At 47.0% G+C, this 70,170-nt stretch overlaps 2 protein-coding genes across 4 annotated transcripts; one reads left to right on the plus strand and one right to left on the minus strand.

The window, feature by feature from the left end:
- Positions 1 to 2,781: 2,781 nt before the first annotated feature.
- LOC8043708 (nose resistant to fluoxetine protein 6) lies at positions 2,782 to 52,370 on the minus strand. 3 transcript variants are annotated; one of them, XM_042292994.1, is made up of 15 exons: positions 52,333 to 52,370; positions 26,474 to 26,534; positions 25,577 to 25,697; positions 24,930 to 25,023; positions 23,157 to 23,245; positions 20,614 to 20,796; positions 18,370 to 18,463; positions 18,155 to 18,253; positions 12,327 to 12,492; positions 9,899 to 9,978; positions 8,987 to 9,109; positions 7,586 to 7,706; positions 6,188 to 6,374; positions 4,742 to 4,884; positions 2,782 to 3,697 (listed from the first exon to the last, which is right to left on the minus strand). In XM_042292994.1, exons 2-15 carry the CDS (start codon positions 26,495 to 26,497, stop codon positions 3,428 to 3,430), a joined length of 1,794 nt encoding a protein of 597 aa, XP_042148928.1. In that variant the 5' UTR covers positions 26,498 to 26,534; positions 52,333 to 52,370; the 3' UTR covers positions 2,782 to 3,427. The 3 variants fall into 3 exon arrangements, with proteins under 3 accessions (XP_042148928.1, XP_042148927.1, XP_029847071.3); XM_042292993.1 differs by having other exon boundaries at positions 26,474 to 26,676; XM_029991211.3 differs by lacking the exon at positions 52,333 to 52,370 and adding an exon at positions 28,311 to 28,375 and having other exon boundaries at positions 26,474 to 26,676.
- A 9,859-nt stretch (positions 52,371 to 62,229) lies between these two features.
- On the plus strand, positions 62,230 to 65,056 carry LOC115316956 (RNA-directed DNA polymerase from mobile element jockey). Its single transcript, XM_040219445.3, is given in 2 exon segments — positions 62,230 to 64,647; positions 64,649 to 65,056. Coding segments are annotated over 2 exon segments (2,826 nt in total).
- The last annotated feature ends 5,114 nt before the right edge of the window (positions 65,057 to 70,170 follow it).

Below are 70,170 nucleotides of genomic sequence, written 5' to 3' on the forward strand. Positions count from 1 at the left end.
CACCCATACATATATATATATATATATATATATATATATATATATATATATATATATATATATATATATATATATATATATATATATATAAACACAAAGAGAGAGAGAGGTGAACTACACTATGCGACATGAGCACACAGACGTCGCCCCCACAGATCAGATATATTTCCGGAGCCCCTGTCCACTGTACTCGTTGAAGGCGGAACGCGGGCGTCCGGCGTTTGGCTCTCGTATTCGAACGCGTTCGACGAGTGCAGTGGAGGAAAAAGCAGCTAGTTTCAGGCCTACCCACTAATCCTTCCAAACAGAGCTCGGCGTTTTGAGGCACCCGCGCGCTCTTCACACTCCTTAGGTTTCTAGGAGCTGTGAGAATGGCAGGGCGGAATCTTCAGTTACCTCCTGTACGAGCTTTCTACGCTCGATAATACCTCGGAGTTTCGTGAGCTTCGAGCCTGCACGCGCAGCCAAAGCACAATGGAAGATGACGAGCGCGAATTGGTGGCCGGGCACTGGAAAGAGATGCTTTGTCGTTTTCATCCTGTCAGTGACTAAGCTGAGCGCAATTTCGTATGCTACGTTTGCTGGGATTGTGGCGACGTCCAAATCCAGAGCTCTGTTTGGCCCTGATTGAAGGATATTGGGTAGACCTCAAAGCAAGCTGCCTTGAGGTCTACCCACTATCCTTCAAGAGGAGGCAATCAGGGCTTGGCGTTCTAACGTCACCACAACTGGTGCAAAAAAGCAGACGAATTTGCGAGAAAATATATTTTCAACCTGAATTTGCAACGTTTCAACCTGGAATTGGCGAGAAAATATATATGTGAGGCAAAACACCTTCCAGCGGCGTGAAGCGATCAAAACGATGTGTTACCGCACACCGGAAGTGACGACATTCAAGATGGCTGAGCCCTTGTGGGAAAAAGGTGACGTAGAAGACCCAGCGATACGGCCTTGCCATTCAGGAGCTGTTGGCGATGCACGCGACAACTCTCCACAGGAGGAGTGCACTCGATGGTACACTATCACATGTCTCGCTCTGACGCCCTTACTGGATAATCGCAGTCGTAGTCTTTGCCAAGTATTCTAACGCAGTGTACAGATCAGTGTTTACGGTAACGCGTAAGGTTTTTGTTAAGGTTCTAATGTAGTACTCGTTACATAAGAGAGTCTTAGTACTGCGGATAGGAGGAAACGCAAGCGCTGTGCGTTAGCCTTGCGTGCTCCACGCTGCGCATGCATGTGCGTCGTCGCCGTGCTCCAATCCAAGACCGCAATTCCGGGCTCCGCGCACGCGCAGTGGGGAACACGCAACGCTAACGCAAACACACAGTGTTGGCGTTTGCTCATATACGGAATACTACAACTCACTATTTTCGGAAATGTAACGAAAAATTTACTTGAGTTACTTATTTTCAGTAACGGGTGACAGCTGTTACTCGTAACCATCTTTTTTCCCAAGATTTAAAAAAAAAAAAAAAGTACACTTGAATTTGGTTTGTGTTTCCAGGCGCCAAGTGATATGAATTCTTGCAACTCATCCCACATACCTTCGAAGTTTTGCCTCTCTTTCCCCGCGTAAACCGCGTAAACACTCCCACTTTAAAAAAAAAAAAAAAAAAAGCGACGCCCAGGCCCATTGTTTTTGCAGTGTCGAAAAACGCTGTCGTTTCATAGATAAAAAGTAATGCAAAAGTAACGTGCGCTCCTTGTTTTCCGTTACGGTAATGCTTTTCTCTTATATTGAGGTAACGCCGAGTTGGTAAAGCGTTCATTATAGTGGCATGCAACGAGTTACGTATCTCGTTGCTTTCTTTTGTAACGCCTAATATACAACAACTGGTACATGTGGACACCTCTGACGGAAACTTGAAATTTAATGTTTTGTACAGCGCAGGACAGTGGGACGACGAACGATGAGCGCTGTGCATCGATGGTGGACGCTGACTGTGTATCTGACTTCTGGGGATTTGCCAGACTTTTTGTCCGTGTCCGGAGTAGACACACACGCTTCTCTGTAGACGTTTTCACTGTTTACAGAAGTCCCAGTTCATACGTGCTAAATCATAGTCCAGCCAGCACTCGCTCGAAATTGCGGCCAGCCAGAAGGTACGCGTGCATAACACACAAGCACAGCAGTGAACACGCCCTCATACGCTTTTATGAAAAGGTGTATAGGCGACTGCAAGCAAGGCGACTGGACGCCGCCATGTCTCTGCTTGTGCGGGAAAGTCCGTGCAATTCCAAGCTTGACGAAGTCATCTTCACGCGTACGCAGCACGTGCGTGTACGGATGGGGCACCAGTCGGGGCGCCACGCTTTAAATTTTCTGTATATGTACTGGCAACACTTGAGCTTCGAGGACACGAGCATTCTTAGATTACGACACAATGTGGCGTTTTATAATGGCACCACTTCAATTCCAGAATGAACAAAAGGTCGACACTTTCATTTTTTTTACAGCGGAGCGGTTGAGGGCTAGTTTCCCCAGTATCGTGTCCGTGGGCAAACAAATCTAGACACAAAACACTGGACGGCTACTGCCATCTACTAGCGGCAGCGGCAACCAGACAACCGGCTTGCCGGTTGTCTGCTTGCCATAGTTGCTCATAGATGGCGGCAACCTTTCCAGCCTTTCCACTCTGGCTTGCCGACTTGCGGCCGGCCATTACTTCATTCACACCATAGTACAGCGTCGCTGCTCTTCTTCACCAGAGTAGAAAGGCTGTTCTTAACCAAATCAGGCTTTTTTTATATATATATATATATTTTATACATACCCCATTAGCTTCTACTTTAAAATGATTTTTATTTGATCAGATGAGGCACGAAAGGTCAACGGCTTTATATACGTCGAGCGGCCAAGTGCACTTTCTCAATGGTGAAACGTGAACAATCATATGCATATGAGCAGGCGGCTTCCATTGATGAAGTGATGATAGAATATGCATCAGTTAACGTAACCAAACTTAGGCCCGAAAATAACAACAACAACAATACCTCGACATTGGCATTCAGTTGTGGGTCGTTGAAGCCACTGTCCCATTCGCGATCAGTTGCGACACTCGGTGCCGCTGAGAACCACGAAGACTTGCCGCGGTTAGCGGCGTCTTCCACGTCCATGTTCTCGTGGTTCGTGCCTTCGGAGCTTTCTCAAGTCATCCGGTTCAAACCTCGAGCACGAGAGTTGGCAAGACCTAGGCGACGCAGTTGCTCACACATCGTACAAAATGTCACTGTGTTCGTTGCAGACACGATGGCAGAATTACCTGGGGACACATGTCTCCAGCGTCTTCGAAGCATTATGTTTGCTTTATACATATGTGTGCTTCAAACATGTCTGCGGATGCCTGCAGACTGTCTTTTGTGTGATGTGTTGGCAGTGTGATTGCGGCTCAAAACGACCGTGCACGAGATCCGTGAGAAGCGTTCAGAACCGCGCCACGACAACCGGCTTGTCGTGCGAATCCTCCACGTCGATCTTCTCCACGATGTCGCTGAACGCTCCGTTGCTGTGTCCATTGGAGCGCTTTTCGTGGCCGGCACGGCTGTGGCCGTTGGCGGTCTGCTCGGCGGCAGCCATGACGCCTTTGGGCATGAACAGCCGCTTCTCGATGTTGCCGACGGGACACTCGACGAGCAGGAAGAGCACGTAGGCGGTCAGGTAGCTCAGGAACGTCGTGCTCAAGAACAGCATCACCTGCGTTTATGTTTCGAGCGCGTTCTGAGTTTGATTGTTCCCTGGGTTAAGACAGGACGTGAAACATACGACGAGGAAAAGAAACATCGGTACTTTTTTTCAAAGACTCACTGGCGGTTGCATTTAGGAGTTTTGTTTTTAATCGGCGCGGTATTTTAAGTGAAATCATTATTCCGAACGCGCTTCCTGTACTTGCGCTTGCTTCAATTTGTGGCGGGCCACTATGATCCCAAAACACTGATAATCCAAACTCGTTTGAAGCACGTGTACGCATTAGTAAAATTAATTTTAATACCATTAAGTCAAATTCCGCAATTCTCCATGTACAACAAAACCATCAAATAATTATTCTGAAAACAATATTGTTCTACTAATTATATCGCGTCTCGCGCGTTCTGCGGTTCTGAGAGGTATCGCCTTTTTATCACCCGTGAGAATGTGTTTCGGTGCTAAAATTTATAACAAGCCTCCACTATGAGAAGTCTAGATATCAACGAGCCGATTCGTGCGTGTGTAAAAAGAAAAAGAAAGAAAGAGGGGTTTAGGGTTAAATTACCATTTTGTCTGTTTTCGCTCTTTCTTTGCCGTGTATCCCTACTCTATTAGCGGCGAGATGTTTTGGTGGCGCCTTCCTATGGTTCCCCCTTGTGACGTCATTACCTTGCAAACAACAAGTTCGATGGTGTTTGTAAATAGCATGGTGGAAGCTTGAAATCATTGCGCTCTCAAAGGAACACTGCCAACACCGTCAAAATTAAAGTTCTTTCATTCCTCTTATTTCCGTCGATGATAAATCCCCTTTCCTACGTCATAGTCAGCGTTCGGCCAATCGTGGAAGGCCGACCACAGCGACGCTTTCGGTCGCGCACGGGGCTAATTCGCAAAGATGCTAGGCAGCATGATCTGATCAAGAAGGACATGAATAAGGAAGTGAACATTATATAGAACATGACACTGCCTCGGTGCAATCCCATGCAACTGATGTGCTACACTTCATATCGATAGAGTTCCGACAAACGAGTTGCATGCACGCTGACAGCTCACCATTGGGAAGTGGTAGTATTCGCCGATTTCGCGGCGGTAGGTGCCTCTGATCGTCAGGATGAAGATGGAGGTTAAATAGGCTCCCAGGGAGAGCCTACTCAGCGGCACGAAGAAATTCCACGAGAGAAACCTGTTCAGCAATCCTGCGAAGTCAAAAACAAAAGCGGTCGCATTCCCGCTTAGCCAGGTATACCCTGTCAACCGGATGCAACACAGGAGATTTGTTTGGGAGAAAGCTTCTTAACTGAGTAATCTTGCTAGCTCGGCAATGGAACGTTGCCGAACCCAGAACCGCGGGAAAAGCACGCGTATATAATTTGAAATGGAGTTCAGCGTGACGGCAGATTACAGAACAGCGAAGAATAAACGCGTACTCGCCCGTCACTGCATAAAAAAACATAGACGATAAAACACGCGCTACTATACCAGAGCTCAGTGTTCCAAAGATTATTGACCTTGCGAGCATACCGTGAATCGCCCAGAGGAGTCGTTCGTTTAACACATGGGGTCTCCATGCACACTCCGGCCCGCTTGCCAGCTCCGGCCCCCGGCGGGCCGCGGCCATTCCAGTGACGCGTTGAGCCCGCTACCCGTTTCCAGCTGGCCCGCTGCTACCAACGCAAAAACAAATGCGTGTAAAAAAAAATGGCGCCGGGATTTGCATTAAGCACGCACACGAATGTAGCAGAAGAACGATAACTATTCATAGTTTACATTTTTGTATTTACTCATATTTTGGGCCGTCGAGACTGCGACAGACCCCCAATATGGCTCCTTAGCCAAAAGGTTCGGAGACCCCTGGTTGAACGGAAGCTGTTTCGTGCGGTCATAGCGGTATGTTATCTTTCCTATACCAGAATGCAATGTGGAATCCACTGTATCGAAAACTGGACATCCGACAAGTTCAGTTATGCTTTTCAATCTTTCCTGCGTTTGTAGGTTACTTTAGTAGAGAGAATTTTACTCAACCACAGCCTCTAAGAAGTTCGAGTGAAGCCTTGAAAGAAATCTTTACTTGCGAGAGCGCATTTCCCCTTAGCGACCTCACCGAACGACTTCTTAGATGCTTTCGCGCGTTCTCGACAATGACGGGCTTTATTTCCACTAATAACCTATCCTGCATAGTATTCCGGAGCACGGCTGCACGCGTAATATTCGAAGAATGACACCACAGTTTCCTCTGCGTTCACGTAACTTCATCGCATTAGGATGGCGCCAACTCGGCGATCGGGCCCGAGCCTGACACTGAGCGCCGTTCGATCGACGCGTTGATTGGACACGAGAACCAGACGAACGCTGACACAGCGTTGGTCTGCGCCTGGTCTCGTTGTGATGACGTCAACATTCTGGTGCACGGGCTTTGATTTTCAAATGGTGCTGGTCCCACTTGGCATGGTGGCACGGACCCCTTCCAACTATACAGGTGCGTATGCAGTCTCGGTTCACCTGCTCGTCCGGTCACGCATGCGTAGACGAGCCACCCGAGGCAGACGGCCCAGACGCTCCGGTGTAGCCCCGCGTAGATGCCGGCCTCGATCCGACTGGGGAAGTTTCCCTTCAGCCACTCGTGCGGCACCATTACCACGCACAGGGCCACGGCACTGGCGACCAACCACAGGGCCACCTGCGTCACCTGCGGCCAAGAGACCCATTCCAGCCAAATCTGGGCAATGACTTCCGAGAGTGCTTTTTTGATTTCGATATTTTATTTTTTTAATCTTCCCATAAGGAGAGTCACCATCATAACTAATTGAAATTTTTGCTCGAATCATTTAATGGTCGAACAATCTTTTACCTCGGTCAAAGTCTCGATCACATTTACGCGCTTAAGGTTGGCGTACAAAGCGTTAATGCTCGTACATTTAACGAGTCATTTATACCTTGAACATCGAATGACTGAATCGCCTTCCGGATTTAATTGATGCTGCTCTTTCTGATCAAACTTTTACTAACAGCACCCTTAGATGATTTATTGTGTATATTTATATGTTCACCCCCTCCTCCCTTGTATTGTAATTTGCACTTTGAGGGCAAATAAATATACAAATAAATAAATAAATAGTATTATCAAAATACCGCAACGAAGACCTTCTTCACGAGGTAGTCGAAATCACCTCTTTAAACCTGAATGACCGCTAGAAAACAAATTTGAATCGCCAACGAAAATATACTGACTCGATACTTACTTGCAACCACTGCATTTACTACTATTTAAACAGGCTTTTACTTAAAAAAATATATATATATATTTTGCACATTTGCGGCGAATGCACGAGTCCTTAACAACATGAAGTGCCCACCCTGGCTATAATTATCTGCACAAACGGGCACATTAGGCGTTATGATTTATGTTGCTGGGCATATATTTCTGACCACGGGTCTTAACCCCAACCTTCGCTAATATTCTCTTTGGGTGAGTTTTGTTTTCGCCTCCCGAGGAAAATACTCGAAGAATATGTCCATCGAGCGAGAAAAATTCCATCTATAAAGTCTCAGTTGGTGACAGTTTGGTCAACATGGCACGAATTTAAGTGACTAATAGAACGTGGTTCATAAGAAAACGAGGAAGTTGGCCAAAGAAAGGCACTTGCAGGTTTCACGTACAATTAGTGCCTGTGCGTAAAAACATATGAGAGCTAGTTATGTTACACTTTTTTCTGTTCTATTTATCTTCTTAGAAACAAAAATAAAAAAAAGATAACATATTCTTTAGCTTAGCAGTTAGTGACTATTTTGGCTTATGTACGGGAGGGGATTTGTAGTCAATGGTGTGTGCATTATTTCGCGATTTATTTGGCGTCCGCCTCTCTCGTTTTTATTCACGCTACTAGTGAAGACCCTCACCTTGTGTATCTTGATATCTGGGAATTTGACCACAAAGTAGCCGAAGAGCAGGCCCGAGCAGTAGGAGCCTACATGCGTAAAGGGACGCACGTACACATAGTCCACCGTGTCCGAGGGTCGCCTGCGAACGCAAACGTGGTTCTAGCGTCGAACAAAACCCTGACTCTTGAGCATTTCGAAGAGGGTCATATTTACGCCGAAGGCCTTTCGGAGACTGGCGAATCAGCTCGAGATACCGACACTGCGCGTGCCACTCGGAGAATGGTGATTCGCCGATTTTTGGGAACCGTTTGAAAGGCCTGCGAGACAGAGGTGTTGTCGTACTGCGCCTACACAACCTAGAATAATTGACGTCTGCGAACATCCTCTTCAAACGTTAACTGCTTTTCGAACTGAGGACGCTATTCGGCGCTTTACCGAGCTTTGTGTACGAGGTTCGTAAGATCGCCCTGGCAGAGTTGCTGTCTTCAATGGAAATCGGTTTCCCCTCTGGACACTGAGGAGTTTAAGCATTTTATTTTTGAAAGTGCCACCTCTCTTGTCTCGCGAACACCTCCGGAGCTGTTGTACGGTGCTACGTGTGGTGCAACAAGAGATGTCTCTAGCTCCTCTCTGATGGAAATGTACATCGCAATGGCGTTCAGAGGCAGAAGTGGTTGAAAATGTTCGCGTGACTCATTTTCACGCTTGGGGCACGTGATCTTCGCTTCCATCTTCGTTATAGAAGCGCCCGTAATTCTGCCGCTGCCACCCGCTAACTGGAATTGCCATTGTCGAAACATCGACGGACGTCAGGCCCCTTTCGTTCTTTTTTTTAAAATTTCTTATTATATTTTTATTTAACAATTTATTTTTGTAAGTTCTTGTGTTTAACTTTGACTTTTATTGTTCCGTCATTTTTAAGTGTACTGTACGCGTACCTAGCATTCTTGTGTCTAGCCTTGATTGTTCTTGTACACTAATGCAACTTTTTTTTGGCACTTTATTCTTTTTCCTTGTGTTACTTTTTTAGCCATTAAATTTGTCTTTTTATCATCCCACGGCTACCGTGTCTGCGCACCCTACTTTTACCTATATCTGTATCTAAATCTATATCTACCTCTCTCTCTCTCTCTCTCTCTCTCTCTATATATATATATATATATATATATATATATATATACATATATATATATATACGTGTGTGTGTGTGTGTGTTTTTGAAATGTTTGTATAGAAGGAGAGCAACACTGTTTAACAAGCCACCCTTCGTCAAAGTTTGGACAAAAAGTTGGGAGGTTCACCAAATCAATCGACCCACATATTTGAGAAGAGTTCACGACATCCTAGTCAAAGCATGGTTCGAAACCCCGCTCTGAAAACGGACCGCGCGTATACGTTAGGACACTGCGCGCCACTCACTGTTGATTGGTGTCCATCAGCAGTGGCAGGGGCTGGTAGTCCCGCATGTACGTCAGAATGACGACGTACACACTGGCAGCAGTCGTGGCGGTACCCATCAAAAACAGCCCCAGCTTCTCCCTCCTGGAACAAAAGCACCTTAGTTTCTTAAGCCTGGAATTCCAACGTCGTCGCTCGAAAGAACAAATTCAAAAAGCGGCAGTATGAACTGGCCCAGTTTAGTAATAGCAGCAAAGGGTAGAGTTCCGAGTAGATCTCCCCGTTGTTCCTCACGCAGAAACGCCAATCGGCGGTAAGGCTACTCTCACTTCCCCGTCCCCCCCCCCCCCCTCTCCCTTTTTTTCCCTGTAGGCCGCCACCCCCCTGTTCCGAAAAAACTCACGTCAACACGCCGAAGCACGTTTTCCGCCTCCCGATCGTTCCTGTTACATCCATAGCACCTCCTGCAACCATATCCCTTTCCTCTCTCTCCCTCCTCCCCCCCCCCCCCTTTTCCAGAAGCGGCCGTTTCGTAATACTCACGTGGTCGCACTATGGCCGCTGCAGGCTTGTAGCGACACGCTCCCTCGCCCGCCCCGCCCCCCCCCCCCCCCCCCCCCCCCCCCCCCCCACTGCCGCCGTCCAGGATCCGTTCTCAGAACTCACTACCAACATTATAGAGCACACTGACTGAAGGCAAATCTCCTTCAACGTGCCTTTCCGAAACGCAGCAGCTACCGCTGCCAATCGTAGCACACTTTGTGTAATCGTTTGCAATATTTTTTTTAATGCATGTTTGAGGTTTTTTGCATGGCTTTTGTGCCACTCCGGCGCCACTGGGCCAACTCGTATTGCCGTAACCTGCAGGTACGAGCTAGGCCACCAATAGTTGGGCCAAAGCCTGCGCAGAGAGGGGTGCCCAGAGCACAGTACCTGAGCATGATGAGGGGTACGGCGCAAAACACGAGGTACAGCTGCCAGTCAACGCTGATGTACCAGTAGAACGGAAGGCACTGCAGAAACGAGCAACGTGAGAGTGCGTCATCAGTAAAATGTATACCATGCCAACGAATTCAAACTTGTCGGGGCTGCCTATGAAGCTTAATTCAAGTCTGTCCTCGAAACATTAATAATTAATCAGCAATTAATTAATTAATTAATTAATTAATTCCATTCATGTGCTCATGAACAACCGAAGCCTTAGTCAGCTCATGGCGCACAAATCTGTAAAAAAAAACATTCTGCCCAGAATGATTTCTTCACAACATACTATTTTCTCAAAAATAAGTTTTAAAGAATAATTTAATGTTGTTTTCCTAATAATAAATATATTTGACTAGAATCGAATACTCAGTTTTGTAGCGAAACAGGACGTTTTAAATGTCACTGAAGAAACTCTTGCTTGTTAATTAGAAGCTTCTTCTACCCGGTTAGTATGGGTGGATTAGTTTCACGGATCCAGATGATAACGCAACTTAATTTGAATTTAGGTGAGCTTCAGTCAAACTTTTAATCGGAGTTAAAGAAACGGCGTTATTTCTATTAGAAAATACATAAATTACATATCCGGTACTTTAGTATTGGACAACATAACTACGGGTGTTGCGAATGTCGAACCAAATTTTTTGGTCGAACTTTCGGGGTTCGACTGGGTCGAACCGGTTCGACGAACCTTCAAACTTTTCACCAGATTCGACCGGTTCGACATTGTGGACAGTGGGGCCAGACCTTCATACAAGCATGTCTAAGTTTGGAAAAAAAAATTTATGCAAAGGGTTGTTTTACATTGTGAACAGCTGCAATTAAAAGAAACTAATTCTAATCAATGAAGTTAATAACTTAATGTTTAGTACTGTATTAACTGAAATAGCCAATCAGCGCTGCTCTTAATTCATCTCTTAGCCATTATCATCCAATCCGAAGCCAACTGGCCAGCCTGTCGCGCATGCGCACACGATTCGAACCTCAATCGAAGGTCGTCGAACTTTCCACTAAAAGTTCGAAAAAGTCGAACTTGGTCGAACTCGACCGCGGCCGGTTCGCGACACCCCTAAACGTAACGTATGCCCTCAGTCTTGTTCCCGTTACACGAAAACAAAAAGTAATCGATGACGATTAGTCTTACCTAAAAAGTATTCAATTATATTACTTGATTACTTAAGAAGGAAAGTAATTGACAGTCATTCGAAAAAGTAACCGCCACTTTCACGATTACTTCGAATTTTCAGAAGGACAAATATTTTTAGGCTTGTTTTTAAACTTTGTTTTTTGTATACAGTCCCTTAAAAAATCAGAATCGCCGAGTTATAAATTACCTTTCTTCTTAATCCACCAATTTTAATACGCCGCCCTCATGTGCGACACTTGGTTCGATGATTCCTTGGAAGGACTCTTGCAAAAACAAAAGGCGCCATTAAAAAAAAAAGAAGTAAGGCAAAAGGTATCAGCTAAAAGTAAATTTAGTACTTCCAAAAGTAATCAGATCACGCTTCAGATTGCAAATGATCAAAATTACCCCAAATAGCTAACGATTGCCAGTAATTTCATTACTTGTAATGAGTGCCGTAAAAGATTTTCCATTCAAGAAAGACATTGCGAGGCGTGCGAGATCATAACTGTCGTTCCCTAAAATCACGAGGAAAATGCAGCTTTTCAAAGTCTCAGCTCCAGAGTGGAGGGAAATTTATTTCGAAGCTTTTACTTGGTGGCCAGTTTTCCATGTAGTTTTGATTTCAATTTCGTTCCCCTAACTTTTACTGTACTTCGTACCAGGGTAAAAGGGAGATCTTTTTCTGCTCTTGACCGCAGTTCGCGTGATGGTCAAACCTTGAAGCTGAGTCACACGAAACATTATGAAAAGTACGCAGCGCGACACTTGTGGAACAAACAATTGCGATCGACGGTTTCGTTTGTTTTCGTCCTAGAATCGAAGGGTTCTCATCCAAACTACTTTATAGAGTGATGGAAAGTTCTCATTTGAGGCACTATCCTAAGTGGTAAAATTCCATTCCCGTCAGTATATACCCTTTCTAGAAACAATAAAGCGCCGACCTTGAGGTCCTGCTAACAATAGTTTTAGAATAGGAGACAAAACGCTTTGGGTCCCCCAAACAGCTTTGGGTCCCCAGCTGTTTGGGAACCCAAAGCGCTATAGGGCCCCTTATTCTAAGAACTCTCTAATGTCGCGCATTCTATAAGGATTTCGCGTTCGTTGTAAGTGAAGCCGCGTTCACACACTCGTGACTAGTAGAAATGTGTGAGCGAACCTTAAAGCGAGCTATGGCTTGAATGAGTTAGAAGCTCACGTTGAGCGCACCCTCAGTAACAGCAACGCGCACGGTGGTTCCAGTAGTGGGCTCACCATCTTGAGGAAGGGCTGCCAGTTGTTCACGTGAAGCGGCACCGTCCACCAGGTCTCCCGGCAGCGCTGCTCGTTGTGACCCAGGAGCTCGAAGTAGGCGGGGCCTCGGATCCACTTGGTCTGCAGCACGCTCACCCCCACCATGAACATCACGGGCACCGTGAGCCTGTAAAGGCAGAGCGAAATAGAGGTTATATCCGGGACTTTTATTCCTACAGAGGAAATGGAGAACCCAATCAAAACAAAAGCTAGTCAGCTTTTTTTTTGTGCGTGTGTGTTTGTCCAGGTATTTATTAGCATTTTTTTGGCTCCTCCCCGACTCCTTTGTTGTAGAAAGAACTGGGCTGCGTGAATGCAGTCGAACGAACGTGACCGTCTGGTTCATTTGTCATCTACAGATCTCGTCGTTCGCCAAACGGTTGACGCCATTCGCAGGCTCTTGTCCGGGACATCGTACCTTCCAACATGCTGTGTGGGAATTTTCTCAAAATATCAGCTAGTCAAGCTTCCTTCATCACACAAAATTTTATTATGTACCACTGCTATACAACTATAGGCGGCTTGTTCGCCGCCATAATAGCTGGAACTGCTGCGCATGCGTCAAATACCTAATACGGGGGGCAGGATTTTTAAGAAGTATTACGTTACCGTCTTCCTTAAGTTTCATCATGCTACACTTGTTCCGCGATTTCTTATGAACAAAAGTCCTCGGGTCTGTATGAGCATCGTACCGGCGCGCGGTCATGTACCACTACCGTGTGGTGCACCTTAAAAACCCCAGTCTAGCGATTGTACTGCACTGGCTAAATTTCTCACCTACAGCAGAAAAACTCGTCGCAACTTTGAAATGGGTGACCAACTACACGCTGTATAAATGTCCACAAAACCACAATTATTATTATTGTCAAATTGCATAAATACATTTACATATTGTGTGAGTTACGGTAAGTGTCACTACAAGGTAAGAGAATAATAAAAGGTGACAATGAAGCAGCAGCCTGCAATAGAAAAGGCAAAGAAATTACGAGGTTGTGACCGAGGTCAAGGATAACGGCCTTTTTTTTTACAATTAAAATGGATCATAAATGTCTTTTTATATATATTTGAATGGTCGATTCGGGTGACTTTGATGATTGTGTATGCAAACGTCAGAGAACTTGTTTTATTATTTTTTTAAATTAATCACAAAGTTGTGATTTATGACACTTTTTTGTTTTTTCTTGTTCCTAAATAACTCACACCGTAAACATAATTGAACACTAACTACCTTCAACCGGTTTCAACAACCAAAAGCAGTCAGTGCTCAATGGATGAACACTAACTACATACTTTTTGCTGGTTCAACTAGCTGACTACCTTTCAAGTATGCAGGCGGCCCAGATGCACCATGGACTTCCACAGGATATCCACGGAACAATTGAATATTATGAGGAAGTCCGAAGACTCATGTGTGCTTCTAGGGGTTATTAAACGGATTAACAAAAACTGTATTTGCAGTACTTTAGCTGAACTCCTGGTAGCTGTGCAAAAGATCCCAACTTGCTAACCAATTACATAATTACAGATGATTTTATATTTATTTTATTATTGCTGATTATTTTATTAATGACACACAATCGTAATACAACCTAAATACACCAAGAAGAGGAGAAATATACCAGAACGAATAAAAAGACGAGCGAACGGTGATTATATTATATTTCAACACTTGTCAGTGTTGAATATGCGTAAATCCCAAAATGGCTTGCCTCTGAAAGCTGTATAATTGGGCAAAAATAAATGAAGATTACCATAAAAGGACGCGATAAGCTTCATAACATTCCGATTTAGTAAGCAGTGTATGTCAAGTTCCTTGCGCATTTTCACTAACGAAAAAAGAGGCAGTCATTGTTTTTCTTTTTCTTAAACCTTGAGCTTACACAATGTTTTTGCATAATAACTTACAAAAAAAAAGAAAAACGAGAGAACGTGAATTTATATTTGCACTTTTGTTGGCTGCCGTTTGGAATCTTTCGCTTTGTGACGAGAAAACTTAAATGTAAAGTGCATTCAAATAAAAAAAAAATAAAAAAAGAAACGAGGGAAGTGCCGTTTCCCGATGTCGGCACGAATAAATGCCCACACAACGGCATTTTTTTTCCTCTTTCTTTTTTGCGCAAACGTTATTGTATAATAACAGTTTCTATCTAGCCCACGGCCAAGACGGTGCATAGAATACGGAGGCACAACTTTTCGTGGTCACAGCGATAGGGCTTGTCGACCAAACACTACAGGCATGTTAAATTATCGTACGATCTTATATCGTGAACTGCTCGGTGTCAAAATCGAATGGCCAATCTAACCTTTGGTCGAACCTTGAAAGTGATTGTGAGTCGTATTAGCATTATGTAAGAGGCCTCTCAACCGGTTTTTCCCGAGTCAAACACTGTTCTTAAGGGTTTGCTGTTAGTTTTTTTTTTTTATTTTATTTTGTTATCGAGTTTACGCGAAGTTTTCCGCGGTTAATTTCAAGGCGCAAAGTTTTCTTTTTTTGCTCAATGTGAATATCGCCTTTGTCTTTACGACGCTTATCGCAGGGTTCCCGAGATCACTTCCGCATATATTGTCTTTCCAGCCAGATCAGATTGTTGCGCCATCTACGTTGGCTCAAATCTATTCTGGAGCCAACTTCGTGGACCACAAAGGTTCGGCGAGCTTTTTGTTTTTTATGTAAAGTTTTACGACTTGATATTGCGTTACATCGGACGGTCGAGTAACCACGAAGTTAAGGAGTATTTTATTACGGGCATTTCATTTCAAGGTGTGCTATTCCTTGCAGAAAACGGCAGAAAACATAAAAAAAAAAAAAAAAAAAACATGCGACAGCGAATTCAAATCTACGAGAGGCAACCCTATGCAAATTTACACACGAATTGCACTCAACGTCATTACGGTGGTTATTCCTAAGTTAATGGAAAGTTTTAGGGTTCCGTTTTTTTGCACATTCGATGGGCCCTCCGGTACTAACTGCGCATGCGCTACCACATAACACGCGCACATGCGCAGTGCGTACAGGAGCGCCGATTGTAGCGTATCGGTCGTGCAAAAAACGGTTCCCTAAAACTCTCTACCCCCCGAGGACCTCGGGAGGACTTCGGGTTCCTTCGGGAGGACCTCGGGAGGACCTCGGGTACCTTACGTCAATTGCTCATACATTACACAAAAGACTCGCTGTTCGTTACAGACGCGATGACAGAATTATCTATGGACAGGTTTTAAGCATGTTTGAAGCATGTGCGTTTTTTTTTTTTGCATATGTATGCTTGGAACATGTTTGCAGACAGTTTTTGTACGATCAGTGTGACCATCACACAAGAAAGAAACACCCCTCAGAGAGTGTGTATACGTGGAGCGCCCATGGGAGTAAGTTCTTTTTTAAAATAAGAAACTCACGCATCATTGTTCGTGAAATGTTTTATATTCAATAATTTCCTCGTGTCTTAATGTATGTTTTGAGGAGAATATGTTTGATGTTAAGACATTTGTCATATTGTGGGGCAAGTTTTTGAGTGTACCTCCTTGTAGAAATCTGTTGCGTGAGTATTTAGCCAACATGCTTGGTATCCACCGCCATGAAAAACATTTAATGCCACTGAAGCGTTGTTGTTGTTTTGTTTTTTTTTTGTTTTTTTTTTTTGTATTCAGTTTGTGAATTAATGATTTCGAAACTTCCTGGACATTTGTTACAAGGTTAGAAGCTATAAAGCGCCGGTTTTTTAGAAGTTATTCGTGTGCTTCGGTCACCAAATCGTCCGTTATAAGAGACGGTCTAGTGCTCGGTAATCCACCACAAACACTCGTTAGCCCTTAATTAAACATTCGAACCCGTTTCCACGCCATTACTCTAAGGCAATGCGCCTGGGCATAAATTTCACAATCTTGTAAATGGTTACTTCAGCGCATTCGTGGTCTGACATTTTTCGCATACTGATATATCACAGACCGAACTTCGGAGTCGGTGAGCCGTTTTTTCGACTGAACAGGATCATTGCGAAGCATAAACAGACAACATATCACATTCCCACAAAATGGCGGCGTCCGGCTGCGAATAACAAATAAAAGAGCAGAAATCCGCATGTACGACTCTGAAGTGTATACTGTCGAAGGACTTAGGCTCAAACGGTACTCACTTTCTGGCTTGTATTTGGAGCATATATGGTAGAGAATCAAAGCACAATCAAGGGTTCGGCGTCAATACACTAAAGGTGTGATGTACAGAGAATTAACGCTGATAACCACTTTTTGTGCCTCATCATTCGGTAGGTTCACCTCCATTCGTAGTGATTGACTCTACTAGGGCAAGCTATTTTGGTAAACATGAAACGAAGAGTATATTTGTTGTTCGAGCTCTCCCCTCCTAAGAATCAACAGCCATCGGTCACTTCGTAACAGCCGCGTCATACAGGTGAAGTATAGGCGCCATTCCGGCAATCAATGCCCGCTTCTCAGTGCACTCTCAAAAATGCCTTCACGTACACACTGGCCCGCAATGCGTTTGAGACACAAATAACTCGTTTGCTTTAATCCGCTTGGCCTGCAAAGACGACGGGGAGAGATATCGTACGTGCTTCAATGGTGGTGCAATCACAGTGGCAAATCTTTGTCCGCTCCCCTTGTAGGACATCGTAGCATGCAGCCTACAGCACCCTTAAAGGCGCGATGCAACAATTTTTATATTTTGCGCAAATACCGTTTAGAACGAATCCCTGACGTTAATCACCTATGAAACACGCGTACACGCAATCGAAGTCGCAGAAAAAATGAAAGAAAAACAAGCAGCGTTCACCTCCTCAACTGGCAGCCAGAACAAGCGGCCACGTGATCTAGAGCCGATTATATGCCGCCAATGTTGATCATGGCCAAGCGCTGAGGTTGGCAAGGTACAGGACACGCGCCGAGTTCCAAACATTGTTATGGTTCGGCTATAGGGACGCCATATTTCTGGGTGCTGCCTAGAGCGCATGCTAAGAACGAGTTCACATCAATAGGCTGCTAAGACCGGCACTCTTTATGGTGTGGAATGCACGTTAGAAAAGAACTGCGGAAGCTCGCCGTCAGCACGCGCTTAGCAAACACGCACACATATTAGCGGCGAGATGTTTTGGTGGCGCCCTCCTATGGTTCCCCCTTGTGACGTCATTACCTTGCAAACAACGAGTTCGATGGAGTTTGTAAATAGCATGGTGGAAGCTTGAAATCATTGAGCTCTTAAAGCAACACTGCCAACACCGTCAAAATTAAAGTTCTTTCATTCCTCTTATTTCCGTCGATGATAAATCCCCTTTCCTACGTCATAGCCAGCGTTCGGCCAATCGTGGAAGGCCGACCACAGCGACGCTTTCGGTCGCGCACGGGGCTAATATGGCCGCCAGTGATTACTTTTTCGGGCCACTACCCGAATGCTTCTCGAGCTATCAATTATCACTAGCTCAAATCGAGTGCCCACGCAATGCTCACGTCCAATCTATGAGCCGCATTCAAATATCGTCACTGGAGGATACTGCGACCGCAACCGCCCAGCTACGTCATCTTTTTACGAAGGAGAGATTGAATGAAAACGCTCGCTTTTGTCCTTGAAATTACACCGGAACAAAGAAGTTTCTTGACCTGTGGCATTGCGTGCGAGTATCCTTGAGCCCCATTAGTGCCAGCAAGCTCGTATAATGTGAAAAACATTCCAAATGAATATCGTTGTACCGACCCTTTAACGTAGCGCCGATGTAGAACGAAAATTAAGTCCTATACCGTTCCGTAAGTTCATTATCGACTGCACAGTCTAGCCCACCTACCGCACATAACGGCGAACCAGCATGATCCCGAAGACAACGGCGTAATGGCCTCGGAGGTTCTTCATCCTCTTGAGCACGTTGTACGAGAGCAGGAAACCCCTGGAGAGCAGAGGGAAGACAACCCATCTTTAACCAGATCAAGGATAGCTGCTTCAGAGAAACAGAGACCGACACGTTTTTTCTCGGTGAAATCGCGGACTCGCGGATCAACGCACCCGAGGAAGAAGAATGTGGCGATGCTGGGGTAGGCGTTCACGATGAGCGTGAAGAACACTTCTTCCGTGGCTTCGAGAACCTTGAAGTAGCTTCCTGCAAGAAGGGATTACGCTCAACCGCGCGTAAAATTGACCCCGACTTCTCCCGTCTCAATGCAAAGTCGCGTTTTTGCAGTGATCGAGCGAGTTGGCTTTATGTGCGCGTGTCCCTGGAATGACCCCGTCTCTTTAAGCAGGAAGCGATGAGGGAGATTTATTTGCGCCAATCCATAACCATGCTCGACCATCAAAAAAAAAAAAAAAAAGTTTTTGTTTTGGGTTATGCCGTTTTTGTGTCTTAATTTTATTCACAATGCGTTATTCACAATGTGTCTGAAGAAGTACAGAAATATCTTCCATTGCATCTCACAAAAAAAAAAAAAAAGTAATGTTTAGAGATAATAATAGCCACTTTTAGTGAAACAGACTAAAACGAAACTGAATAACCAAGTTAAAATACAATTTTTTCGTAAACTTATTAATTATCGAAACTTGAGAACATTTTTTTTTTTCTGCATCCGGGAAGTTGACATAAAAGTAGGTTTACAATGAGGCGGGCAAGATGACACTCTTCCAATGCTCCGTTTCAGTTTGAGTCCGAGCGCGCTTCGATTCAATGAAGCCAGTAAAGAATTTTAGGGAACCGTATTTGCACACCCGATAAGGTACTATGGGCCCTCCGGTGCGCACTGCGCATGTGCGAATCTTCTGCGTTAGCGCATGCGCAGTTCGGACCGGAGGGCCATAAAAGGTTCCCTAAAACTCCCTAATATAAGCAGCGCTAAAAGTGCGTCGTCACGACGCTGAACGTCTTTGAGCGACCGCTATCACCGACGAAACCATTCAAGCACAATAAAAGCACTATAATCCTGCGTGTTTTTTTTTTTTTTTCGTGAATAATTTTGTTGGTGATGAAAAAAAAAGCGCAAAGCATGAAATTTCTAGAATATCGTCAGGCAGAAAATGAGGGACCACCTTTTTAGCCTCACGGTAAACGCACCAGTCTGAAGACAAAATTTAGGCACCAATCTCTACCGTATACACAGGGGCTGGATGGCGCATATCTCTGGTCTGCAAGCCTAGCGCGAGTGAAGCCACCCGAAGTTCGACGCTTGTTCCGGAAATCGGGCGTCCCGCCAGGCTTCCTAGTGCGCTCAGTAGGTGCATCGGTTCATGCATTCTTTCGTCTTTAAGTGGGTTTTAATGATACCGTTTCCAATTAAATCCCGAGAATAAGGCATTCTGAACGTGGGACGCAAGCACACTCGATCAATTAGAATTTTAAAATGTTCACATCGAATGGTTTCCCGGAAGACTTCTCGGGCCATGCGTGCGCTGTTACCGCGAAAAGAGCAGGCTCTCTCGAGATGACGAGAAACAAATCCAGCGCCCTGAACGCTGTTTGAACCAGCGCTCGGAAGAGTTGTAAAAAGCCTGTCAAGCGCTCACTTCCGGGACAAGTCGCTTACTTCCGGTGGCTTCATACCTGTTTTCCCAATGCCCCATCCAGCCCCTAGTGGACATGAGTGGTTCCAGGTATACCATAGTATGCACCGAGAAACAGAGAGAGGAGGTGGCGAGAGCCCGCAGGGATGTCAGAGCGCTGAGCTCTGGTCGGAAGGATTAGTGGGTACTGTCGAGACCGGTTTATAACGACGCCAACGGGAATCGGAAATCCCTTGGCTATATCCGCTATTTCGTTATAACCGACTTCGTTATAACCGGTCTTGACAGTACACCATAAAGCTAGCTTCCTTTATATCCACTGCGCTCGTCGAACGCGTTTAGAACGCGGAACCCCGGCGTCCGGCATTTGCCTTCCGAACGGGTTCGACGAGTGCAGTGGAGACAAAGGCTGCTAGCTTTAGGTATACCCACTAATCTGTCCAATCAGAGCTTGGCATTCTGACGTCCCCTCTCGTCTCCTCCTCTCCCTCAGCTTCTCGGTGCATAGGAGTGTGCGCATATCACTTCGAGTCGAACAGCGCCATCCCTGGTTTGAACACTGCAAGACGAGTCGGCATGCCATAGGCGTCCCTTGCACTGTGAAGGCTGGAAATGAGACAGCGCTATTCGGTTCGAACTGCACCCGTACTTCCTACGGATCACCTTAAGGGGCCTTAGGGCTGAGCTACAACTCTTTTAACTTATACCATGGGTCAAAAAATATTGCGGTTCGAGCTCCTTGACCAGCCGCCGACTTACGAAGGGCGCTGATGTCCACGATGAAGTACGAGTGCCCCAAGATGACCCAGGTGGTGCTGAAGACCTTGAGCCCGGCGAAGCAGGCCAGCCTCCGGTTGTCCGAGCCTTCGTCGAACCGGGTGTTGAGCAGCTTGCGCGTGTTCTCCACCGCCGAGAAGGCCAACAGGTACTTCCAAGGGGACTCTGCACGCACGCACGGGTCCGGAAACCCGATGGGCACACGGCGCCATGCAGCTTGCTGGCGAACCGAGCAGCCTTTTCGTAGTACTCCTCATTCGCGCCTCGCAGAAACGTATTTGTGGAAAGTTGAGATGTTCGAACGAAAGACGGATGTTACTTAAGTTACTGAAATCTTTAGAAACGCAAAGCAAAGCCTGGTTTTTTATATCCACTCTTCTTACTTCGTGATTCGTCCTTCACCGTCGTTAACGGTCAGTGCCGCAACCTAAACGGCTGCGGAGTGATAATAAGACGGCCGGAACTCGGCACTCCACTGTTTCTTGAATTTTCACCGACTACTGTGGTCATGGGTTGCCAAAGGCATGGTAGCGCTTTTTTGGACGAGGACAAAAGAAAGAAAGACAAGACAGACAGCAGACGAAATAAAAAGGGCAGGGCTGGGGTGTGTCAGCGTTGCATCTATCGACCTTTTCGATAAGGAGGTGCAGTTCATGCAAGTGGCGGCTAGGCCTGGGGTTGGTTGATTGATAGGATCGAAGCGTGTATATATGCCTCATTTCCATGTTGATTAAATAGTTGCAGTCAGCGCTCGTGTCTGTCTTGTCTTTCTTTCTTTTGTCCTAGTCCAAAAAAGCGCTACCATGCCTTTGGCAACCCAAGACCAATACCAACTAGCCCAACATACAGCTTTGATACTGTGGTCAACATACCAAGTGCCCCCTCCCCCCCCCCCCCTAAAAATGCAGTATTTTGGTTTGTTTTTAAACTGCAAAAATGAACAACGGTTCACCGAACGCTCATTCAACGCCCATATGTAGCGCTAGCGGTCCGAAGCAGAAGCCAACGTTTCGGAAGTAACATTTATCTCATACAACAATTATAAGCGATTTTTTTATTATTTTGGGAAAACGGGGTTTGCTTTCCCCCGTTTACGGTAACCGGCGCTATTCATCTCCGTGTGTACGAGAGCCCTGTCGGCTGCCATCTCCCCGAACAAGATAACACTTAGTTCTGAAACTTTGGCATCTTGCGGAGAATGAGCGTTTGGCGATACGTAATCTATTCTCGAAGTAAAAAAAATAAATAAAGCCTGTAAATTGTTTTGTGGGACACCCTGTACATTCGTGGGTGTTTGGCACACGCATAAATAATTCGTGCCAGATGGGAGCCGAAGTGCGTAGTTCACGTTTTAGACTCAGGAGTGCAACAATTGAGTCGATAGGCCTCTTCCACTTGGGAAAGAGGGCACAAGTTGGGCTGGCCAATAGTCTGGGCTATATATACACTGCGTGAAACGCGTTCGTACTTCGTGGCTGCACGATTTACGTTTACATGTCCAATGCGGCGCCGGAGTGTCTCACGGCGTTAGTTACACGATTTCCCTAAAAAGCAAAAACAACCCCTTGTCACAAAAACAAAACAAAAACAACATAGTTTAATATTAAAAATGCTACCTTCAGTTTTATAACGTAGAAAAAAAAATTCAAGTTCCGGAAGGGCACAGATTTGCTCGTTCGCTCTCTTTCGGTTCTCTTCGTCAGTTTTCTTCTTTTTTTTTTCTTTTTTTTTACTTCTAACTTGCTGGCGGTGCTAATGGTGGTGCTGCGTCCTGCGCAGCGAGTGGTGGCGTTCGTCTTGGTTCATGACCGGCAATTGTCCATCCCGAAGCATCAAGCGACGGAATGCGTACAGTGAGAAAGAAAGAAAGCCGCGACCCCGCGCACTAAATAAAGAGGCCAGTGAACGCGCGAGAGGGTTGTCCGGTTTTCTCTCGACGAACACTCAACTGTTTACCAACAAGCCCGCGTTTACCGACAACAAAACAAACCAGATTCGCCCAAGGCGAAGCATGTGCGCATGTGCAGTGCCAACAGCAGCGCCACCGCTATCGCGTGACGTCAGAGACTCGAAGCCCGGGGCAAAGCTCTTGGGAACGTTAATCGCTGCAATCGACGGAGGGTGCCCGGCGACATGACGATGCTGAAGATATGTTTATCCCTAAAACATAAGCAACCTGCGCTGCGGTAATGAGCATAGCATACAAAAGACATCGTGTTCGCTGCATACATGATGCCAGAGTTGTCTGCGAACAAAAGTCTCGGAGCAAATTCAAAGCATGTTTGCTTTATACGCATTCTTCGAACATGTCTGCAAGCAGTTTTTGTGTGACGGCCGTCATACGAGGACCATGGATGGATGAATATAATGGCTATGCCCTTATAACGGGCGGTAGCTTGCGCCACCTAGCCTGAGTCTGACAGTGTTTGCAGACTGTCTCTTGTAAGGTGTATTAGCGCGCGTGGCAGCGGATACGCATCACACATGGTGAAGCAAAACGCCGAGCCCGTTCCGCGGTCACTCACCTTCGGAGCGGAGGCTGCTGCCAGGACGGAGCACTAAGTCCAGGACAGTGCCTAGCAGAAGTAGCAGTCCCAGGACTCCGATGATTGAGCTGAGCGAGCAGAAAGGTGACGTTGTCAACGGAAAAGCGTTCTGGAACCGCCAAAGTAACGACCAAATGACCGAATATTTGCTTTTGCCAAGACGGACAAAAAAAGAAAAAAAAAGTGAGTAAACCTACATTGAAACTTAAGGCCCGTTCACACTTTTGCGACCGAGTAAGACCGAGAGAGACCATACCGGTTTTTTAGGCCTCTTGCGATCTCTTAGGACCAGCTCCGCTGCAGCGCATCCGGTCCTAAGACGTCGCAAAAGGCTTAAAAACCGATCATGCCTCTCTCGGTCTTACTCGGTCGCAAGACTGTGAACGGCGCTTTACGAAGTGAAAAGAAGCGCAGTAAACTCTGTTTTACCTTATGATGGACCTCAGCGGACGCCACCAGCCATCCCAGCCAACCCAGTGCTGTGAACGTGTCATGTGACAACGTCATTGAGCCCCTCATAGAATGACACATAATGTTAACACGGCTTTGGATTGGCTTTGATGGCTCGTAGCGTTTCCTGCGGTCCACCGTAAAATGAAACGGAGTATAGCGGAGCAGCATATATCTATAGCTTTACACTAGACGAGAATACGCTACCGGGAAACCACTTGAAACACCGGGTGTGCGATAAAACAGAATAAGATATGTAACTACCGAACGACCCGAGCAGTTTTCTTTGTACGTATACTTTCCGCCTTCTTGAGAGATTGGATGTTTTGGGGTCAGTTGGATGATTCTATGAGATAGATTTTATGTTTATTCGGTCGATGCGATGATTCATGTCCCAAGCTACGCACAGCCGAATTACGCGTCGAGAGAGATTGTACGTTTGACACAAACTTGCGTCAAAAGATTAGGTCATAAGGGTGAAAGGAAACGCTGTAGGAGAGGCAAGTTTTACGTGCCACAAATGTACCAAAAACAAATCAGAGAAAGGGGCACGAGAAAAGTATCCAAAAGGATCCTCAACAGGGTACACTAAATTTCTTCATAGTACGTGTGTTTGAAAAATAAGGCAGTACCTGACTTGACGCTTGCGACGAAAAAAAAAAAAAAATTGCGTCAGGACGTTTCGTTTACACAAGGCGGATCTTGGTTCACTTTAAACGTTCAAGCAATGAATACTGCTTGCGTCCTTGTAACGCTAGTTATTTTGCTTAGAACCGGCTGCACCTGGTTGCTTAAACTGTAGCGAGTCAGCTGGTATTGGTTCATTTAACTACGTATCACTAACAAAAAAAAAACGAAAAAAAAAAAAAACGCAGGGCGTGCAAAGTTTGCATCACACACGCGTGGGTTCGACCGAGCGCGACTGTGACGGCTTGCGACGTTAATAATTTTGCTCATTGCTATGGCAACTGCTACCGCCTCGTTGCCATAGCAACGCGTAAAAGGATTAATGTCGCAAGCCCCGTTTCAGTCGCACTAGGTCGTACTCAATGCAGGTGTGTGAATCGCCCTTAACGCTTTTTGCTTCATAATTCGCTACTTAGCGCTTTAATTATGCAAAAATAAAATACAATTAAAAAAAGTTAAACTGCTTAACAACAAATGCGTGGAGATCGCTTATTAGAAATTATTAGAAACACTATTCATTTGTGACACCTTTCGTTCATAATTATTGGTCAAGGCGTTATACTGACGATAAAAGAGCATTTTCTTGTCTACGTTAGAGAGCATTATACGACTTACATCATGGCGATTCGGATGGGGTTCCAGTTGCGGTCAGGGTTGTCCTCGTAGTCGCAGCCTGCGACGTGGTATTTGAAACCGAAGCCACCCAGCACTGCAGAGACAAAAGAAAGCCAGTTAACGGGTATCCTTGCATATCTTCTGGCTGTTTTTTTTTTTTTTTTTGCAGTTTTGATTATAAAGAGTGTGGACGTATTAACATAATCTCCGCCGTTTGTAAGCACAAGATCCAAGAAACTAAGTAACTAAAAAATCTTTATATTCGATTGGATTGTGACCAACGCTTACTTTCCTCCCTCTTTCTCAATATCATGTTCGACGAGCACTTGTCAATGTGTTCTGAAAGAAGCGACATTCATTCTTACCATATCAATATAGCTTATTATTAAACTTGAAAGCGCTCGCGTAGGTCATATTCATCATTGTGGGACATCAACTACAATGGATCATAAGGGGGACGGATAAGCCTGCCTTCTATGTGCCATAAAGTTCAATTTTCTTTTTATATTCTGGACGTTTTTTTTACGTTTCTGTAAGTTTCTACAGTTCGTGCGTGGTAAATTGTATTTGTTAGAAAGGAATTTAAAGTGCATAAGTTACTCGTGAGCAAAAGAACCCTTCCAAACACACAAACGTCGTCGACTGACCGAGTCCAATCAAGCGCTCCACGTCTTTCACAGAGCAGACCGATGGAACGCACAGTCCCAGCCTTAGCCCTTTGTAGTAGCTCTCCACGTCCGGCTTGAAGTAGTCAGGCGCTCGACGGCCCTGAAACAGACAGTCATACGTACACACTAGGGCCGCGTTCCAAATCTTACCCAAATAGATCCGAGTTGCTCCGGTGGGTTTTGTCACGTGACAACACAGATGGAGCAACCCTCGACCTCGGGTAGATTTTCGAACGCCAAGTTGCAAAACCTTTACCCCAGAATAAGATCGAGTAAATTTTGGAACACGGACCAGGTTAGCCTCTTCGTTTCTTTCTTAGGGCGCGGTCGCAGTGCCAATACATAATACAAAAGACAGTCTGAAGACACTGCCTGAAACGTGTTTCGACCTTGTATGACCTTCAGATTGGCCATACAAAAACTGTCTCCAGAAATGTTCGAAGCTTACAGATGTATGAAGCAAACACGCTCCGAACAACGACGACGATAAATAATTCCTGGAGAAGAGGAACAAGAGGAACAACACAGCTATAGGTGACTGGTGCGCGACTGCAAAAATCCGCCTGGTCCTGGTATCGAACCAGGGGCGTCTCTATTTCCAGTGGAGCGCACCAGTCACCTAGATGTGTTTGCTGATTTGTGGTTGTCCTTTACCCCACTGTTTCCCTTCTTCAGGGATTATTATCATCACGCTTGTCCAGCCCGCTTGCACCTTCGCATTAATTGCATTATCATTATGCTTCTAACATACTTGAGGTAATTCTGTTGCCATGTATGCAGCGAATACTGTAGCTTCCGTACGATGTATACGGGCAGCGAGACTGGGGCTGTCAGTGACCACAGTATCATTAGGAGGAGGAAGAGCGCGGAACTGACCTGGTAGTATCCTTGCTTCTGCATGCTTAGAGTGGTCTTGCGCACGTATTCCGCAGGCAGACTGTAGAATAGGGTGCAGTACTTTCCGGCGAACCCTCCGGTGGCAGATCCGTGCCTCACACTCAAGCACTCGTCGTAGTCACCGTACGAGCCGGTCGTACCGAACAACAGGCCGGCAGAAGGACGGCCAGTCGCATCCACCACTGCGCACCGGGCACTCAAAACTCAAACTACGCTCGAAAAAAAGAAAAAGAGCACACTAAAAAATAAGGTCTGCGATTTCACTTTCATGCAGAACGCAAGAGAACGAATCAAGGTGGCCGGTACACGCATCACGGATCCCAGTGTAGGGTCGTTGCAGCTCAGGATACCATTATAGACCAAAATATACACGATGTGCGCACGAGACGGTGAGCGTTCTGTTTCACTCGCTCGTTGTGCCCGCGAACATCTCATATTTTCGATATATATGAGTTTCGTCTCTGAGTATTACGAGTATTATGAGTTTCGTCATTGGCCAGGATCTTGGCATTGTTCGCCGTGATTGGCTTTCTTTGTGTTCCACGGGAAAGTGAGCTCAAATACTATTTTTTTAGAGCGTATAATCAGCCACAGCCTAGGAAACGAAGTGCGTGGCTTATCATCACTCCTTGCCTCGTGGTTGGTTCTTCAGTGTGCCAATCAAGCAGCCTCATTGGCTGCGGGACGTTAATGAGATGCACAAGACTTTCCACGTCCCCACTCTAAAAAAAGCCCGTGCGTCTACTTTCTCGCACAATACTCGGAGAGCCAATCACCGCAGCTTACGGAGGCAGCTCAGCGAATGACGATGCCGAAACATATGTTTCGGCATCGTCCCTTTCTTCCCAATGTCTCCTGTATTCCCTTCGCAACACTTCCCCGAGAATATGTCGCTCAGCGGATGCAGTTGCAGAAGACCAGAAGAAAAGCAAATCATTACATTTTACTTTCGCTGTGTAAAAAGATTTGCACAAAAAAAAAAATAAGAAAAAACTAGATCAGTGGGTACTCGACTTACGGTGGCCTCATTATCATGACAGTGCAAAATAAGGCTACAGAGGCACGATAGAAAGTGTGATGTAATCGCAAGAGTCACAGCAATATACCATACGATTTCAGTCAAAGGTAGCATGTGCGAATGTGTGGTATGCAACAATTTCATGCTCGCACTCATAAAAGTGCAACACAGTTTGTCAGCTGCCGAAAAGCTATTGATCGACGCTTAAATTTAAGTGATACATTATACGATATACTATGAAAGCGGCAAAGCTATTGCGCTTTCTCGAATTTCTCACTCGTGCCTCTCGCTTGAGCCTCCTCGGATCCACAAAAGGCGGGTTCGAATCCCGGCCGAGGTGCCCCTCATTGATGAGAAGGCGCCGTGAATCCGAGATGTTGGATGCACGTAAAGAAATGTCAGGTAGAGTCGAAATTAATCCTCAGTTCATCACTGGGGCGTGCCACGTGGTCCTCGTTGAAATAACACGTAATACTCCTTCAGATTTGGTTTGCCTCTTGCAGAGAAGGTACCGTGTAACCAAGGTATCAGTTGCACGTCAGAAAACTTCCCGGGTAGTCGAAATTCACCCTCAGTCGTTCGCCGGGGCGCGCCACATGCCCTTCGTTAATTAAACACGTAAAGCCAATTGATTTGCTTTTTGCGTGAGCTTGAAGGACGAATTCCGCGAAATATCTGAACACGAGAAGAAAGGCGTTCAAATCTATGACGGGTCTTTTTCTCCAGGGTGAGGATCCAGCAATCAAACTAGGCGGGCAACAAGCAGGTTTAACGCGTGCGGTAAGGAAACATACATACTGCGCAGCGCCCAGGGCATCTTCGTGCGTAGCCCTATGAGCAGCTGGAGGATGGCTCCTGAACAGTCCTGCGTCACGTTGTCGGCGGACAAGAGGCTCGCGGCAAAGGGCGTAATTCGTTTGGACAACTCTTTCATGAGGGCGTCGATCGCGTCTTCGAAGTCCCGGGTCGTAGTCTCCGCGGGCAAGGTTGTCGCCTCCAGAGGCTCATCAGAGACAATGGCTTCCGATCGGGGTGACTCCGCCACCCCAAATGTCATTAAAAGAAACACGACGAGAACTGTGATGGAAGCTGCCATGACGGAGCTTCAGCAGCACCAAGTTCCGGATGATGCTAACACAAAAAAAATAATTCGTAGAAAACAATATACAGGGGGTGTCGTATAAAAATAACACAATTCCACAATGGTTTGCACGAGGACGGCACAGGGCGCTTGGCTTTGAAGCGAAAGGAATCCGGGGAGCCAAACAGTAAATGACTCGTTTCGACGACTGGTCTGGGCTCACTGGACGGGGGCTTCTCACGGGCATCGACTTTTTATTTCGGGCAGCATGTTTACTGTTGGTCTCTTGGCAAATGCAACTAAGCAAACAAACGCACAGAAAGGCTCCAACAACAAAGGCAATAAAAAGAACAAAAATGAGGAAACAAGAAAACATACAAACATCGGTATTTGCACCAAGGACTGCCCCTTTCATCCGAGAGGTGGACCCTAGCGGCAGAGCGGAACTTTCCCTCTCTCATTTATCTGCCACGGCCATCGAAACCAGGCATTACAGTGGACGGGATAAGAATCTCACGCAACTCTTTCGGTTCCAGAGCGATAAAGGAGAAGCACCTATTCCTGGGATCGGCACTGCCAAATCAACCCTCTCCACGTCAGACACCTGAACCGGTTTGTTTGCAAGTCGCTGTGGGTCGATGTCAGCGAGGCGACCGCGTAACCTTGGCGCATGCCCTGCCCCCCCCCCCCCCCCCCCCCCCCCCCCCCTCTTGGCAGCGACCGCCGTAGGGCTGGAGAATGCTCAGAAGGGATCAGCAGTGACGCACGGCCGGTCGTCTGCCCCGCCGCCAAATATGTGCCACAGTTATCGCCGTTCGTTTCATTGACCGCCGATATCCCTGGACGGAATGGTCGCCACCGTAAGAAAGGCGTCACAACAGCAGCGCACGCCGTTCTTGCCGTCTTGCAGAGACGTGCTGAGTGTCACGTACACATTGTAACCGGAATATTCCTACGGCAGAGTCACGCACCCAATTCGCAGCAGACAGTATTATAGCGTGAAACTGAGCGAGGCAGGTTGATCTGATTAGGCATTTGAAGCATCTCCATAGTGGGAGACGCGGCATGCGTAAGTCACACCGTTGCATTCTCTGGAGGCTTAAATACGGAGGCGAAGGGCGGGGGGCATACGTGGCACAACGATGAGAACAGGGATATAGGCCCACGTGTCCGAAAAGCTGGGTGAATAACACTCTTTCTTGAGTAGCTGCTTTTTCTTTCTGCATGGAACAGCCAGATTTGTCTGCGTGTGTGCTTGAGAGGAAGAGGGGGACATGTTTCTAAATTTAGTCACCTCTCTGTGGCTCTGTTACAGCTTTGGAAGAGTTGACACGGGGTTAGCGAACGTAGCACGTGGCATGAAAGAAAAGTGAAATATAGGAACACATGTAAAAAGATTGATTTAATGAATACCTTTAAAACTAAAAAAAAAAAAAAACGGTATTAAATAGCGTAGTCGTCTGATCTTTTGAATAGCGAAATAGAAAGTACGGGATTGAGAGGAGTACACCGGATCAAATCCGTGAACCAAAACAGGTAAAACTAGGCAGGGTAGACGAGTCTTTCTTTCTTTTTTAGTGTTTTTATCACACTTTCCTCCCCGGTGCGCGCTAATTCTAATTAATTCGGCGCAGTTAGCAAAACCTCTACAAAACATGAAGGACGAAGAAACCTCATCGAGATTTTGGCACAGCACTCTCTTACTCGTCAACAAGTGTCACGTGATCCCCCACACATTAACAAAAACAAATTTCATGGGAGAAGTTGACAGCAGTGAATTATTAATCGACTCTAGAAAGAGGCAACATGTATTTTGCTTCAAACTGCCGAGATACCTTAACAAATCAAATCTTGAGCCCCTTGAAAAGAGCTGCGCTCTAGATTCGTGTCACTGTCATTTCAGTTTTATGTGGTTTTAGTTGTACTATGTAGTTTCCAATGCAGCATTAGTCGTTACGTTGGGTCTGCATAAAAACAGCTTAACCGAGATAGGAAAGGACATGGTTTATTAGCCAAAGTCAGCGAGGAACATATACCAGATTTTCGAGCGACAAGGATTTGGGGAGATCGTCAAGGCCACAGTCGAACGGTGAACCTCGTACACCGAGGAAACACTATAGGTCTCGTAAAACTCTTTGAATATTTTTTCTTATCGTTTTCTTTTTTTTCGTTTTCTGGTCTTGCCTTTTTGAGAGGTCTCTACATTAATTGAAAATCGGAGACGGTGGAGTTCCTGCTTCGTACCGAATTTACAAACGCAATGAATAAACAAATAATAAAAAAAGCAAAAGCTCCCGCTCTGCATCTCATGCAAGGGGTAATAAAATGAGATAAGCGGCGATGGGAGTCGCTGTAATAAAATAGTTGAAGCTCAATGGCAAAAAGAAAAAATCGATGTCAGCTCAAACCAGAATGCATAATAACAAGACTATTACCAAAGCAATGGATGGGTACAAGACACCTCATCGAACGCCATTTTGTCGAATACGCCATTTCACCGAACTTGACTCGATTGACTTTGGGAATATCATGACACTTGTAATCATCTTTGCGTTTGAAAAGTTTCACAAAGTTCTTTCAGCAGAGTTTTCTACGTGCTTTTATTAAATAAACTCTGACGTTTAGGAAATCATGACTATTGTGTTGCGCAACTTGCGCAGTGCTACGATGAATAATTCCGCTTAGAGAAATTGTACTTGCACTTTACCATTAAGCAGCTGCTCCCTTTTCCCATCGTGCAAGTTCTGGCAGGTTCATAGATTCACCTTGGAGCAGGTAAGTAGCGATTCCAAGCTGATTAAAGTACTCGTTACAAAAATAAAATAGTTACATAATTATATAAACAATACAGATGGCGGAACCGTAATTTTCCATTCACCTTCTTTTTGGTGTTGGTATATTTGTTGTACGCATGTTGTTTTATCAAACATTACCAAAACTTACGAAAAAAGAAACTACGCATTGCACGGAAATAATAGTCATGTGCCGTGTTGGTCACTGTCAAAATGTTTATTTATTGAGGTATACATTGTGTTTAGGATGATTAAGTTTTTGTGAAATTTTGCATAACTATGCATTTTAATTAGTAAAACTAAACAGATCGTTCTATTAAGAACTTGATGAATATAATCGAAAACTACTAAATTGGTCACACAGAGGTTCGGGCGAGTTGGTTGGAGAACAGTCATTTAAATCAACATACACACAAAAGAAAGAGACACTTACTCAGCGCTGAGTAAGTGTCTCTTTCTTTTGTGTGTATGTTGATTTGAATGACTGTTCTCCGGGTGCGCTGTTCCCCCTGTAAATTGGTCAATTTTAGAAATATATAAAAGGATCGCCTTGTTCTTTTTTTATCTTCGTAAATTTATCTGATTTTGACGAACCCGCGTGTTTTTTTTTTTTTTCCATTTTTTATTACCCACATTTTCGCTGACAGTTTTTCATGGCGCTCAGCATGTTTCGAAGGAAAAAACTAAATGTTTCTTTTTACTAACTAGTGCGTTCATTATATCAGAAAAGCTAATTAAAAATTAATGATCCAAAATGCGACGTATAATTCACTAACTTGGCCCCTCGGCAATGAATAATTCGGCCCCCGTCATTTTCTTCTGCGATGCGTAGATTTTTTACCAGAAGGTTTGGCCGATGTCACGGTGAAATAGTCGGTAGAAACAGCCCGGTTGACTTGAGAATATCTGCGTTCTGGCTCATCCGTTGGATGATATCCGGCTTCATCACTCAATTATCTATCTGATCAGCGAAAGCGCAGATTACTTTCCTAATTGATTACACCTTCCGCGCGAGCTAGAACATACACAACGTAAATATAACATGTATATACATTTTCCCCGTAAGGAGTGCGTGAAAAAAAAATGTATATATAAACATCAACGCACAAAACTAAAGAAAAGAAACTGCTTCCAATCATTCACGTGCTTGCATTTCCTGTTTGCAAACGATTGCGATCATGAAGCCGGTTGCCATAGACGAAAGCGTCGCGTGTATTTTTCCTCCTCCGCGATCTCGGTCACGTTGGTGTAACATATGCAAGTCGCGCACCCTAAAAAATAAAAAAAATAAAAAATAAAAAAAAAAAGCCGAGGAAGACGACGACGACGACACTGCTTCTGGTAATTCTATTTGTGTCCCCTGAGATATAACCCAATATTTGCTAAATAGTGAGCCTGCACTTCGTATCCACCGATTACGTAACAGCAGAGAAGTATCGGACCCCTCTTTGCGAAGGGCCCCCTTCAGGGAGGCCAAGCTTCCTGCAAAAATGAACCCTGAATCAACAGACCAACTGATGCTCACCGCCCTGCAAGACATAGCAGATTCGGGGACGTCTTTCAAAGACGGCTATCAAATTCCGCCCGAGGAACCGACGACAGATGCAATGACTTGCACTTCCTCTACAATCGTGTCTGCCTGCGATGACGACGACATGCTGCCCGACGACGATGAATTTGAGACTGCTCAGGGAAAGAAGAGGCGTAAGACGGACCCACGGTGTCATGCTTCATCTCTCAAGGACGAAGGCAACCTACAAGTTGGATGCACCGTATTCATGCCGACTGAGAACCACAAGGTATAGTCGCTCAGCATACTTAAGCTTACAGACTACCTGAACAACGTTGCTCCAGGCATGGTGAGTGTTGTCCGGATTAACAAAGCTCGGAACATTGTCGCAGTTGATGTGAAGGGACCTCTCTTTAAAGCGGAGCTTCTCAAGCTGTCCAGGCTATGCACAGTACCGGTCAGAGCCTTTCTGCCGAGAGATCGCTCAAACTGTTTAGGCATTCTGCGAGACATTGACCCTGACTGCACAGAAGACGACATAAAAACATATCTTCAGTCCTCCGTTGGCGTGGCAGAGGTGAAGCGACTTGGGAAGACGTCACCCGTAGTGCGAGTCGCCTTCACAGGGAAAGTAGCTCCTCAACACGTCAAAGTGGGGCTTGTAAGAACTGAGGTGACCCCCTACCGAGCACGCCCCTTGCAGTGCTATAGATGTTACAATTTCGGCCATATTGCAGCTGCGTGCACAGCAGAGTTTCAATTCTGTTATCGATGTGGACTGGGTCACGAAGGCACGTGTGAAGCCAATCCCAACTGCGTTAACTGTCAAGGACAGCACGCCTCTAACTCAGCCGAGTGCCCAGTCAAGGTACGAAAGACTGAAGTTACAAGGTATCGGCTAGAACACAACACCACTTTTCGCGAGGCAAAATATGCCGTGCACGCTAAACGTCAGGCAAACAAGGAAACGGCTGAAGGTGACAAACCAGCGTCCAGAATCACCACGAGTAGTGTGCCGTCACTAAATGCTCAGGAGTACCCTCCTCTTAAGAACCTGGAGAACAAAAGCGACGATCCTGGAGCTGTAGCGACTACTACAACAGCCGCACTCAGAGAAGCACGAAAACCATCTTTTTGGGAAAAACAAAACATCAAAGACATCACTTCACACGCGCCTTCCGATTCGCGTGCCTCGGCACCAAACCAGGCTGGGGAAACAGGTACTACATCGTTTTTCAAAACCATAATACCACTGGTATTCACCGCACTTCGTCAAATATTGAAAACGATTCCACCGACATCAACGTTCCATCCCGCGATTGAAGCGATCCTTTCGTTTGAGTCCTTTATTGTAAGAATACTCTGAAGTTTTACCACTCTCGCCTCAGCCGAAGAAACGAACACTGGTCATGTTATGCTTCAATCGCTAGAAAAACAGACCTCACGAACCCGCGACTACAGGAAAATGCACAAACATTTCGTAAGCTTTTTTTTTTTAATTTTATTTACAAATTTTGTCACCGTACTCTTGATTCACAATCTAACATTCTGGCTTTCAAGGAGAAATTTTTGCTCCAAGGCAACTACCAATTTTCACCATACATGTACTACCACAGCCTATTTCTTTATTCATTTTTAAAACCGCAAAGATCGATTTTACAAGGTATGAAAGGCTCGGCGCCTGAAAGTATTGCGCTTACAATTTTGGTTTTCGTTGACTTAACGCTCTCTCCAAGCCCTCCCTACTAGCCTACATATGTTATCAGTATAGCAAACTCGGTCACAAGCAACCATTTTCCAATGGAATGCAAGGGGTCTCCGCAGCTGACTATCTGACTTTTGACAATTTTGCCATAAGTACCGATTTCCTGTCATAGTCTTGTCGGAATCAAACATTGCTAGTGATTTTCGTCTATCCGGTTACGAGGTTTTTCACTCGACGCGAGGTACAGCTCCAAGCCGAGCACTAGTCGCGGTTCGGAAAGACCTTACCTATATTTCTCACAACCTTCCACCTGACGCTAACAACGAGTACGTAGCGTTGGCTGTCAAAAACGATCACCGTATATTCACCATAATCGCGGCGTATACTCCGCCAAATACTCAGTTTAACACCCAACGTATTAACTCTATTATTGAAAACACTCTTTCTCCGCACATCCTAACGGGGGACTTTAACGCCCATCACCCCTTATGGGGGAGTGTGAAGACAACTATACGGGGAACCTCACTTACGACACTTACCCATCAGCATGGCCTCTTTTCGCTGAACGATGGAAGTCCTACTTTTTTCCGTGGAACTACGATGAGTAGCTGCTTGGATCTGACATTTGTTAGCGCAGGTCTTTCGAATTTAATTACGTGGTTCACAGACATCAAATGCCATGGGAGTGACCATATTCCAACCTACACTCTGCTCAAGGGATTTGGGTCAAATAATGAATCCTCTCCAATTAGGCGCACCGATTGGTCTCTCTTTAAAATTAACTTTGAAAACGCGTGTGATTCATTTGACAGCAACGAAGAGTTTTTTAATGGTATTCAAGAGGTTGTGAAGCAATCCACGAAAACATATAACTTGCCTCGAACCTACCCTATCATCGATGCAGAATATGAACGACTTCGCGCACATCGAAGAAGATGCGAGCGAAAGGCTAGAAAAACACACGACCCTGAAGATCTGCGCAAAACGAGACGCCAACAAAAACGTATAAAACGTCACCTAGACAAACTGGCTAGGCGCCGTTGGAGGGCTCACTGCGTAACTTTAGATCCACGCAGGCCTCTTTCTCAGATATACAACCTAGCACGGAGCTTGCGGACACCACCTCAACAACGTCGCCCTTTCCGGGCACTTGCACTCAAACAAGATGTTTCGGAACTAGTTTTGGCTGAAGCCTACTGCAAAAAACTTACAGAAAATGTTGCGAATCCGGTGGCAACACCTGTTAAACTTCATAGTAAGATCCGAGCGTGTAACCATATGGACGTATTATTTGATGCTCGTGAACTGGAAGATGCACTTTCCGGATTGAACTACTCGTCTTCGCCCGGACCGGATGGTATAACTTACTCAGCATTAGCTCATCTTGGTAACAAGGGTAGAGAGAGGCTCTTAAAACTTTACAACATGTCATGGGAAACTAGCCAGGTCCCCGGGAGTGGAAAACATCGCGCATCATACCTATCCTTAAGCAAGGTAAATCACCTCTGGACATCTTATCTTTCCGTCCAATCGCGTTGTCTTCTTGTGTCGGCAAAGTGATTGAAAAAATGATTCACACACGAATAGAATGGTACCTTGATATACCCTGAGTGTATGGCAGGGTTCAGACGAGAGAGGAATTCCCTGGACAACGTCATTGATTTCACAACTAGCGTCCAAGAACAAAGGAAGTGTCGGCGAATCACTACCGCTGTATTTCTAGATATAAAAGTCGCGTTTGACTCAATAAGTCACAAGGCTATCCGTGACGCCCTAAGCTATGCAGGAATAGGAGGACGTCTCCACGCGTGGATATTAAGCTACTTAGATAGTCGAACAGTTCACATGCTGACAGCAGACGGGAAAACGACTGAGCATACAGTATTTTGAGGCGTGCCGCAAGGCGGAGTTCTCAGTCCTACACTTTTCAATATTACCCTCCTGGCACTAGTAAACAAACTTCCCCGGGACGTCAACATTACACTTTACGTGGACGACATCTGCATATGGACGTCATCAATTACGCAGCGATTTAATCGAATCCGCTTACAGAAATCACTTGAGATCATCTCCAGCTACTTACAACACCGTGGACTATCTCTATCCCCATTAAAGTCAGCTGCTATGGCTTTTACCAGAAAGAGTACTCATAGGTACTGTCTGACAGTTGATGGTCATCCCATATCATATGTGAACACGCACAGATTCCTCGGAATAGTTCTGGACAAGTCTTTGACATGGACACCGCACATAAAACAAATGAAAACAAAGCTTCTCGGCATTATTCAGCTCATCCGATTCATTAGTGGCACTAAGTGGGGCGCCTCTGTAGCCGCCCTTCTTCAACTATATAACGCCCTTTTTGTCGGCTTCCTTCGATACAGCCTACCGGTACTTCATGGGATGTGCCGTACAAATATAAGAACATTGGAAGGTATGCAGGCTCAAGCTCTACGAGCCTGTCTAGTGCTCCCAAGATGCACCTCAAATGTTGGAACTGTAGCTGAGGAAGGGGCCGTTCCGATTGGCGCGCTGAGACTTCAAGAAACCCTTCAAGCGCACCTCCGCCACCTCACAAGGCACAAAGACCACTACCTAGCAGATATCGGAAACAGCAGAAGCGCGTCTGGTTTTTCCCAAATCGTGAATGTTGACAACGCGGATCTTCCACGAGATTTTGAACCAGCAGAGTTCTCGTTGTTACCACCATGGACATATCCAGTAATTTCTGTAAAATTAGATGTCCCCAGGGATACATTCAAGAAAGCATACTCCATCGGAGGTATTGAGGCAACATTCTCTAGAAACCATTAATACGCATCACAGTTCCCGAATTCATGTGTGCACTGATGGGTCTTCTACTCACAGAACTTCCAGCTACGGCTTTGTTATACCATCAATAAATAAAATACTTTAGGGAAAGCTAAGCCATGTAACATCATCGACTGCAGCGGAACTAGTAGCGATTAGAGAAGCAATTCACTTTATTTCTACGAGTGCCCCAAACAATTGGTCACTCTTTACTGATTCAAGGGCAGCTCTTCAAAGCCCTAAATCTACCAAAAGCAAGAACATTAATGCTCAGCTGGTACACCAGATCCTAAAATTTCATAAAGAGGCTAATGGTCACACACTAATTTTACAGTGGATCCCGAGCCATTGCGGTATTAGAGGCAACGAAAGTGCTGACTTGGCAGCCAGGAATGCACATCATCTTACGTCCAAACTGGTAATTCCATTTTCACGTTCAGACGCCAGAGCTACAACCGACCGCATTACTGCGGCTCTAGTAAACACCCTCTGGGCGAATCCATTGTATCACTACAGACACCTTCATAGGATTGACCCCTTTCTTACCTTTCGCCCTCCCCGGGGGCTCAAACATCGGACAGAAACCGCTCTTCACCGAATACGACTGAACGTGGCCTCAACAAAATATCTAAATCTTACCGGTCAGCTGGACTCCTCCATCTGCGAGAGCTGTGACGTCGTAGAAACGCTGGAACACGTTATTTGTCACTGCGCCCCTACGCTGACCAAAGAAAGGAAATGATAAGCTCCCTGACTCTTCACAACGGAAAATCGCCCACGCTCGATCATCTCCTGGGGCCATGGCCATCAACATTGCAAGGAGTCAAGCCGACGAGCTCATTGATTCGTTTTCTCCATACGACTCAACTTGATAAAATACTGTAGGACACCCTCCAAAAGTAACCGACAGCCATCCTCAGTTTTCTTTCTTTCCTTTTCTTTCTTTGTCTTTTTTGCCCCTTTCTTCCTTTCCGATGTATGAAGTAGCAATCCTGCAAATTCCCGCGGGATAACCTCTTCAGCTTTCCAATAAACATGTTTTCTCTCTCTCTCTAAAAAAAAAGCCCCATCATCCGCTTTCCCGCACAACACTCGGAGAGCCAATCACGGCAACTTACGAAGGCAGCTTCGCGAATGACGACGGCGAAACATCTGTTTAGACCAAAGAAAGGGAAACCTAGTTGTGACATTAAGCAATGCAAGCGTGACGTTTTGACAACTCAGACTGCGTTTTTTGGTCTAAACATATGTTTCGTCGTCGTCACTCGCGGAGCTGCCTCCGTGAGTTGCGGTGGTTGGCTCTCCGAGTGTTGTGCGGGAAAGCAGACGCACGGGCTTTTTTTAGAGTGTGGGAGGTCTGTGCCCCCGAAAGGATATTCGCGCTTCGCATACATTAATTACAGCGAAAGTGGAAGCGCTGCACGACCGCCTGACATCCATTTGCTTTTAATGCAATTTAATGCAAAGGTGCAAGCGAGCTGGACAAGAATGACGAAAGTAATCCCTGGAGAAGGGAAACAAGAGGGACAAAGGACAAACATAAATCTCCAAACACAGCTAGGTGACTGGTGAGCGACCGAAAAAATCCGCCTGGTCCGGGTATCGAACCCGGGACCTCTCCATTACAGGTGGAGCGCTCTACCAATTGAGCTAACCAGGGATTAGACATCAGTAGAGCAAACGGGTTTTATCAGCCGCCACCAGTCTAACACCAACAAGGGTGAAGCTTGCAATTTAAGGTAATGATTATAATGCAATTTGATGCAAATTGGTAGAGCGCTCCACCTGTAATGGAGAGGTCCCGGGTTCGATACCCGGACCAGGCGGATTTTTTCGGTCGCTCACCAGTCACCTAGCTGTGTTTGGAGATTTATGTTTGTCCTTTGTCCCTCTTGTTCCCCTTCTCCAGGGATTACTTTCGTCATCCATTTGCTACCGGGAATTTTTGGCACGCGATCTGCGTCTTCGAAATCGGCTACGTTCAGGTCCTCATCCAACAGCCTATCCCCACGAACCGCAACCCACCGAACAAATTTTGCAACTTTTTATAGATGCCGATGGTATAGGGGTATTCCCTGGCGGCCATATTTGTGTGTGTGGCTTCTGAGCGCGTGCTGACGGCAAGCCTCCGCAGCTATTCTGAGACGAGCATTCCGCACCATCACGATTGCCGGTGTTAGCAGGCTATTAATGTGAGCTCGTTCTGAGCATGCGCGCTAAACATCTCCATTAACATGTAGACGAACAACGTTTCCAGAAAGAGAAAACACGTCATTGGAGTGAACGATGACAAGATGGCGTCGTCTGATGTATCGCCGACGGCCAGCGTTAGTTACACACTTGCTGTTTCGAAACGAAGGGGGAGTTATCCACACAGGGGCGGATACAGAACTTCGTTTTGAGGAGGGGGGGGGGGGGGGGGGGGGGGGGGGCAGAAAATTTGTAAGGATACTATTCTCCCATTTTTTCTTGTGCACCGGGGGGTCCACCCCTGTCAATTTGCCCTCCGAGAAGGGGGCAATTTGACATGGGACCCTGTATCCACACAGAATCATAGCATCAAATACTCTAGGACGGGGCATGTTAGAGGGTTGGAGCTGACTTTATAACGATCGCAGCACCTATTTTAGCAGGTCGTGGAAGCCAGAGCTATGGTGCCTGGATCGAGTCTCTGACTGGTGTGTTTAGCGCCCTATCCTGCCCATACATCAAAAGTGGTCCCCGAGTGGCAACAAATGACGTCACAAAAGCCAAAGTGTCATGCTGTTGCCTGTCGCGATCCTGACGGTTGGCTGTAGAAATGCTGGCGAAAACCACGAGCGAACGCGAATGTCGCTGTCGTCACGGCGTCCCGGGCGTCCCAACTTCCGGCTGTTGTATATTCCGTGGACTGTCACAGTGGAAAGCGACGTGCAGCAAAACAGGCGTCTGCTACGTACACCACAGCTGTTGGGACGCCGCCAGGGTCGCGATCGGCGACAGCATGACACTTGTATGACGTCATCAGGCGGAAATCAAGGGACCACATTTTTGGACGCGGTAAACACACCAGTCGGAGACGCGTTCCAGGCACCATACCAGAGCTGCCGCAAGCGCAGCTAGAGCACTATATAGCTCCTAGAGTAGCGCAATCCTTTGATCCGCGTGTTTCGCCGACAAGATGGCCGACTGAGCAGCTCGGCGCGAGTCACGTGGTACTCAGGGTTCCAAGAGGCGGCCCGCCCTATGGGAGAACACATGGAGATCGACTCAACGCGGCTGATTAAAAAATATACGGCAAGTTCACACTTTTCGAAACTAGTCTGTCGTGAAGTTGGTAAAGCACTAAACACTTTATCAAAGCTTTAATAATATTGGATGCGTGTAAAAATTGTGAGAAGGCAATTTCCAAGGCAATGGCGTTTGAAGCAGACGATTGTTTTACGTAGCGGAGATAGGCTTTATGGGGTTGGCCGGAGCGGGTCACGTGAACGGTGTGACGTCGCCGCGTCGTCTGCTGCATGATGCCGCTCAGACAATTTTTAAAAAAGTTACGCTCTTACGTGGCACAGAACTTAGCGTAAATTATTCTAGAATGTTCCATTATTATGTCAACAACTATTGTGGTTCCGTACATCCCCACAATATTGAAGAAACGGCGATTTTCCCACGTTCCCCATGCATTTCTGACCGGAGTTGGAACCTCCAGGATTTCGCCGCTAGTCGCCGAGAGATTGCGTTCTAGATTGCGGTACTCTACGGTACTCTGCTCCGAAGGAGCTATATAGTGCTCTAAGCGCAGCCATCGTTGATGCGTTGGCCATGCGGCTTCTTGCGCATTCTGATAAGCGCTTTGAGGCTATTTTTTTTTTTTTTTCTCAATTTGTTACTGGTTTATGTCTTTTTATTGTTCAGATGCAGATGCAGATGCAGACGGTTTGTGCTCTTTCGTGGTCGAAAACAACTGCATGTATTCTTTTAATTATTTTTTTTCTTATTGCACTCAGTGGTGTATGCTTCAGCAAGAGACGCTTGGCAACATTGTACGACAAGCAGCCAACGTTCTGGCTGGAGAGTAGGTCCGCCTCACCTCGGCGCGCGGTTCGAGGTTAAGCCGGGATCCCACTTGCAAAGCTGTATAGACGCTTTACACACGCGCCAGAATACAGCCGCCATTGCTGACCTTCTCTTGTTTTACCGAGATACCGAGCCACTGAAATTTGTGTGGACGAGCCTCCACAAAGGCCAATGCTGGGGAGAAAGACAGAATAAAATCTAGGATGGCAATGACCAAGCCTGCTGTGGTAATAATGAAGTGAAGTAAACGTAATACGGGGAAACAAAAACTGAAGGTCAGTTATGGCGGCGCCCATGCACAGCTGCTGCAAAGCGTCTATAGTAGTATTCAGCTCCAGAACCGTAGTAAAAAGAAGTCCGGCTCCTCACGGAAGGTTACCGATTTCCCCCTTCAGATGTTGGATTGGGATATGGATGTAGATGCAATAAAATCATCTGATGGGCTAGTTGGGTAAACATAATTAAAAAATAGCGCAAGGACGACGGAGGGAAGAACGAGAGACAGGAAAGAGCGCTAACTGACAACTGGCATTTTATTTACAAGAGAAAAGAAGACGAAAAGAAATGAGGCAATTCAAAGACAAAAAAGGAGGTGGAAAAAGAAGAAGGAAGTTAAAAAAGATCGGATAGGGAACAGAAGGATGCTTTTTGTAATTATATACTAAATATTATGAAACAAAAATAAAAAAATAAGAAAATAAAAAAAAATTTAAAAAATTAAAAAATAAAATTAATAAAGAATAATAATAAACAAGAATTAAAAAAGGAAAAGAAAAAAGGAAGGAGAAAAACAATACAAGAAAAGAATAAGAAATAATTCAGGGATGAAGGCTGAGGTAAAACTGTTCTTTTTCCGATAAGGCTACTGAAGGAGCACTGACGCAGGCGTCGCCCTTGGATATTATGACGTGTGCTTCGAAGAATTCTCTACTCCTCTGACCAGAAAACCGTTTGAGAACTTTCGTGTGCTCGACGAGTGTGGTACACAGACAGTCTCTTACATGCACCGCAAGATGTCCCGCGGGAGTTAACGCTAAGGCATGTTCCCTTAGCCTGACATTTAGACAACGTCCGGATTGTCCCACATATACCTTTCCACACGAAAACGGTATTTCGTACACTACACCGCTGATGCAGGTGACATATTGGTGTTGATGCTTTACAGTACATCTTGCAGTTTGTTCCTGCTTGTTGTTGATTTTTGGGCATAGCCTCCTTAGTTTATCAGGAGCTGACATCACAACCTGTACATCAAACTTGGATGCCGCCAGCTTCAAGTTATGGGAAATGCGGTGTATGTATGGCACTACAGCCGGTGGGCGCCCCTTGAAGTTATTTCTTGTTGGTCTTCCACTTGATGTAATCATGGATTCAGCGACATCGAACAGAATCGAATAAGGATATCCAGATGCCGTGAGTCTTTGAATTTGGGAATTAAAACTCTCACCGGCTGTATGTTCACAGGATTTCTTGAGGGACGCACTTAAACAACTCCTTACGATCCCTCTCTTGATTAGCTTTGGATGGGCAGAGTCGTATTGTAAGAGCATTTTCTTTGATCTTGGAGAGTACATCCAGCACGCTTGATCATCAAGAAACGATAACCGCAGATCTAGAAACTGAAGAGAGGAGTTCGCCGGCAACTCATGCGTAAACTTGAGCTCCTGTGCTTGCTCTACGAAGGTGTTTCGTATGCTGTCGGTTACTTCCGTGTCATTCTCATTGGGTCGGTCTTTCAGGAGGACAAGATAATCGTCAACATATCTAAATATGACTGACACCTGGCCGGTGTTAAGTGTGTTAGCAATGGCCCGGTCGCATTGGGACAAAAAAATGTCACATAGGTGCCACGCACGAACCTATACATATACCCTTCTTTTGTATATATGTATTGCCATTAAACGTGACAACAGTTGCGGAAAGGTAGAACCTCAGAAGTTTTAAGAAGGACTCCACGTTGATTCCATATTTGTTTTGAAAAGATATGGAACCATTGGCCTCGATACACTCACTTACTGCTGCAAGCAGTTTGTTGTGAGGTATAGAATAAAACAAATCTTCCACGTCCAGGGAAAACCCGAAGTGAACCATCGTAGCATTCTGTTGCAGGTATTGGATTACCGCTTCAGAATTTGGCAGCAGAAAGGGATCGCCCAGTTGGAGGGTAGACAAGTGACGTAGAAGGAATCGTGACATCATACCCTGCCAAGACCCTTTTTCGTCACAACCACTCGAAAGGGACATTCTACCTTATGGGTCTTGGCCGTGAAAAACATATCTAAATCGTCCCTTCCGGCAGATGTGTTGTGCTTTCGCAGTTGCTCCAGATCAAGCCTATGGCACAATTGAAGTGCCTTAGCCTTGAGTGTCTTGGTTTTAAAGCCTTGCAACGCGTTAAAGTTCTTTTCAATGGCCACTATAGCCTTTTCTAGGTAGTTCACCGTAGATTTCACAACAAACCCTCCTTTTTTATCTGACACAAGTAGGTTCAGATCATTCGCTTGAAAATACTCTACCATACGAGGAATCTTCATTGTGCTTTCACTGATAGGACCCTTCCTTAACAGTACGTCGGCGCAATCCTCTATACAGCGGGATCTATCAGCTTCTTGAACATTAGCCGCAATGTCGTGAATGTTAGACAATAGATGTACACCTTCCCTCTTCGGCGTAGTGCAATATTTAGGACCCTTTTGAAGAACCTTAGTCACTTCCACAGGCAAGGGAGGAACCCCCAGCAACGTGACGCACTCGCCTCTGTGCTGCTTGCCTAGGGCTCGAAGGCTCTTGAGTTGAGGCACGTAGGACGACCAGATAAACTCCGTCAGTTTGCTTGCTGTGTCCACAAAGGCCTTGTACCTTAGCCCTTGGCCACCACTGGGACCCCACCGCCAGCAATCACCCAGAGGCATGTCCTATAAGAGCGGACTTGCCGCCACATCTCCGAGCGTACAATCCTGCATATCCTCCTGGAATGCTGTGCGGAAGGCCTTGCCCAGCCAAACAACCCACTGAAGTCTTGTGGCACAACTCCATTCCTGATTGCGAAGGAATAGTACCTTGCCTTGCACGTTGACAGAGCAATCACATTAATATAAAAAGAAACTGAGTCCAGGTGATACGTACACGGAAAAGGGCCCAATGTAGAAGAAAGAAAATGCAATAAAATCATCTGATGGGCTAGTTGGGTAAACATAATTAAAAAATAGCGCAAGGACGACGGAGGGAAGAACGAGAGACAGGAAAGAGCGCTAACTGACAACTGGCGTTTTATTTACAAGAGGAAAGAAGACGAAAACAAGTGAGGCAATTCAAAGACAAAAAAAGGAGATGGAAAAAGAAGAAGGAAGATAAAAAAAAGATCGGATAGGGAACAGAAGGATGCTTTTTGTAATTATATACTAAATATTATGAAGCAAAAATAAAAAATAAGAAAATAAAAAATAAAAAATAAAAAAAATAAAAAAGTAAATGTAGATGCACCTCATGAAACGATTTTTCTACTTTCGCAAAATATTACTTAGAATAACTCCCTAACGTTAATAACTGAACAAAACTTGCCTTAGTTTATCTTTGCAGGCAATGACAGTCGCCGAAAAAATTCGAGAAATATGGGCATCGTTCATCCCCTCAACTCGGAGCCAGAACAAGCGGCCACATGGCCTGGTGCCTATCGATCACGCCGCGAGAACGGCGAGACTTGCGTTTGAGGAGTTGCGCTTTTTTCTTGTGGTGCTGCGCTTCCGTAATAATGTTCACATGTTCTCAGAGGCAATTCTCACCGTTTGCACAAGGTTTACACAAAACTTCTTTGTCGAATGACGCCGAACGAGCAGAAAACACGTCTTCAACACGCTGCCACCCAGCCTCTGCAACGCTCCAAAAAGTTGATCTTCTGTGTCGCAACATGGCCGTCCGGTGGCCGCACTTGCGCTCCAGCGACCAAGCGGGGATGCGCGATCCAGCAAATTGTCATGGAGATCAGTGGAGATACTCAAGTTGTGTATAGGTCACGTGACATGAAGTCATGTGACATCATTTTCCTCCGTTCACTTTAACGGGGAAACTGAATGGGCGTTGAGGTCACGTGACGTCAATTTTACCACTAACTCAAGCGGGGAAACTGAATTTGTGTATAGGTCACGTGACACAAAGTCATGTGACGTCATTTTTCCCGCTGAATTTTGCGGGGAAGATGTATTGGTGTGTAGGTCATGTGATGTCAATTTTCCGCTAAATCTGGTGAGGAAACTGAAGTCACGTGACATCCCAGGCCACGGCTTCACGAAATGCGGCTTCACAAAATCCGTAGCAACTAGCCAAAAAACGTTTCCCGTTATGGCAAGTATCTGCTAAATTGTGTGGCGTAGGTGAAATGTTCTAGCAATACGTGAGATCAGGTCACATCGCGTCAATTTGCCCGCTAACTTTAGCGGGGAAACTGAATTGGTGTGTAGCTCACGTGACGTTCATTTTCCCGCTAAATTTAGAGGAGACACTAAATTAAGTTCCCCGCTAAATTTAGCGGGGAAATCGACCTCATGTGACCTGATGTCATTTGGCCTATCCATCAATTCATCTTTCTCGCTAAATTTAGCGGAGAAACAGCATTGGTGTGCCAGGTCTGTGACGTCCCATAATGCGACCCTGCGCGCGTTGCATTGTGGGATGTCAAAGGCCACGGCCTCATGAGTGTGAAATGTATGCGGTGGGCAAGTTCGTCTGCTTCTTGCGCAGGAGGTAGCGGTGACGTCAGAACGCCGAGCCCTGATTGGCTGATCGCGACCCCCTATCTGAGCGTCGTCTGCTCCTTTCCACGTCGTCTGCTCGCAACGTCGTCCGCGTCAGTCTCACCTTTCCTACGACTTTCGGTAGTGCAGACGCCAGATTCACGAAACGATCTTACGCCAAAAATGTGCGTAAGACCAAACTTAAGAACAAATTCGTATTCACGAAACGAAATTTTCGTAAGTTTTGCGCAGGTTACGACAAAATCCTACGACAGTTCCGAAGCTGTCTTACGCACTTCTTACGATCAAATCAGCATGGCCGACAGCATCGCGGTCGCGACGACCCAGGGACGTTTATTTTTCTCCGTGCGCTTCTCATGCGTCCCCACTTCAAGCAGCAAGAAAAAAGTAAAAAGTACTTGAAACAGACCACGACAAACAAGAACGCTGGATCCACAAGCACCCGGGAAAAGCTCCAACGGCCACGATTCCACCGAACGCGACCAAGCGAGCTCGGCGGTTAGGCCTAGCAGGCACTCCGCAACTCGGCGACCGTCTGCCCACGACCGGCTAGCGTGCTGAATGGAATATGCCAGCGCGACCCTTGTGAACCCTTCCCGTATAATACTTTGATCGCTGGCCTCAGTTTTAGATTAAGAGGTGAATTTCTTCCTCTTGTTATCTCCTTGTTTTCCGAGGCAACGGTGACTCTCGCCGGTGAAAAAGCGGTGAATCTCCGATAGACGCAGGAAAGAAGCAGCCATCGCTTTGACTAGCAGACGTAAAGCAGACGACGTTAACTGCGCCGACCCGCCAACGCCGTTAAACGAAAGGAGGGAAAAAGTATTTGGGAGGGAACTTGCGGACACTAACACGCTCACCTCTCGGTTCTTCGCAAGCAAACCTCGACGCCTTGGGACACCTCGCCAATGAGTCCTTTGACTACCCTCGTTGATGCGCGTCTGCTGGTTGTTAGACAAAAACAACGTACCGCTCGAGTTATTTCGTCTGCCCTCTCTGAAAGGCGAAGTCGAGCTCGCTGGTAAAGACCTGCAGTTCCGAAAGTCGCAGGAAAGGTAAGATAGTCGCAGACGATGTTGCGAGCAGACGACGTTGCAAAGGAGCAGACGACGCTCAGATAGGGGGTAGCGATCAGCCAATCAGGGCTCGGCGTTCTGACGTCACCGCTACTTCCTTTCTCATGCGCAGAAGACAAAAAATGAGCGCACTTGCGAGGCGTATTGAATAGAAAAGGCATCGCACTCAGCGGGAAATCTCACGGCTTCGGTGGGATATCTGCTTTGTGATGCCTGAGAGCCTGTGATGAAGATGGAGTGGCGATTTTCAGGTGTTTTGGAACCTACATTCACGGCTTCGTCCTCAGAACGCCAAGTGCTGTGAATATCTAATTCGCTCGACAAAGCTGACGAGCGAACCTGCCGCCACAGCTTTCTGCTCTAGCCACTAGGTGCCGTGGATTTCACTGGAGTCGCCAATACTAGGGTAACAGGTTAACCACTCTAAAAAATGCCCGAGCATCTACTTTCCCACACGACACTCGGAGAGCCAATCACTGCAGCTTAAGAGAGGCAGCTCAGCGAATGACGACGCCGAAACATATGTTTAGAACAAAAAACGCAGTCTGAGTTGCTACATTAACCGCCGAATTCAGAAACCTCACTCGAATTACACTCAAACTTAAGGGCCCCTCCACTTCCTCGAGCAAGGCGCGAGGACCGGCGCTGGCCAATCGCGAGGACGGATCCGCCGTCGCGATTGGCCAGCGCCGGCCCTCGCGCCTTCTTCGAGGAAGTGGAGGGGCCCTTCAGTTTGAGTGTAGTTTGAGTGAGGTTTCTGAATTCGGCGGTAAACAATGCAAAACGTGACGCTTGCATTGCTTAATGTCACAACTCAGACGGCGTTTTTTGGTCTAAACATACGTTTCGGCATCGTAATTTGCTGAGCTGCCTGTTGCGGTGATTGGCTCTCAGAGTGTTCTGCGGGAAAGTAGAAGCAGTGGGATTTTTTAAGAGTGAGGACCCAGAAGATGATCCGCCTCCAGCACGCGCTCCTCGCCTTGCACCGGCATTTGGCTTCGCGTCCGACGAAAAGTTATCAAGAACAAAAAGCTTCCGCTCGAAGCGGAGCATCTATATGCGTACTGGGCTCTTAAATAGCAATGATTGGTTGCTGTATATAGCATAGCATGCACTCTAAGAAATGCTTCTGCGAAACACTCAAAGAGTCAATCATTGCAATCTAGGAAATCAGCTCAGCGAATGATGAGGCGGAACATTCGTTTCGACCTAAAAATGAATTAATTCTGCGCTGTGGCATTACGCAATTCAAAGCGTCGTGCTTGCATTGCGTAATTCCACAGCGCAAACTTAATTTTAAGGTGTAAACAGATGTTCCGCCTCATCATTCGCTGAGCTGGTTTCGTAGATCGCAGTGATTAGCTCTTAGACTGTTTTGCGGCTAAGTAGACGCGGAGACATTTCTTAGAGTGCAGGAGGGACCAAACTGCGACTAGCGGCTTCCGTGTTAACGCATCCCCCCCCCCCCCCCCCCCCCTCTTCTGACGCCCCCTCTCTCCCAAGAGCAGAACGCAAGAGACGTAGACTAAAATACAGCTTGCTTTATAATTGCAGCCTTTTGCCGCCATACGTACGCCAGACTAACCGAACAAAGTGACACGAGGAACCTAAGAACATAATTCGTTGTGGCTACTAACTATAGAATGAAGTAAATAATAATATTTAAAAACCTGCACGCCCTTTTTAGTGCGGCTCTGCATTCAGACTGGTTCTTTGTTACGGCTCTTCGCTTAGGTTCGTCTGCCCACCCCTGCAGCACTTCTAATAATAAGTCCCTCTGACGTCTTCGGAAAACACTCACATTAGCTCTTCGCCATAAATATATCGTGTGTCTAGCGCCCTTTCCCATTTGCACAATTTCGAGATTGGCGAGGTCCAGGAATTATGACGTAGACGCTCATGACTGACCTCAGTGAAGCAATAATTATAACGGGTACAGGCACGCACTCGAAATTACTTGTCGTGATTTTATATGTAAGATATAAAGCACTGATACCAAGCCTGATAACCTGTCCTTATACTCTTACTGCGATTGGGGAAAGAATGCCAACATGGGCACACAAACATGAAGAAACGCACAGATAACATCGCTGACGTCAGGTGGTCTGATGCTCAGCACAGTTAGTTCGTAGACTAACTCTGCCATGCGAACTAACGCATGGGCTGGTGGTTTCTAATCACTGTGTACCAAATTAGACGGCTCACGACGGGTTCCAAGTTTTGAAAATAGAAATGGTTTTATTCGTGTTATCGATGTCATGCTGTGAAGTACGTGATTTGTGTAAATCAGGATGCACTTTCCAGTGCAAAAACAAAACAAAAAACAGTTAAAGTGGAGTATATATATATATATATATATATATATATATATTGCCATCGGTATATGCCTTACCATCGGTATATATATATATATATATATATATATATATATATATATATATATATATATATATATATATATATATATATATATATATATATATATATATACCGATGGTAAGGCAGCCTTAAAGACGAAAAAGAAATAAAACCTGGACATTCCTGACTGCGATGATTATCGCCATTTGGAATCTCTGCATGCGTGCGGTTTCCCGCGTTTTCCTGACTAAAAAACAAACCACTGATGTTGCCGCGAATAAAAACATAAACTTGATTAATAAAACTTAAAATGCACGTATAATGCGGCGAACTTGTGCCGAGAAACATAAAGTAACAAAGACATACTTTGACGGCGACGGAAGGAAGACTGCCTCAAACAGCCACACGAAGCTCCTTTTGTAAGCGCGTGGGTATCTGTAATGATGTCATCAATACGACGACAAAAAGAGGAAGGAAATCGAAGGAGACTAACGAGGAAAAGGGGAAGAAAGAGAAGTCGAGGAGAAACAGGAGATTCAGGGCGGTGAGCGGACGCATTCGGAAAAGCTTGGCTCTGGAATACACCGGCGAAGCTGTCACCCATAGAAGTCTGCCGACCTGTCCTCACCGCTAGCTCTGAATGGCAAGCCTGGCTCAAGAGCGAACCGGCAAGGCATCCCGACGACCGGTTGACTGGTCACCATTGGTACGTCGGCAGCTGGAGCCAAACGAGACCGGCTTCCACCACCGGTCAAGGCGCCTAAAACCAGGGCAAACCAGTGCCAAGCTCGGCAGGTCGAACTTTGGACGTACGCCCTTTTATTTATTTGCTAATAGGTTTCCTTTTCTTTACGTGCATTCGGAAAGTAGAACAACAACTGGGTGCAAATATATTTCTTTGATATCAAAAATCAGACGGGCCTCTCAGTTTCCTTTCTTTTTACCATGAAGAACCTGACAGTATCAAGAAGTTTCCGAGCTCAAACAAGCAACAAATAAGATTCTCGAGTCATCTGGAACATTCCAGTTATGCGAACAAAAAATTCCGATGACACCTAAGCACTTCTTATGAGTTGTGAATGCGAAAGCATGAATGTCGTTCTTCAGCTCCCTTAGTTCGTCTGCGGCGTACTGGCGTCGACGGCCACGTTTCGCTACTGCCGAGGGTGCGGACGACGGCCGAGCGCGCGCTCTCGTGAAGTGGCTGCACCGCGCTGAGCTCGGCCGTACAACCTCTCCGGAATCTGCCCGGGCGAACTCCGCTGGCTGTTCTTGAAGCGGGATGTTTTTGTACTTGTATTCGGCTATGTCGAGCCCTGCTGCTGGTGAAAACGACTGAGTTATTTTTCTTGTGTGTTCTTCTCGTGTGAGACAACCTCGGTTCCTTACGTGTGCGTGCCATATCGGAGACATGTGACTAAGGGGTAAGAATTTCTAGACATATCACTTCCGATCAGTTTATCAGCGCGGATTGGAGATTTACACGTGAACGTGCGGTAGATATTAGAACCTGTATTTTACAGTACCTGCTACAGCTTCGTGGCAAAAGTGTACGAATTGTGAGAAACTCTCGTCGTCTATGTGAAACGAGTTCATTTATGTAAGCATATGCATGTTCCATGTGCCTGCCATCAATATGCTTGTTGACGTGTTTATAAGCGGACGCTAATTTAAATTCGCTTTATGTTAACTACTTTTTTTCTTACCTTTGCAGTTGTGCTTAACATAATGTCATGATAATGTTGTTTTATTAATGTGATGACGCTTCTGCGATCTATTTCAAGTCAAAATAAAGACATTTTTATCTGCCCTGAGATTGCGACTTATGATGGCTGGGGTGCAAAGACCACTTTGAAAACATCACTGCATCTTTGTTGTAACGCGAATGCACTTCTACGCGAGAGACACCAATCGAGAGATGACGGAGAATGTGCCAGTAAAAACAAGACGACTCGGGTCATCTGATCATCAACTACAGGTATTTTCAGCCTTGGTGTTTTGCATTCTGGTCGCGATTTTTTCGCTGAAAAGAAATAAACGTTCTCAACTAGCATTTTTGCCTTGCCGAAGATTTGTTGCGGCAACAAATAAGAGGTAGGAAACGTATTTTGTTCATTTTCGTGTGACAAATATGTGGGAGCGTTTATCGAGAACTGGATACGGCGCTGACAGCGCATGCGAGCCCCTGCTTATGTATGCGGTCATAGACGAATATAGAAGATAAACTATGACATAAATCCCGTTTTACTTTGATTTTACATGAGCATAAAATCGCACTCGGCAGCTCGACTCAAAGTTAGGCACCTAAGCTCCTATACGTTGAATTATACAGTAAACACCGAAGAAATCGTTAGCTTGCATAATTACAATCATGTGACTGCAGCAGAATCTACTTGCAGAGTGAATGTCTTAAAAGAAGTGCGCAAGGGCCGCCGACGTGATGCCGATTGCCTGATTTCGCAATAAAAAGCCAGCGTCCCGAGCTTGCTCAGAGCTTGGCTGGCCATGCGTACCGGGCGGGTTGCGACGACAGCGCCACCACGCTCGCGAGAACGGAGGGGGCCGGCTTTCCGAAGTGCGGCTAATGCAGAGCTTGTCAACTGAGCTGATCTAGTAACGTTGGTATATACATAGCTTGCAAATGTCACCATTGCTGGGACTGACGGTTTTTTCTACTTACTGTTTTTCTCGAGCTGCGGTGTGAAACCAACACAATGAACCAAACGCACGTGGCACATAAAAATGCCGAAATGGCCGCGAATGATGTTACGGGCAAGCTATGTATTATACATAAAGCGAAATCGTCACGCGTTGACGCCACCAAGCGGCAACGCTCGCAATTACAGTACCCTTCGCCGTGCAAAGAGCCACTAAATGAGCTGCGCTTATTTAGTGGCACTAGCCAACACTAGCCGTGCAGAGGCCCTTGACGTCACGACCGCGATACGGATTGCAGATTGAAGCGAGAGATAGAGATCTCTCGGTCACGTCATTTCGTGTCCGTACCTTGGGTGCCGTAGGCTGTATACAATGTCCTACTGTTTAGGGTGATGTCATTATTTGTAGCACCCGATGCCAACAGCTCGCGCTCTCTGAAAAAATACAAAGAAATAGCCGATAACAGAATGTCGCCGTAGGAAGAAAGAAGAAGCCACCGATGTGATCGGACGTGTTTTCTCAAGCTCTCGACTTTTTCGAAAATGCTCGGCGCTAAGCCCAGCCCCGAGCTGCCAAGTTCGGGCCCCCCTTTTGGATCTTCGGGGGATTGTCCCTCGGTAAAACCGGAAGATGCGGCCAGGACTTCGAGCAACGCATCGACCAGCCACGGTCAACCAGAGGCCATGGACACGAGGAATGCGAGTAACGCCGGTCCCGCCACTACCACGACGGGAGCAGGACCTGCTCCAGCCTCGATACTAAACAAATCGACGATGGGGTGCTCAACAGTCTTCCAATTTGGTGAGCCCTCCACAGTCCCAAGCACAGCCCAATCTGTCGAGCTAGTCTTAAGGGCTCTCCTTTCGAGCATATCGAAAGAGCCTTATCGATATTTTCAAAAGTGTCATTGGAGAATCTCACGAAATCGTGCCAACTACCAAGGGGAAGAAGCAGAACAAGTCTGCGACTTCTAAGAAAGCCTTGAAAAGCAGCACAACAGCAATTCTGCCAGCGCCAGCCGGCGCTGCACCTATATCTGGCAAGACGCCACAACCAGCAGGGAGCCAGGGCGACAGCTCAGTGCCTGCTAAGACACTACCGGCACCAAAGCCTGCGGCCGCCGCGCCACCTACTACAGAACAAACGGAAGAAGAGGACGGCTTCACCACCGTCACGAGCAGGAAGAAAAGGAAACGGGCTCGCGAGGACCCGACACAACAAAATATTGAGAAGGCCAAGCCCTCCCGGCGTTGGCAATTCGAGTACAAGATCCGCCTAACACGATCCCAAGTCTCGATAAAGCCACTACTACCAAGACTGAAAACGCACCTCTCGAGCGTTTCAACAGCATTCACAATGCATCTACTAGACAAGGCCAACACTATTTCAGTCCGCACGGTCTCGAAACAGCTGGCCGAAACCCTCGAGAAGATAACCGAGGTCGACATTGGCGGACAAGCAGTTTCTGTACAAGTCTTTAGAACGTACGGAACCGCCTATTGCAAAGGGGTCATCTACGACATTTACTCAAAAGAAGAGGATCCCGAAGACAACGTCTTGAACCTTGAATTGGAATCTGAGAAGATCCAGGTGGTCGCTGCTCGTAGACTGGGAAAGTCTAACACGGCAATGCTCACATTTGATGGAGAAAAGACGCCGAGGTCCGTTTTGTACGGCAATAGATATATGCGGGTCTTCCCGTTCAAGCCGAAAGCGGTGACGTGCGGTAACTGCCACCGATTGGGACACAAACCGGACATCTGCCCAAATGCTGCCGTGTGCCCCATCTGCGGAACTCAACATTTAGCCTCTACGGATCCTGCCCAGGGACCCGGATGCCCCGACTCCACACCCTACTGCCAAGGGTGCAGAAAGAAGGGCCACCTGGGAACGGACCGCAAATGCCCCACATGGCAAGAGACCAACAAGCGAATGCGGGAAGACGTAAAAAAATTCCGAGAACAACATAAGCAACAACAACAGCAGCAGCAGCAGGAGACTGCGACCGGGGCTGTCAAGACCCCGGTCCCTCCCAGCGGCACTTTGTGGGCTGACAGAGTCAAACACGGCATCGTCGCTCCACCACCATCACCGTCGTCACAGGCGGAGATCCAAGAACTGCGCAACACCTGCAACTACTTTAAAGCCGAGCTAGACAGGCTCAAGGCCATTGTCCAAGCCCAGCAAGAAGAGAACAACCACCACAAGTCCACCCTCAGTCAGATGAGGGCACTTACAGCGAATATTTTTTAACGCTAATGATAAGGGTGCTCCAATGGAACTGCCAGGCGCTCCGCAAGCGGGCGGCCGAGCTCCGAGTACGTCTGTTGGACAAGCCTGACGAGCGTCCTGATGTATTACTGCTTCAGGAGACTAATACTACAAGCATCAACTTTAATGGTTACACTACCTACTCAAGCCCGTCCATAACTAGTAAACGGCCGGGGCAATCTGTCTCCCCGCCAGGGAAAGCGCTCGTCTATGTAAGGTGCGACTGGCCCCAGCACCAAGTAGATCTAACACCCTATTGTAATGAAAATCAAGAAATCGTTGCAGTGAGAGCCACGGTCCGGCAGCAGAACATCGTATTTACATCCGCATACTACAGGCCTCTTAAAAGCAAGACACCAAAAAGAAACCACGGTTGGATCGCTCATCTGCACAATCTGTACCCAAGAGAACAAAAGCTCTATTGTGGAGACTTCAACCTCCAACATCATGCTTGGGGATACAACCACGTATCGACAGGAGCGGAAGAGCTGCTTGGTGAGATGCAGATCTTCAGACTCAACCTGGTCAATAACCACGGGACCAAGACAAGGCTGGGAGACGCCAGGCAGAAGGACACAACCCCAGACCTTACATGGACCTCAAACATCTACACATATCACCACAAGTGGAAGTGCCTTCCGGACTCTTGGGGCAGCGACCACTTCCCAATCTTCTTTGAATTCTCGCCTACAAAGAAGATCAAAGACAAATCCAAGCGGAGAGTGGCTAAAACCATTCACTGGGACAAGTTCAGGGCAACGCTGGAAGAAGGTAACCTTGAAGGGTCCAGTTTCGAGAGCCTCCTAAACAGCGCCCTGCAAGGAGCTACGATTACTACGAACGTCGATGAAGACGCTCCAAATCCCGACCTCCACCTATTACGGCTCTGGGCTAAACGGCTGCAGGTGGTACAAAAGTACCGAAAGGGTCGCAAAACTCCGCAAGGCAGACACGCCATAACAAGAGCTACGGTAGAGGCCAAGGAATACGCCCAACAATTAGATACACGCCGATGGCTAGACTACAGCTCTTCGCTCTCCGACAAGACCTCGATTACAAAGCTATGGGCTACAAATCGGGCTCTGCTTGGAAAGAAGAAGGTAAAAGGAGCGACGCTCACGCTCGCTCTCAAGATGAATAAGACGGAAGAACAGCTCGCAGGAATGGCGGGGGATCTCTTTTTCCCACAGCCAGACATGAACGACTGCCCCTCTCTGTACGACGTAGAAATCTTGGCCCCGGACGACGGCATGGACCGACCGTTTACGAGGGGAGAACTCGAGTGGGCGCTACACAAAGGAAAATCCCGATCGTCGCCCGGGCCGGATAAAATCACCATGACCATGCTTAAGAACCTTCCAGAAAACACAAAAGAACAGCTCCTCGAATGGGTGAACCACATCTGGGTCACCGGAAAGCTCCCTGAGCAGTGGAAGCATTCACTTGTCGTTCCCATACCAAAACCCGGAAAAGACAAGGGATCACTCAGTAACTACAGACCCATCTCGCTAACTTCATGTACCTGTAAGGTCATGGAGCGGATGGTATTAGCACGAATTGACTGGCACCTAGAATCCTCTGGCACCTTCCATCCCTCCCAGACTGGTTTCCGATCCTGCCTCGGAACACAGGAAAGCCTCGCCCTCATCTCGGCAGAAGTCATAAGAAATATTGGACTCAACCGCGCGGCGATAAGAACAGTCGTGGCGGTTGACATCAAAAAAGCGTTCGACTCTGTACCCCACACCTCAATCATCAGCGAAGCCAGACAATTTGGCATAGTTGGAAGGCCGCTGAACTTCATCAAGAGCTTTCTAGAAGGAAGGACGTTTTCGGTCCGCTGCGGCACGCACGACAGTGAACCGAAGATGAACCGAGTTGGGGTCCCTCAGGGTTCCGTCCTCTCACCAACACTATTTAACCTCGCAATGGCAGCCCTGCCGCATGAGCTCGCCAAAATACCTGGACTCGGTTTTACCGTGTATGCGGATGACATCACAATGTGGACGAAAGGAGAAGACATTGCAAAGCAGCAAGACACACTTCAAGCAGGCCTCGACACAGTCGACGCTCATCTAGCCAGGGTAGGAATGCAAGCCTCTGCAGAAAAGACCCACTACACCGTGGTGGCACCAAGAAAACACAGAAATGCCAAGATTGCAGAACGATTTAATCTCGTACTCGCAGGTAAAAGAATCAAACCCTCCCCTTCAGTCAGGATCCTAGGGATTACGATCGAAGAAACGGGCAAGGGAGACATCTGGTTACAAGACACAATCAAGTACTGCAACTCCGCGCTCAACGCAATCAGGCGTATATGCAGCGCAAGAGGAGGCGCGACTGAAAACGTAGCCAAACGGATGGTCAAAGCCCTCGTAGTCTCGCGCGTAGTCTACGGAGCCCGCCACTACTGGCTCAACAAGGGACAGTGGCAGAAACTAGAAACCTTAAACAATCAAGCAATGCGTGTAATTACCGGCCTTCCTAAGTTTACCCCCCTCGGCAAACTGCGGGAACAAGCCGGTATCAACAAACTCCATGACGTAGTGACGGCCCGCACGGTTGCCCACAGTGAGCGCCTCAAGCTTACTGGACCAGGCAGAGAGATTATGAAGCTTCTCCACAGACCCACGGAGAACCTTCCAGAACTACCCGAGCAACTTCCACCATGGGAAGACCTCGCGGAGATCACCGACAACAAGCCTAGTGCACGCAAGGGGGACACCAAGCAGCTAACACGTAAAGCCAAGGCGCACACTAAGATGGTAGAAGCATGGGATCCGAGTTGCATCATGGCTGCTTACACGGATACCGCATCGCTAGACGGCCCCGTCACCCTGAAGACGGCAGCTGCAGCCATCCCTGCCCTACAAATCAGCGCTACCAAGCAGCTCCCCGAAGGCGCCTCGACCAAAGGAGGAGAACTCACAGCAATCCGCCTCGCCCTTGAGACGGTCCTCGCACTCCCCGACCCGCTAACAACGAATCTCCGGATATTTACAGATTCGCAAGAGGCGGTGAAGGAATGTAGAATAAGGAACAGTCCAAGCCGGATAGTCCGCTCGATAAAAAAACTTGCTTCTCAACTAGCTTCAAGAGGCACCTCCACAAGAATTGCATGGGTTCCCGGTCACGCGGGCATACCCGGCAACGAACAGGTACATTGCCTGGCCCGCGCGTCGCTTATTCTTCCCCGCGGTTCAGACGACATACCTGCATCACAACATGACCACGGGTACGGCCACGCTCGCGATCGGGCACAGGCCAACTGGGAACCACACGAATATGATCCAGGCGAGGTTCGGGCCAAGATCAGAGAAGACTATCTAGCAAAACTCGAAGAGAAGCTCCCCGAAAACCCAGATCCGCTCCCTTGCACGGGTTTTGGAAGACGGGCGAGAGTTCTCCTGACTCGAGTGAGGACGGACACCGCACTAACACCAGCGCGCACCGCATCTTGGAGCCAAGGAAAACGATCCGGAACTTGCTCCAAGTGCAATATGGGCGTGAAGGCAGACATTTTTCACTTGGTGTGGGAGTGTCCAGAGTACAAAGACATAAGGGCAAGACATCGACCAACAGACATCGCATCTATGGAGGGGTGGACACATCCACCAGGCTCCGAGTGTGACAGACGAAGAGTCTTGAAAGGTCTCTTGGATTTTATCTATGAGGCCAAGCGGGACATATTCATTTAGATTTAGTTACCTTTCCTTAATGCCAGCGTCCAGATCTTGATATCACCGGCGCACTCCCTCATACCCCCTTCCCTCTTTTCTTCCCTTTTTTTTTCTTTTACTTTTTTCTTTTATGGCATTAAACGTTTTCTGACTGACTGACTGTCGCCGTAGCACTGTCAATGCCAAGAGCTCGTGCCGGGAGACGCGCTTTCACGGGCTACAGAACAAAAAATTGAGACCCCCCCCCTCTTGAAGAGGAAAATCCGCCGGCGCCCGCCGCGGCCCGAGCCCCGCCGTCCCTCATTGCACTTCCGAATAGTCAATTCCGACTTTCTCCGCTTCTTCGCCTTACACCAGCACTCCAGTCTTTCTTTTTGTTGCTTAAACTGATGGGACCTATACTCTTTTTCTTTTTTTTTTCTTTTTTTTTTTATAGCGGGATACTTCCAGATACTTACTTGCATTGCTCCTATCCTGGGTGGTCAGGTCGTCGGTCTCGAGTTCCAATTCACCCCCGAAACTTATCGGTGCCGACTTCCGAGCGCTGAATCCCAATCCCAGGGCTGCACCCCATTCGCCAAAACTCAGTCATGAGGACCTGGAGGTCCTGTAGCGTGTCCACCATCAGCACGATGTTGTCTGCGTAGAAGAGACCCCGGACCGCCCCCCCCCCCCCCCCCCCCCCCTTTCCTGGCTCTCTTTTCCATGTACTGCAGGAAAATGCCCTTGGAGCTCTCCTACAGCTTTCTATTTATTCCTGCGATGGACAGCATGGATAACAGCAGCGATAGCGGGCAGCCCTGTTTCAGCCCCCTGTTCCCGGCCACGGGGTCTCTACTTTCTTGTCGCCACTGTGCCACCAGATTAGTTTCTTTGTACACACCTTCCTCAGCAGGTCGATCCAATCCTTGCCGAGTCCTCGCTCTGCCAGTTGCCTCCACAATTTCATGGTTCACTGTGTCGTCTGCTTTGCCGATATCTAGAAGGAAAGGTATATTGGCCGGCCTTCTCTTTGGGCGATCTCGATTGCTTTTGTCAGGATGAAGATAATGTCTTCCAGGCGCCTTCCCCACGGGAACCTCTTTTGGAGTTCCCCAAGGGACCCCTGTGTCTCCGCCCATGCTTGAAGTCTATCCCGGATCTCCTGAATCCACACCCGGTACAGTACTGGTGTGATTGCCACTGGACGATAGTTGCTCAGGGACGTCCTAGTTTCCTTGCTTTGTAGGTTAGGCGGAGTCGTGACATTCGCCACTCCATCTCGAACTCTTCTCTCCGTCCTTACCTGGCTCAAGGTTCGCGGTAGGATTCTTCTTGTTTCCGGCCCCAGCTCCTTCACTAGCCTCATTGGGACTCCGTTCATACCTGTGGCTGTGGTCCCTCCAAGGGATTTCCCCTGACCCCCCCTAGTTTTTCTTAACACCCCCCCTTGAATCTAAAAAAAAAGAAAATAAAATTCTTTTTTTCAGATTAAGTAGAAAACACCACCTCTCAGGTGTATATATAGAGAAAGGGAAACATTCACTACGGGTATGAGCATTTGGTTAATAGACGTCTGTAATTTAGCTAGTGGACTAAAAAAAGAAACAGTTTTATATTTTATCTAGCCTCGCCTCGCATCGCCTCCCCCCGAGCCATTGGGACACCCCCCTTCCCGAGCCATTGGGAAACCCCCCCTTGATTAGAATCCTGGGGAAACCCCTGGTCCCTCTTACTCTCTTAATTGCTTTCTTCCGCTCTCTTTCTGTGATTTTTTCATTGCTTGGCTGCTCTTCCATATACCCCTTCACACCCGCTCTCTTCGTTCTCGGTTTCCGTGCTGCTCCCTGTAAACATCTCTTTAACCCTCCCCTCGACTATCTGGATGGTCTCGCCTGCGTCGACATCTCTTCCTGCTGCGTCCTCTTTGATCACCGGGTCTTTCCTGGGTATGCCCCGTTTGGCTCCGCACATTTCGCCAGAACTTTACTGGAGCTTGTGGTCCTTCCTTTTTCAGTTCCTCCAGGAAACTCTGTCTACCCTGGTCATTTTGCTTGGGATCTGTCACCTCTGTTTTTCTGCTTTGGTATGCCATCCACTCCCTCGGAATCTTTTCTTATAGGTTTCCCTGTTTCTCTCCTTTTTCGATTGTGCACCTAAGGGTCCTGCATGCAAGTTTCCTCTTTGTTATGGCGTCACTCACCTTTACATCCCACCATCGCTTTCTTTTCCTCCTTTTGTGACGTGTTCGCCCTGTTCCTTCAACCTGGTGGTCATTCCACCACTGCATGACGTCTTCCTAGGTCTCAATAGTAGTTGCTCCACAGTATCGGCATATCATATTTTAATTAGATCAGGCAAGAACAGCTCAACGTCCGGTGGAGACGTGTGCTGAAAACGCTCGACAAGCGACATCACCGGCGACTTTAGCGACCTATGGGGGTCGCCACTATCGGGTAAATATGGCGGTCTAAAACAGGTCGTGCCATATGTCAAGTGCCAGTCCAACGAACAACGCTCGGGTTTCAGTAGGCAAGCATTAGACTCGCAAAAGGTTTGCTCCAATTTTTATTCACTCTACGTTTCAAACCTGCTGCAATGTGTTGGCGTAAGTGAGCTTCCAGAGGCTTGGCCTTCCTTGGGAACGCGATGGAAGGGCTGCCCACTGTCCTTCTACCCCGCTGACGAACGCTGATTAAATGTCTGGTTCACGCGGTTGCGTAGGTTGCTTTCAGAGTGACCTAAGCAACACGCTTGAGCGGGTTTCACATGCAGCGATTTTGGACTGTAGAGCGGCGCGATTTCTGCCGTCGCAGCGGCTGAGAGGCATGGTTCCACCAGGTTGAAAATGTTTCGCCGCGGCAGAGCGGCAGCTTCCGCACAGACCACTCACAGCGTGGCGGGAAATCACGTGAGAGGAAGAGAAACGTTGCGGGAAAGCTGGGGCATAGTACGGCGGCGTTTTCACGTTCTTGAAGCAGACGACAAGCAGAGAAAAAGTACGCAAGCGACTGGCTTGCGGTTTCTTTTTTCCGACGGGTCGAGCTTTCATGTTTCTTCAGCAGTCGCTTCGGAACTGTTCAGAAGATTATGGAGGAGGGGGATTGCTGTCCCCTTCCTCGGAATTTGTTTTCTCAATGAATTACGCGGCTCTTCTTTACTTTCCTCGCCCGAGTACCAACTGAAGCGAGCGCAGGAGAGGTTAATCAGAAGCGGCTTGTTCGAGCGCTAGTGAGAAAAACGAAAGAAGAAGAACTGAGCGACATTCACGTGTCTTTTCCAACACAGACGGTCACACCAAGTAAGACAAAATGTATCGCGCCCAACGTCGCTCTGCCTCTGCGATGGCCGCTGGCACGGTGTGCGCTTGGCTACGTCTACTTGTTGCTTTTTTGATCTACTCGCGCCTGCGTGCCTTGTTTCTCACCGACGCCTCTCAACGTGAATGCTCCGGGCTCCGCCAGAGACTGAACTGCCGGCCCTTATTCCTGTGTAACGTCGGCACCACCGTCGGTTACGCCGTAGCCTCAAGTGCCACTAGGCCTAAAAGCCCGCACCTCACGTCCGCCCGACCGCACGTCGTCTGGCTCTTACTTGCTGCCGGAGACATCTCCCTAAACCCCGGACCAAGGCATTCGTGCCCTCGTTGCGCCCGGGCCGTCAAGGGCAACACGGCCGCACTACAGTGCGACAAGTGTCAACTCTGGGTGCACCGAAAATGCGAGTACCTCCCGCTTTCGGCCTACCGCCGTCTCTCCTCATCTCCCGAGGAATGGTATTGCGGCACATGCCAGCTCCCGCGCTTTGAGGACGAGCTATTCGTAACAGTAGCCCAACAGTCCCCCGCAGCTCCCTTATCTACTACACCTCGGAACCCACGAACAAATGACCGCAGCCCGTCCACGCCACGAAGAGAGCGTGCAACGCACCTAAACTTTTGGTACTCTAACGTGCGTTCAATTAAAAACAAGCTGCCTGAACTTAACACCATGCTCGAGTCCACAGACGACACAGTGTTCGCCCTCACTGAAACGTGGTTAGATGAAACGACACGCGACGGCCAAATTGCCGACACTACCCGGTACCAGATCTTTCGCAAAGACCGCTCTACCTCCCGTGGGGGCGGAGTAATGGTGCTCGCCCCGTCTCATATCATCTGTCAGCGCCGAGCCGACCTGAAGCAGGATAACCTTGAGGCTGTCTTCGTAGAATTGCGGACTCCCCGCAGCAAGTTCCTTCTGGCCTGTGTTTACATAGCCCCAAACACGCACTCCTCGAGCTTTGGTTCTCTCCAGACTTCTATCGACAGACTTTTGGAACTCGGCACATCCTATGCAAGTGTTTACCTACTAGGTGACTTCAATGTGCATATTGATTGGAGAGACCTATCGTCGCCTATAGCTGCTGACCCAGCATCCCAGCAGCTCCTTGAGATGGTAGAGACTGCCGGTCTCGTCCAGCTCTGCAGCGACCCCACATACCGGTCAGCTGCCGGCAATGAGTCACAACTTGACCTTTGTTTCACTACAAACCCTACCCTTGTATTGGACTGCTACGCACAGGAAAGTCTGGTCGGCTGCGACCACAAGGCTATACACATTGAATGTTACACGTCTCTCCCCCGCCAAGGACATTTCACCCAAATGATATACCGGTATGGAAAGACGGATCTCTCCCACCTACGCGCGCTCCTTCACCTTGCCCCCTGGTCGATGGTGCTGTCTGAACCCTCTACCCACGAAATGTACGAGCTCTGGACTGACTTTATGACTGCAATCCAGACGGAATGCGTTCCTCACTCGCCAGCCTCGAAGAAAAAGAGGCCTCCGTGGATCACCACAGACATTGTAAAACTTGCAAGACGAAAGCGCCTACTCTTCAATCGTGCTCGAAAGCGACACTGTACATCTAGCTACGTTGAAGCGAGAAGTTTGCAAAAAGACATAAAGAGGCTGGTACACATATCTCATCAGGAGTATGTCACCAGCATTGCAGCCCGAGCAGCCAAAGAGCCCAAGCTGTTTTGGGCCTACGTCAAATCCCAAAGAAAGTCCTCTTCACCTGGCCACCCAGTCTTCAAACACAACCAGAAACTTGTATCAGACCCCCCCACTATAGCCTCTCTGTTTAGTGAACACTTCTCCTCAATTTGGTCTCCCCACATGACTTCCGCCTCACCTCTACCCCGAATGCCTCTCGTACCTCCCCAAGCCTCCCCCTCCCACCCAGCTAATCCCGAGTCGTCCCCTCCACCTGGAGCCTCTCTGTCATCCCTATCCATTACCGAAGAAGACTTGGAGGAATCACTGTCCTCCCTTCGCCCAGCACAGAACCCTGGACCAGACCGAGTGCATCCTGCTTTTCTCCAGCTCTCCGCACCTCTGATCAAGCCCATCCTGATCCACATGTTTCAACGCATAGTCGACTCTGGCACCGTACCTCTTCAATGGAAGAGATCCATCATAACACCCATCCACAAAGGTAATGGACTTGACACCAACAATATTGATTCGTATCGCCCCATCGCCTTCACTTCAGTTGTGAGCCGCACACTGGAAAGAATAGTAAATACAAAAATCCTGAACCACCTGGAGGACAATGGCTTGCTAAATCAGGCACAACACGGATTTCGAAGGGGACGCAGCTGCGACACTGCCTTGGCAGTAGCAGTTCACATGCTTAGCTCACACCTAGACCAGCGCATCCCTTGCCAACTAGTACAATTGGATTTTTCAAAAGCATTCGATCGTATCGACCACGCACTTCTCCCTAAAAAACTCCAGAAAGTGGGGATTGAGGGTTCCTTGGCCAACTGGCTAATGGACTTTGTCAGGAATCGAACCCAGCGAGTTGCCTTCCACGGTCATCTCTCGTCACCCTGTACTGTGCTCGCCGGTGTGCCGCAGGGCAGTGTGCTTGGCCCTACACTTTTCTCGCTGTACATAAACGACATCACCGATGGACTGAAATCTAAGGCAATACTGTACGCAGACGACCTCTCTCTGATACAACCAGGAATCTCTAAGGACGCAGTCACCTCCCTTCAAAACGACCTCGATACCTGTTACAGGTGGTCCGTAACACACAGCCTCCCACTAAACCCTACAAAATGCCTTAGCATGACAGTCAGCCTGTCCTTGGCTAAGCCCTCACACTCCCCACCCCTTGCAATAGGTGGCACCGAACTCTCTCGTGTCACTCACACAAAACTGCTCGGAGTCGCATTCGATGAGCGCCTCGATTTTAGTCGCCACATCCAGGGAACTGCTTCACGTGCGAGGCGGACACTGGGTTTCGTCACCCAAGTTACGCGCGGCATGCCAGCCGCACCACTCAGGCACCTATACACGTCGCTGGTACTCCCGCAGCTGGAATTCTGTTCTGCTATCTGGGACCCCCCCCTCAACAACGCATAAGAAATCTCTTGAGTCCATACAGCGGAGGGCAGCCCTTACGCTGTACCGACGAGATTCCCCCTCGTCGCACCACACTGCCGCCAGAGATATTTCCACTACCAGACTCCTGCAGTACGCCCAGTGGCGGACTCTGCAACACCGCAGAGACGTAGCCTCGATCAGGCTCTTCTGCCTAATGATGGGTGCTGGCCACCCTGACGTGCCTTCCCCACCTCGCCTCAACAAGCGAACTGGCCGACTACAACCTCCACTGTCGCGAACTTTGCGCCACAAGACATCGTGCCTAATGCGTGCTGCAGAAATTTGGAGGTCACTCCCACACCACCTCACGGAGTCAATCCCCTGCAACCGAGACGACATCCGCGAGTTGTGTAGAACAGTTACTCGGACAATAGCATAATCACCGGTGTGTGTGTGTGTGTGTGTGTGTGTGTGTGTGTGTGTGTGTGTGTGTGTGTGTGTGTGTGTGTGTGTGTGTGTGTGTGTGTGTGTGTGTGTGTGTATGTGTGTGTGTGTGTGTGTGCGTGCGTGCGTGCGTGTGCGTGTGGGCGCGCGCGTGCGTGTGTGAGGGAGAGAGAGCGTATGTGTTTTCTTTTTTCTTTTTGTCTAGACTAGTCCTCATAAGAACTAAAATAGTCCTCATAGCGCCGTCCGGTTGGTGAAAGGGGCACAATATGTGTATGGGCGCACGCCTTTCCCTCCTCACCTGCACACCGAACGGCACCACAAACTTTTAAGTGCAATAAAGTACTATCACTATCACTATCACTATCAATGAACTATCAATGAAGCGTCGAAGCGTTGGGTTCTTTGGAATGCGCAGCTCAAAGAATTTAGGAACAGTGGGACCAAAGAGAAACTCTGGGAAGAGGTGACTGAGGCCGCGAAAGTGATCGACAAGACGGGTATGAAACTACTGTACTACTACGGGAGGTTCGGGTCCAGGAGGTTCGGGTCCAGGAGGTTCGGGGCGGCCATATCAGTTGGAGTTTTTATATCCGAGGAAGGCGTTGCCCGTGACGCTGCCGAGGTAGATCCGATGTTTCAACTTTTATCCTCCGCGACAACAAAGCTAGAAAAAAAAACATAAACAAATAAGACTAAGGTTTATTTAGTATTTTAAACGCTTTTTTGTGTTTCATTAAGTTGAAATTAAAGGTGGAAGTGAAAACTAGGGCATTAAAATTGTTGTTAGAAGCCGCTGTAACCGTCTGTGCGCATGCGCACAATGGACATCGCAACCATCGCAAGGGCATCAAACACTTACGTGAAATGAAACCTCGCGATCCGTGTCGCCGCGCCGCTAGCGGCAGCGATTTCGGCCGCGGAATCGCTGCATGTGAAACCCGCTTAAACACGAGAATAACGACAGAGTGACCGGGAAAACTGTCCCATCGCGGCAACCGCCGACAACATGTAATCACAGAAGCCACAAGAAAGGGGCAGAAATCGCGAAAGGTCCTTTGCCGTCCAGTTTAGGGGTTTTCGGGTATAGGTCATTATTCGCCGATTATTCGCGATAAAATCGCGAATAATCGGCGCCGAGTCATGGAACATCTTCTGGGTACAAATTAAAAGAGTAAACGCAATACGTGTTTTTTTCTTCTGCGTCTTTTATTATTGTGTGTAAAGAGCAAATAACACGCGTTTTTAGGTTATGAACACCAAGGATTAATTCTAAGCGGTATTTGATGAAAGTACAATTATCGTTGCATCGCCCCTTCAATAAATAATTAATTTTCGAAAATCGTTTCGCCAACTTTCTACCAGAACCTCAGCGGAATGTTCGAAAATGGGGAGGTCGTTGGGGAAAGAGCAAAGAAGGCGTATAAAAGAAACATAACTTTTTTGAAACGGAGTATTGTTGTAAGAAGATGTGTTTATTTCGAACTGGACGTACATTTATTTTCGAAACTTTTGAAAATTGGTATGTTGTTCTTCTCTTAAGTGCACGTGTGCCGGTGACTCGCATAACGTTCCAGAATGGCAGACTTCTCTAAAATTTGTCCTTTCCGTCAAAAAAAAAAAAAAAGAAGTTGTTTTGATTTGAATAGGTTTGGTTTTGTAGTGGTAAGCTATAAAACATTTACTCGATCTTTGAATGCATGTCGCGGAGGAGGCTACGTAGAAGTGGTCAAGGGAGGTACACCGCACAGAGTGATGTCGGGGTGTCATTGTCCGACTCAAGGTTTTTGAGCCGCCAGAATGAACATAAACGCGTCATTTTTTCCTCTCAAGTCAATGTCCATGGTAAGATATTCATTTATCTCGAAGCCTGCGTCTGTCACCGCTTCCTTAACCACGTCACTGGTTACGTTTGCCATAATGAAATCAGCGTTTCCCATGAAATAGCTGTCTAGGCCTCCCATACCACCCAAAACAAGCAAACCGCCGGGTTTCACGAGTGATCCTACGTTGAGAACCGCCCTGCGGAAGGATTCGTGGTCTACCGTCGCACTTTCCAGGCAGTTGCAAGAAAGGACGACGTCAAAGGCTTCCCCGTGTTCTTCTGGGAGTACTCCGGGTTCCAGGACATTGCAGGGCACCACTTTTCGGATGGAAGACCGCGTGCGCTCCATAATGTCTAGCGCTCCCTTCTTGACGTCGCTGTAAGGCAGAACAATATAGTTAATGGTGATTATAATTTGGATTATTCAAACTACTTGAACCTCAAAGGGATACTTCAACGAAATTTGAAATATTCCCGTCGTGTTAAAAAATAGGTTGAATATGATCCACAATATCCGTAAATGACAATCGCACGTTTGTATTTTGAGCTTGGTGGCTGTATTTTTCGTTATAAACGGCCCGCTCTGGCAAGCGCTCGGAAAAGGCCCAGCGGAGACCACGTGACATCCAACGCAATCGTGACGTAGGTCGTCTCAAGACGAGCAAAGCTACGGCGAGGCTGACGTCGAGAGGATGGCCTAGTCGTTCCAGCCACCGAAGCGGCTGCTTTTGTACGAATTTTGAGTGACGGGTTAATCTTCTGTAATCTTGTAGGGGGACAATAGCGACTTCTGCGACACACAAAAGGCATTCTCGGGAAAAGGGGAGCTCCTCCTGCCCCTCTTCCCTCGTCGTGGCAGGAGACGAGACAACCTCCGTCACTAGCTGTCAAGGTTTCTAGACGGGCATTACAAGCGAGGCGTTAGCGACATCCACCAGGTGCTCTTTGCTAATCGTTTAATTCGTTTTAAAATTCCTTTTCATGACTTTTTTAACAAGATATTGGTACGTTCGATATGATGCTGTTTTTTTGAACACATATAGACCAAAAAATGAGCGCCGAAATTTCGTTGTAGTATCCCTTTAATACATTCACAGCGACAAGAAACAAACACATCAAAACACTCACTGAAATAATATTCAGAACAGGCTAAATGCCTATTTTTGCCAAGTACCGTACAGGAATGGAACTCACTCAGGAGAATGCTGGGAATGTATGTAAACGCGGAGCATGCGCTTACCATCTTCTTATAAATGATTCGAAATAAATAACCAAAATGGGGCGTTGACAAACTTTTGCTTCAGAACAGTTACTTCTGCAGACTCCAGCACGTGCGGTGCGAGTAACTGCATTCACGGCACGCTCCTTGGTGCTTGGGCATTTTAGCAAAAGGTCTATTGCCGCATCATAGTGAGCGCACTCGTTTTTATGCCCATTGTATGAGTAGCCAGGATTTTGATTTCATGTTTAATAAATACATGAGGCTTTTTTTTGTATTTGTAGAGGAAATTACAGTCACGTGTATTTCCCGCGTTGTTTCTTTGTGCAGAGTATTCTTTATTTTAAAAAAAGTGGTGTTGTGCACCAATTAAGCATGATTTGGTACCACACTTATGCATTCATTTTGGCCGTGAATTCTCAAGTGTTTTACTACCTTGGCATGCCCCTTAGTTACGGGAGTGTATAAATAAAAATTAAAAAAAAAGATTAAGCAAGAAAGTGACGAGTAACTTAACATGTCCTCCTTGCACAAACACAGCGTGTCCCCGAAACATATTTACAGTGGTTTTTCATCGCAAACGTAATTAACTATCCACCGCCTAACTCCCAGTCTCCCCCCAAACGCAGCACTAGCGGTCCAAAGCACGTACCGAAGTTTAAGAGCCAATCGTTATCTTGGGGCGAATTCCACAGGTCGTTTTGGAGTGCGCCGGGATTGACTTTTCTGGAGCGCGCCTATTTCACTGGGCGATCGGGATCGGGGCGGTCGTGTTCCACTCGTCGTTTTGGAACAGCTCCCACTCGAAATCTCGATCCGGATCCGAGAAAAGTCGCTCCGCCGATTTCGGCAGATTCGACCGGAAGCCAGCCTTGCCACCCCCTCGACGCGCACACCGTGACTTCCTTTCTCGCCGGGCATTTCGCCTCGGAAGAATTCGTAATGGCCGCTCGCAAAGTGCCGCCCGCTTTGCTATAGCTTTATTGCTGCTGCTGCTTGATAAGCAGCAACAGTTTATTGAAATTGTCGCTGCTCGGTTTGCCCTGGATAGATACGATCGTTTCAGTAGCACAACTGAAATGAGAAAGGAACTGGATGGGGGCATTCAAACGAGCGGCGTAAAAGGCAGCGCCTTAAATTATTTTATTCGATTTATTATAATCAAACAGGAATTTGTGCTGCGAACTCTCTGCATTCACCATCTCACCGGTCTGCTCGTACAGACCATTGTTATAAGGTTCAGCCGTATTTCTCCAGGACAAACATTATAAAACACTCTTATTTTATTTGCACAAACTATTGCAGAATGGAATTCATTACCGGCGGAGGTGGCTTGCCACGAGACCGTGAATCCTTTTTTTTTTTATTTTTATGCATTGTGTTTTATAAAGAAGAAAAAAAAAAGAAGAAAGAGCCCCTGCCGGGAAATGCGCGAAGCCCAGGTGAACTCCATCCCTAGTGAAAAAGCCATTTGTATGAGAAATTTATTGTGTCCAATAAAAACATGTGAATCATACAAGATATAAGTCAAATCCGCTTATAACGAACAGCAGGAAACGCTACGATCAGTTCGATATAGTAAGTGGTTCGACATAGCAAAAACCATTTACAACGAACTTCAACGACGCGTAATTCGTTGTAAGGCGAGAGCTCCTCTTTCTTTCTCATCTTTTCGCTTTCGCTTTGTAACAGCGCGCTGGATTTTTTTTTTTTCTTTTATATTTTTTACATGCGTACAGACTCTTTTGTTTAGCTTATCTTATTTTTTTAATTGCTTTTTTTCGTGGGCAACCGCTTTGGGGTGAAACGATTTTTTGTCGTTGTTCTGTGCGTGCGTCCAGTTTTTTTTTTTTTGTTTTTTCTTTTTAGTTTTTTTCCCTTTTGAATCGCATCTCTTCGCTCAATTTTGTTCGCGGCTTGAGCTTTTAACAATCTCTTTCCGAATTTTTTTTTTTTTTTTTTTTTGAGGGGGTGGGGGAGGAGGGACAGGCTAGAAGACGATTGTTTGCGCGTTTCTGGAAGCCTTCCCGGGGGGAAAAGTTCGATAGAGCCAATGTTGTGTTCG

The sequence above is a fragment of the Ixodes scapularis genome, unplaced genomic scaffold (assembly GCF_016920785.2).
Source record: "Ixodes scapularis isolate PalLabHiFi unplaced genomic scaffold, ASM1692078v2 PGA_scaffold3__209_contigs__length_174095766, whole genome shotgun sequence".
NCBI lineage: Eukaryota > Metazoa > Arthropoda > Arachnida > Ixodida > Ixodidae > Ixodes > Ixodes scapularis.

Excerpts from the sequence above, each read along its gene's own strand:
- LOC8043708 (XM_029991211.3), bottom strand. Across the intron at positions 25,024-25,576 it reads GGAGCGCTTGATTGGACTCG|TGCTGGGTGGCTTCGGTTTC; the intron begins GTCAGTCGACGA and ends TTGTCTCTGCAG. Across the intron at positions 18,464-20,613 it reads CGTGGACATCAGCGCCCTTC|GAAGCTACTTCAAGGTTCTC; the intron begins GTAAGTCGGCGG and ends CCCTTCTTGCAG.